Source organism: Gallinula chloropus (genome assembly GCF_964237585.1).
Source record: "Gallinula chloropus genome assembly, chromosome: 8".
Lineage (NCBI taxonomy): Eukaryota > Metazoa > Chordata > Aves > Gruiformes > Rallidae > Gallinula > Gallinula chloropus.
The window spans coordinates 15,270,263-15,342,351 of NC_140093.1; the positions used below are offsets into that span (position 1 = coordinate 15,270,263).

The 72,089-nt window shown below is 39.4% G+C and overlaps 2 protein-coding genes across 2 annotated transcripts; one reads left to right on the top strand and one right to left on the bottom strand.

Annotated features, from left to right (window-relative positions):
• Positions 1-15,215: 15,215 nt before the first annotated feature.
• Positions 15,216-34,500, top strand: CCDC39 (coiled-coil domain 39 molecular ruler complex subunit; the record flags this gene model as incomplete). The annotated part of the gene is made up of 20 exons (XM_084267572.1): positions 15,216-15,326; positions 15,964-16,083; positions 17,089-17,235; positions 18,294-18,452; positions 19,409-19,501; positions 19,586-19,714; positions 20,526-20,717; positions 22,350-22,453; positions 22,789-22,921; positions 25,978-26,172; positions 26,887-27,051; positions 27,589-27,726; positions 28,991-29,199; positions 30,437-30,560; positions 31,161-31,320; positions 32,033-32,139; positions 32,868-33,008; positions 33,148-33,327; positions 33,558-33,646; positions 34,341-34,500. The coding sequence occupies 20 exons, from the start codon at positions 15,216-15,218 to the stop codon at positions 34,498-34,500; spliced, it is 2,856 nt and encodes a 951-aa protein (XP_084123698.1).
• Positions 34,501-35,444: 944 nt separating this feature from the next.
• Positions 35,445-44,854, bottom strand: TTC14 (tetratricopeptide repeat domain 14; the record flags this gene model as incomplete). Its single annotated transcript, XM_084267334.1, has 12 exons — positions 35,445-36,869; positions 37,353-37,462; positions 39,388-39,505; positions 40,141-40,263; positions 40,341-40,460; positions 41,907-41,978; positions 42,669-42,821; positions 43,323-43,452; positions 43,549-43,633; positions 44,000-44,199; positions 44,480-44,601; positions 44,691-44,854. The coding sequence occupies 12 exons, from the start codon at positions 44,852-44,854 to the stop codon at positions 35,909-35,911; spliced, it is 2,358 nt and encodes a 785-aa protein (XP_084123460.1). The 3' UTR covers positions 35,445-35,908.
• Positions 44,855-72,089: the final 27,235 nt, after the last annotated feature.

Here is a 72,089-nt window from a genome sequence, read left to right on the forward strand (position 1 = left end):
TTCTCCCAAAACAATGACAGATAATTTGGAACAATAATGAGCAACTGCATGGAAAAAAAATTAAAAACGGTTTCCAAATCGTTCTTGAACGCACAAATTGAGTATTCACTGAATATAACTTAACTGGATGCATCAGACTACACTGAGTAAAAAGGCTGTCATGAATTAAAAAAAATTCTGAACATAAAGAACACCAAAAATTATGACTTCTTTCTGTACCCTCTCAAGTACAGAGTGTCCTGTGCACTAGTAGAGGACATCCTATACTGTAAGACTGTTGAAATGCTATAATTAAAGGTCTGTCAGAGTTTCCATTAAATCCCTGATTTTCAGGGTTTAATTAATAATAACAGTGAAAATTAATGTGAGTAGAATTAAAGCCACTGTCATAGCTCTACTGCATATTAATTCCTCATTTTAAGTCTCTACAACATGTGGGACTGATCCAGCTTCCGCTCTTCAAGCAAAACTCCTATCACAAGGGAACCTCTTAGAATGTAAAATTCCTCATTTGAGACAGTGGATATTTGTCTGAACATAGACAGTGGGCTCAGGCTCTGAAACACCTAAAGCTTTTATGTGGTAAGTTAAATGAACATTTAAAAAACTCAAGAATTACTGAATTGCATAGTTATGGAAGAAAAATGTTAAGCACCATTTAAACTAATACACCCTAAACCCCGTGAACATTCCCATCTCCTCAGTCAATTCCTCCCCATCAGTTGACTCAATGTGAGTTTATTCATTAATTTTTGAAATATTCGTATTTTTGACTACTAATTTTTCCTAAGTAAGACCTGAAGGATTGGCCCCATAATGGAAGATGGAGAATGTATGCAAGTGTTGGGAAACGGGCTTTCTCTGTAAGCATGAGAGCCAATCAGGTGTTCTGTTACTGAAACAAAGGCTACTGGCATTCTGGATTTGGGTGCAAATAATTTTGAATACAGACCATTCCACAAGATTATTCCCTGAATATAAGCACTGGTATCTCACCATACAACACAAGGAAATTTAATCTTTGGCATAAAAGGATCAAATAAAACTACCTCAGTGTGGAAGTCTAGAGAGGGACCTGGCAGAATATGAGAGGATATTAATTTCTCTTCCAAGTAAATAGTATTACAGCTGAAAAATGTGAAAGCATGAAATTTTCTCAACACTGCTGTGAGAAACAGACCTAGAAATACCAGACGTATGCAAAGTATTACAGCGAAGGGTAGAGACAGTACATCCAGAAGTTGTTAAAAATGTTAAAATATTTTCTTTCACATAAAAGTACCTATTATAAAATACACCTCTTTTTGTCCAGATTCCAAATGAATAGATGGCAGCATTTTCTCTTACATTAAAAACTTATGCTGTGATGTAAACCTCTATCACACACTTCTGTGGGTAATAGAGAAAAAAGCGTTCAAACTAATTGCTCTTACGACTGCTAAGTAGGTCAGGGAAGTTCACAAGTAAAAAAACTTCAAGTTGTAATGAAAGCAGGGCATTGACAGGGCTAATGAAACTTGGGCTTCTCAGAAGCATCACTAGAAAACATCAATGTCGCCTAATTAAAATTTCACATTATGTCATCAATAAGAAGCTGAAATATAATCAGCAGAGAATACAACCTGTTTTCAGTAAAGCTGGATGATTGCAGCACAACCCAAAAAGTGTCATAGAGGATAAGCAATCAAAAAAGCATGCTGCTCCTGTTGTGATCTTGTACCAGTACTGTCATGGTATCTGAATGTGGGGTCCACTGTGCAATTCAGTAAAAGATACAGTCTTTTGATCTGGAGAGCTTACAAACTAAACAGATAATATGGACAAATTGCAGGAAAAGGAAGTGTTATCATAGCTTCACCCAACTAGAATAAAGGCTCTAATTCCACAGCAACCTCAACTAGAAATGTCAGTGCCAGGCCCTGTATCTGTTCTTCTCTTTGTGCTTCCTAGCCCATTTGCTGAACTGTTTTAGTTCACTATTCCAGTGTAAAACTATCCTCTCAAAACTGAGGGTACTATTGCCAGACCAAGTTACTGATATAGATCAGTAAAGGAATTGACAATTACCTAAGACAGCAGGGGAGATAAATGTGTGGCCAGGTCAGAGAGGATGTAGGGGAAGGACTCCTGCTTTGGGGCACCACTCAAACGTAAGATATTAATTTAGAAATTCTATGGCATGCATCATGCAGTATTTCTGTTGTCAGAGTAAGTAGCCATAAACAGATGCTGAATAAGTTTAGGATAGATATTTTAAGACTTTTTCACCCCTAGAGCACCAAAAGTTTATGTCGGGCATCCTGGGAGGTCAAGAACAAAAATCATAAGGAGGTTTTTACATGGAGCTTTGCATTATATCAAATGGGTGACAGAGATAAGAAAGGGTAACGACTTGAAAACTCAAAAGTGGCCTTTCAATTCCATGAATTTTGTAATGTCTCAACTGATTCATTACTAAGAGAAGCTGAAAAAAGCTTCTTCAAGTGCACTGTATTGGAGGAAGTTACATCAAATGAAAGCCAATTCTAAAACCAGATATGAATATAATCCAGCAACCTTTAGAATCGAGATTAGTAGTCTCTACAATTTACTAACATAATTATAATCCGGGACACAAAGATCGTTAGGATCTTTATAGAGACAAATTACCAATCAAAACAGAGTAATCTGTACTACTAGTCTGGAGTGTACCTTGCTCTGCTTCCACAATCTTTCAGAGTTTGAAGAATTAAGACACCAAAGCAAATCTTTGCATGGGGACAGTTTGCTGTAATTTGTATCATAATAAAACAAGGAATCTCTCAATCAAGTGGAAAAAGCTAATAGCTGTTTGTGTGTATTTGTTGCTGAGCTATGAGCTCTTGGGTTAGTTTTAAGATACAGCATCACACCGTCCACTTTCTCCTCTCTTGTATTCTCTAATATTGCAGTCACATGGCAAACATCTGATAATCAAAGCAAAATCATGAACTGGCTAATTTCTATTTGGACGTTACTTTTTGGCACCACTTACTCCTGCAGCTGGAGCATTTCTTTCTAGCAGCTCTACACTGTTTTGTGAGCAGCGCTGGCAAAATGCCACAAATTTATGAGAAACTTTGAAGGGGCTGAGTGTTAAAGACTTCTACTTTCAAATCAGTACAGCCTGAATCAATAACACTGCTACTAAACGTAAACAGGCATAATGGAAATTTTACAAAGCAAAACCATTTGTATGTAACACCAAAACCAGCACAAGGTCCTCTTTCCATAAGAGTGCAAATCACATTTAGAGTAAGACCAGAAAGAAAAGCAAGATTACTTTGTGATGATTTGCTGCAAAGTTCACTACACTATTTGCTCGATAATGAATTTCAGTCATATTGTCATGTACTACAGGCTTCATCAACAGAGTGCTACGCTGCAAAAAATATGATTTTAGCACATTGGAACAAAGGTGAAAAAAGGAAAAAGAGCACACATTATTATTTGATTTTCTGCAAGTAATAATTCATGAAAATATGCTTTTACTATAAACCAAATTCAAGCTTCTAATGCATAGTAAATATGGAATCAGAACTCCTTCACTGGAATTCAAGTTCTTAACTTTCATAGTTTTGTATTCATTGCAGCAGATTTTTAGATTTATTTCACTTCCATGCCAGCAGACTAAATACAATGTGCTTTTTTTTTAAATAACAACCAGGAAGCAATAAGGCTTTTTAAAATAAAATTTGAGAAAACACTTTGCTCCGTCTAACCCCAAATTCAAAAAAAAAAAAAAAAAAAAAAAGATGGAGGATGCTGCTGGACAAATGAACATATGAAATACTGGTAATACTGAGGTAAGATTTTGCTTCTATCAGAAAAAATAAATGGAAAGAGATTGCTAAATACATTTTCACTGTAAAGAGAAGAAAGCAGTTTGTGGTATGTTGCACTGGAAACAAACTGAATTTTTTAGCTTGCTGTTATTTACAGTACCTTATCTACATTATTTATAAATAAAAGACAAACAGCATCTTGTGTTGCCTCTCAAGTCATCTTACAATGTGCTGTCAAGACCAGACATGCTATTCATATAAGTATGGCTTCAGTCACACCCCCAGAAGCCTAACGATCAACTACATGCAGTGCCTTAGCATGTTCAATGACATGCATGTCTATAGGCATTCCAGATGGCAGTTAGCGTGGATAGGAGATGAAAAGCTCAGAAAGCACATCATGCTCACGGCTGCTCCAAGTGTGCTTTTTAAGAGCTGTACACACACTCACAGCAACTGGTTGAATAGGTACAAGCAGTCTTCTCCTAGCTTTTGTACATGTATAAAAGTATGGCTCCAATTGTAAGTAATTAAAGCATTTATTGGTCAGCTCAGGTTACAGAAGCTGTAGCACACAATAGGGGATAGCCAGGTTTTGTGGCTCAAATTCCCATGTGATCTAACAGTTACGGTACTACATAGTTCTCTTTCCCTCTCCTCTCCTCTTACATTTAGACTGTCTGCTTCTGCTCATACAACTGCTCTTCTCAAGTCCACGGCTACGCTTTTGAATTAGCAGGAGTAACTGGACATGGAAACAGAGAAGAGTGGCTTTTACCACAGCTCTTTTAAAGAACTTGCTGGGAATTCTTTAAGAAAACTGTTCTTCTCAGAATTGAAACTTTTCACAGAGGTTTACCTATTTTAGTGAAACTTTCAGAGGGAAAAGTATCTCAAGTCAAAGACAGGATTTCTGACAAAGGTGAGAAAAACATAAGGACTAGCCTGGAATGTCAAAGAGAAACACTGAAGTGAACCCAAGGCAGCATTTGTAAAGTTGTAGATACCTCATTGTACTATTAGAATACCTACACTTTTCAGATTGTTTCCAATATAGAAGCCGCTTGGGAGCATGAGACTCCTGGATCTCGACTCAAATGATGACTTTTCCAACACTTGCACCATTCCTAAGGAGCCATATTTCCTGAGCAAGCTGAGGTACAGGGCTGGTTGAGTGCCCAGCATGCCTGGGAACCTCAGTCTTGGGGAAGATTTCAATAGGAGCTTTTCATGAGCACAGAGAAGCAACAACTGGAAAGTTGGTTAAGGACTGTGAAAGTGCTCTCCCAACATCCATTTGATAATGAAGTTACTCCCATAAGTTCAGTGAAGTTTTTCTTATTCTATGCAAGGGTCAGAGAAAAATGAAGCTGCTTAAACTGTAAAAACCCACCTTGTACATTTTATCATGCAAATTAAATAAAAAACCTCCATGGAAATAGTCCAAAGAACTTTCTCTGCATGTGGCTGTAAGTCATTTAAGTCACTCAGTGAGACGGGATAATGGCCATTATTTTTCACTTGGCCAGTTCATATTGTGACACCAGGAGAAAGACAGACTGTCAAGTTTTTGTCTGTGGCGTCTAATTTTTCACCACACTGCTCCTGCCCTCCCTCCATTGTGTCAGGAGTGCATTAGGTGTTGGAAGGGCAACAAGAGACTCAACCAGTGGGTGGAGAGGCTGGAGAAGGAGATTGAATTATAGGCAGCCTGTGGAGTCTGTCTGAAAGGCTGTGCTGTTTCTCTTTATGGTTGATATGTATCTGTGTCCCCATGCCATATTACAGGGAAGGGATTAGAAATAGTATTTCTGATACTTCAGCTGATCTGTCAGGAGAAATAATTTCATGCCACTGTCTATGTTGCAACCTAAATTCAAATATGCTACCTTTTAAAGGGACTGTATTTATTTTCCTCTGTACTCCTGGGCTCAGAATCTTATGCTGCAATGACTGATATTGCAATGAAAGGCACTTCAAAGAGCCTATTTCATGGACAATGTTTTGTGTCTGTAGGTGTACCTTACTCATTTGCCAGTGACATAAATGACTACATGAAATTAGACTGTTAAAATAGATCTAAAAATCTACATGTATCACAGTCTGAAAACGTTTGGAAGTTCTTTTGTAAATCAGACAACAGTGTTTGGTTTGTTTTAGCCAAGGGCAAGAATATAAAGACACAAAGTAACAGAAAAATATCTCAACTTAACTGTAAGTGCAAGGTATCAAGGTCACTGCCTATAAATAATGCTGCTGCACATAAATCTTAAACAGCTTACTGCAACTGCTAATATAACTTTACAGTATTTACAAGGTTAAGCTTTTTAAAGAAAATTACAGGATCATAATATCAAACAAGATTATGCTATGTCCTATATAGTATTTTACTCTACATACAGCAGTAAAATGACAGCAAATACACACTTCAGAGGCATCAACTAACTGTTGCATGAAGATAGTAACGCTGCGTACCAAATACTAAACACAGCAACAAGTCTTAGGAGCATCTGATCTTCCCTTATCTCTGTTTTTTGATAGCCTCATTGTTTGCCTAAGGGGAAATGGATCATTTTTCATGCCTCTGTAGAAGGATGTAGTTATATGTATTTCTAGGAGCCTTGCAACAGCATTTTCCATATTAATTTCATGCAGCCCACAGTCCACAGCCAGGTGCAATTTTGCATAGCTGTGTTGGTTCAGGTAAGCTATGTGCTTTGCTCTAGCTAAAGAATCTGGTTCACTGTATTTAAAGTTTGTCCAGTATGAGAAACAAATCTCCTAATGAAGGCACTCAGTATCACCATGAGAATCCTGTAGTAGTCTAGACCCCCTTCTTCTGGAGAATTGAACGTTGACAATATAAAGTAGAAAGTTCTGTATCTAAAATTTCTAAAACCTAGAACCTATCTAAATCTAAAGCCAAACTCCCTTTCCATTCCAAAAGGTGAAATATATTTTAACAAGACCATGTAACAACTTTGCACTACAGAACAAACACATTGAAGAGAAGACAAATTTGGTCCTGTAATTATCTATCTGTGTATATGTTAGAATGCTTTTGTCAGAAGCATAATATCTATCTCATGTTGCACCATGAGCAACTTTGACTTTCACTAACCTGTAAATAGATATTGTTTGCAGTAAAGGGACCACCCACATGTTTGCATGACATACAACAAAAAACTGTGGTTCTCTGGAGGATGTTCCTGTCACTTTCTCTTCTGCTGCTCCCCAAGCAAAAGCTGTTGCCTTGACAACTCTGGGGCATCCTCTGGCTCCATGTATGCCCGCAGGAGAAAGGCCAATTTCCTTCCACAAAAACCAGAACTGCTAAGAAATAAACAATTGACAACTATTCCAATTGCCTCAGAACTGCCCAAAATGAGGAAGAAAATTAAGAAACATATTGCAGACACAGGAATTTATAAAGCAGAAGGATTCAAGCACCCAGGATTCAGAGACACAAATAGGGGACAGAAGAAACCACTGGGAATCGCTGTGACTAAGGTCAGGTTAACATTCCTCTCTCTGATCAGCTTGCTATAACTATAAGGCCACTGGCCTTCCATTGCATTGCCCTTGCTTTTCCATTACACTGTTTATAAAGAAAGTGACAAAAAACAATATAAAAATTATTAATTTGCAATTTCTGCAATGATACTAAGTAGGTCTAACTTTATCTCAAATTTTGTGCCTCATTTTTTCTTTTTTTGGGTGCAACTCTTCTTCAGGTAAGTGTATTTCTAAAGAGAGAGGGCACGGGAAAATTGATGGTCAGGAAAGGGATCCCAGCAGTTGCACTTCGCTAGAAAGAACAGCAGACAGAAACACTGTTTATATGTGATACAGAGAAAACTACAAGCATGGTGCCTTAAAGCTCTTTTCTGTATCCTGTAACTGAGCTGGGTGCCTATTCAGCTATGGAACATTCAGCTGCATGGTTGTTCTGTCCCAAAAATCTTACCACATCCATAAAGAAAATCATATTCATTGCAAGTCATGGCTTGCATGTAGAAAGACACATATGCTGTTGTAATCTTTAAATTCTGAATTACATTAAGGATGTATCACGGCTTGTAGCATTTCTCTCTTATCAAACATTCCCCTCCTTGAAGAGTTAGTCAAAGCACAAGCTATGTGCATTGCCAGTAGATAGATAATGATAACAGGTTATATGTGTCCTTTATGAAAAAGAAATTATATTGGAAAGTATCCATTAGCAATTAAAGCTGGACTTTTGGAGTCAATAGAAGCTAAAAGTACAGGAGAACTCACTGAAAATTTTGTTAGGCCAATAGAATCTGTAATAAAAAGCAATGCATTATGTATTCCAAAGAGACCGCAGCATGCCAGTACCATGTCTGCCAAAAGCATCTAAAGCGGCTGAAGCTCTAGCACGCATTTTATTTGTTTACTGTATTTTATACAAGGAAAGGATAGACAAAGGCTACTGTAGTAACACTTCTGCTGGCAGCCCAATTTAACATGCCACCACGTATGGCCATGCTCCACAGTACACCAACCTGCTAGTCAAACTAATGGCATTTCTATTTTGAGTTAAATGGAAGGGGATGAGGGTAAGAAAACTCCCTCTATTGACCACTGACATTGTTTATTACATAAAAGGTAATTGCTTAGAGAAGATTCCTTCTGCTCTTGCTGCAGAAAATGTCTTGGTTTGCTGTTAACCTGTTTCCCATTACAGTGTAGCCACACATATATACACCACTGCTCAGAGTAGCCTAGAGAGCCTTTTGCATGATTGAGAGCAAGAACTCGGTGATGTGCTACCTTTGTCTGCCACGTTTTGGTCTACAGCAGTCAATTTTGTATGCTTCTACCAACTACTCCCTGGAAATATGGTAAAGATATGGCCTTTTATTCAAAGATAAAGGACACAGAAATCATATCCAGAGAAAATATGGTAATAGAAAAGAACAGGCTCAAACAACAATGAACAGCTCACAGTCAAATCCAAAAGCATTAGACGATTTCAGGCTGTGTTGGTAGAGTATAAATCCGTTTTGGATCAAACTATTCACCCATTTTCTGTGGTCCCTCGCTTGGCCTGGCAATTAGTTTAACTGAGGAATGCTACTTAAGAGTACACTTAAAATCCCTACATGTTCTTCATAGCACGTATGGACCACAGAAATGAAGGACTAGATACAGGCTACACCATGTAAACAAGATACCAAGTACTTCCACATAGGTTGTGTCTGAAAATAAAATGCAAGTAAAAACTTCCCATCTTCTACTTCATATTATGGGCAATCTGAGGCAAGTCACTCAACCTCTCTGTGCCTCTGCTTCATCACCATCATGACCAAGGATCATGCTCCTGCCTTCATGGGACTCATTGCCTATTTTTTGGACTTGATGGGATCATGGATTTTTCTCTTACGTGTAACACAGATGTGGAGCTTGGTAATTATATACACTCTTTTAAGACAGTGCTCTTTTGTTAGGCCATGTTAATAAGTCTTCTGGTTTTGGCTGAGCTAGTTAATTTTCTTTCTAGTAGCTGTTGTAGTGCTGTGTTTTGGATTAGTATGAGCATAATGTTGACAACACACTGATGTTTTCAGTTGTTGCTGGGTAGTTGTAGTGTCTATGCTAAGTCGAGGACTTTTCAGCTTCTCACACCCTGCCAGGTGCCCAAGAAGCTGGGAGTACAGAGCCAGGACAGCTGGCCCAGGCTGGCCCAAGGGATGTTCCCTGCCACAGAGCATCATGCCCCAGATATAGCTGGGGAAGCCAGCAGGGAGGTGGGATTTCTTCCCAGAAACAGAGTGGGAATCAGATTGGTGGTTCTTTTCCTTCTGCAAGTGGTAAGCAGTTGCATTTGTGCATCATGCTTTATAGATATGTGTGTGTGTGCATATATATAAAAATATTAAAAATACTACATATGTAATATATATATTTTAAAAATCCTATTAAACTATATTTATCTCAACCCATGAGGTTTCTTTTCCATTCTCCTCCTTGTGGGAGGAGGGGTAAGCAAGTGGCTGCTGGGGTTAAACTGTGACAATGTGGAAAAAACTGATCTACCAAACAAAAAGTTATGTTGTCTAAACTCACCTAGGCAAACCAATATCCACAAAAAGGGAGAAAAAAATTCTGATCTTTAACACACTACTGAGGATCCCACCTGAGCAGACTGAAGGTGGAAATTAATATCACTGCATAGGCCTGATCTGCAGAAAGAGATTTTTCCATTCTGTTTGAGAAAGAAAATGCTCTTTTTGTAATTACGATTTGAAATGTCCAATTTAGAAAAATTATGAAAAACAAAAGTATATTTTAGCCTCTTTTTTCTAGCAGTTCTGATTCATCATTGCATGACACAATTTTCACAACAATTTACAGTGAAATATTGCAATTAGTTTAATCTTGTGGGGATGTAAGCTACGTTGTGTGTGCATAAATAAAACAGCTTTATGCTGAGCAGCAGGTCTCAGTCTAGTCTCTTCCTCAAAACTGTTTTGGATATAATTAGCAACCCCTCTGAATGTAATTATACTATGACATTTTTGCAGTAAAGACTTCCTTCCTGTCAGATAGGTCTTAAATAGAAAGGTCATTTTGGCTAATAATTTCTATGATTTTATCTCCATCTCCCCCACAAAGTTAAAAGCTTGGCCTAACACACGATGTCTTAAGGGAAAGGAACATATTTTCTTCTAGTGCGTTAGAAATGTACTATAACCTTGACCTACAAGAATAACTTCTAGAGGCAAAAGTACAGTTCAGTTTCTCAGAGTAAGTCCTTTGCTTTACTCCCAAATTCCTCAGAAGGCTGCTAATCATAGCATCAAACAAAAGGGTGATTTTTAACAAGTTTTGTGCCTGAGTCTGTAGGATTTGCTCATCTAAAGAGCAGTGCTGCTTTTTCTTTTGCATTTGCCTGCTTCCACTCAGTGTAAGCAGGTCCTCAGTTACCTTTCAGCTGACTAGTGTCAATGATAATAACAATACATTTTTATTTTTAGAACACTCAAATCTAAAGGCAAGTTAGCTCTGCACACGTATGCATGCACACACAAATGTAAGTAATATCTGAACATTTCCAAAGGGCAACAAGTCCTTTTGGAATAGTAATGAATAGAGAAATCATCTTGTGCCCTGCATGAGATAGGTGCATTTCAAGATTTTCCTGTATAGCTTCCATGAAAATTGGCCCCTAAGCAAGGGTGTGAGTCATTGATGAATACAGCTCTAAGGCTTCACGCTGTGCAGCAAGAGCTGTAAAAGGCATTAGAGGAACACAGGGGAGGAGGAGGAGAGAGAGAGGGGGTTAGGAGGTTATTAAATAAAACCTAGTAATGGTTTTACATGAACATTTTCTGAGCAGTGTTTTGAAAACGTCCATCCTAACCCACTGGGCAGCATCCAGACCGCTGGCTGCAGTGCCCTCTGTTGGCTGGTGCTCAGAGGGGCTGTATGGGCCCTTCGCCACTGGCACCAGAAAAGCTTTTGTCTGTACTTAACGGGATTTGTTGTCACTGCCACTCTAGCCGTCTTCTAGTTAAAACTCAGGTTGTGCAAGAAAAATAACATCCCTATGTTTGTATGGCCTATAATAGTTTTTTCAAATTAATATTGAAGCAAAAGGATGGGTTTTTTTTCTCCTTTGCACCCGCATTCATCACACAAAAGCCCATGCCCACAGCACTGTGCCAGCAGAAGTCACAGCCTTTATAAGCATAGCTATGCAAAAAATACAGAGTGGGCCAAACAGAGCCCACTGGGGACAAATTTAAACTTCCTCAAACTTCAGAGGTATTTGATAGTCTTTTTTTTTTTTTTTTAGCTTAAGACAAATGTATTAAAAGTGGTGTCAATGGTCAGGAATAGACTATATGTAACTGATAACGCATCAGACCTGCGTTATGAGCAATCTTCCTTTTAGGCAACTGTGTTTCTCCTAAGTCAGGAGATCCAGGTTTCAACAGACATCAGATTTTTAGTCAATACATAAGTCATTAATATGCCAGATCCTCCATCCTTCAGGCTTTCTGCATGTTCTGATCTTATACTCACTTGTGCGGTCCCTTCAGTTTCTTTCTCTTTTTCTTCTTCCATTGTGTTGGCAGCCTTAGTGCACCCATCTGAAAGAAAAGATACAATGTGTCCCATTACATCCTTTATCAAACACCCCCTGACTTACAGAGGAACAGGTTCACAAGGGAAATTTATTATAAACAGTGATTAAATGGCTCTAACTGGCTACAGTGGGTTAGTTATAAATAATCCAATAACCCTTTAATTGAGTCTTTTTTTCAGGAGATGACTTAGATGAACAGTCAGGAAAAAAATGTTTTCCTGTACTTCAGAATACAAAAATATCTCTTGTTAGAAAGCAAATAACAACTGAAATCTTTGTTTTCACACAGAAAACAATTTGAGGAGCTTGGGAATAAACAAATAAACAAAAAATGATTTTTTTTTTAAACAGGCACAAGAGGAGCTATAAGTCTTTTAAAGCCAGAAACAGTAGGTTTACATTTGTGTAATTTGAACAAATGGGCACAGTGGTCTACATAATTGAAAATTCAATCCAAAAGGAATGTTAACAGAGGAAAATAATTTGTCATGTTACAATTACTTTTGCTTCTCTAACAGCTTTAAAAATAACACATATAATTTAGAAAAAACCTTCTGTGTATATACATATATATAAAAGACTGGAATTATATATTCTCTTTTAACTGAGGAATCAATAACTGCTGCTGTTAAAAAAAAAGCAACCCCACCAACCCAACAAAACCCCCCCTGAAATACACAGACAAGCAGCACCATCTGCTGGATTACCACATCTGTCAAACATTTATGCATTTGCAGAACAGATTACCACAGGCAGACCAAGGGAAAAAGCCATACAAACAGCGTATTGTGGAGTTTTGTTTAGCCAGGATCAGGCAAGAGAAATCAAGGGGTGTGGAGTTTCCATGAAAATTGTGAAATAATACTCTTCACTCATTTAAGACGTTACACTTTTCAGGCACTATCTATAAATACTGTACTCACAAAAAAATATATGAATAAAACACTTATGATTACAAAAAATCAAAAGTTATGTATTTGTCTTAAATAACTGTTAAGATTTATTTAATTTGGTTTCTTGCATGCATGCATTATGGTGGATGATTATAAATTACCATTTTTTTCACCAGTGAATAAGACTTGACTGTTCACCTAATAACAAACAGCTACCCAATAATGTGTTTTCTTCTTCTTGGGCACTACATAGGCTCATGTGTTATTGAACACACAGGCTGTGCTTAGATAACCTAACATTATCAGGTAATCATTGTTGCAATGCCTCATTGCTTTAAAGATGGGAATTCAAAATCTCTGCAAGACAAGTTGCATTTCTTGTGCACATGCAGTGAGTAAAAGGAGGTTCTCATTTTGGGTAGGAAAGGAAGGGACCCCTAATATGTACACAGTGACGTGCCATTGTAGTCTCTGCTGTCTTTCTAGTAGCTTGTAGTGTCTTTGAAATTCAACCTTTTCATTCAGTCAGGTCACCTAACCGCACTCTGCAACACCCAGCTCTTGGCACGCTATCCTCCAGCGGGTCAAAAAGTGCAGTACTTAGCAGGCAGCCCTTTCACCCCACACCTTCCAAACAGCTGGAGCTTCCACCTTGTTATCACACCAATGCATCACCCCTGCACTGATGCCTTTTGTGCTTACCCCCATTTCTGATACAGTGCTGAGAGATGCTGGTCCTAAGAATTCATTTTGAAAAGCCAGCTGTCTACATACATCAATCCTCTACAAGTCTCCTCCACGTATATTAGAATCAAGAATACATATATCTTAAGAAGCCTGATTTTTCTGCTTACAGAAATTTCCCTTCTCCTTAATGGCCACATATCTTAGCTATCTTTTCTCCTCTTGAGGATGATCATCTTTGTCTTGGCAGCACTGGTAACTTAGGTCAAATTGCTGCACATTCCTTCGGAAGACACTCACTGTACTTTGACTGTTGTTGTCAAACAAGTTGTCACTGAGCTGCAGACTGTAAATGTGGACAGCAAGGAGGTCAAAACAGAGACCTTTGTCCATCACACCTTCATAAATCCCAGCAGGTAGACAGGAAGGTGTCAGGAGGCTGCTCGCTGCCTGTTACTGTCCTGAGCCACTGAATTTTCCTGCCCAGCTTGCTTCTTCAAAAATATTATTTAGCACATCTTAAACCATTCATAGCCCACCATGCCATGTAAGACAACAGAGATGAAAAGCATTCCTCACAATCTCTGTATTTGTTTCCCACGTAGCTTGAGGCACTGAACCCTGTGCCTTTCCTCTGTTTTTAAGAAACAAGGTTGCCTCCTCACACTGTTCTTTTTGTCTTTCCGTGCACTTAAGAATAAATTTAAACTTTTCTCAGGGGGGTGATCTGTGAAAATATCATTCACTAACACACACACCTATTTAAGAAGACCACTGTCTCCCACTACAGTCAATGTTACTATAGGCCCATATTTTGTAACAAACCTCGTTGCACACTCCTTGCTCCTTCAAACCACCTCTCAACCATTTATCAGTGCTAACTGCTGCTTTGCTCAGGCACTTTTAAATCATGTCTTGATTAATTCATGTCTTTTCAGGTGTTTCAGCCAGTCAGTAGGGCAAACAGCCACCCACAAAGGGCTTCTGCAGCAAGATGATGCTTCCTGCCAAGACTAGAATGATGGAACTCAATGGCACAGGATGATTTGTAACCCAGTACAGTCGGGCTCAAAAAGCTAACCACCAAATTTACTGAGGATGGGCATTAGTGTTTTCACCTGAAAGCAACCTCTGGCTCAGGAAACCCACCTGTTAGTCACTGGGAGACAGCGCCCTCTTCAGAAACAGGAAAAGTACCACATACCCTCCTAGAAATCTGCTGCTAGGTGTTACCAGCAACAGGTGAGCTGCCCTGCCTGGTCTGACCCCAGATTTGGTACAGCTGCAACGCAGGCTGGTGCTCAGGCAGGGAGGCTCTTGAGTCAGGGGAGACTGAGGTGGTGTCTCTACTGAGGGCCCTGGATCTGATGCCTTCCACTCAGCGCGGTTACAAGGAGCTGCACAAGGTCACCGCACCCCGGCAGCTCCGGTAACGCCGCTCCATGAGCCGGTGTGGGCACGGACAGCAGACATTCCCAAATTGGGCGCGCCCAGGCCACCCCAGGCCGCGGCTCCGCCCAGTCCGAGCGGCCCTGAGGAGAGGCCGCCAACGGCCGGCGCGAGGCGCGCAGGGCCGGCCTTCGGGCGGGGCGGGAGGCGGTTCCCGTCACGGCCGCTTCCCGTTTGGTCGGCCGCCGAGAACTGGCCGTTGCTAAGGCGCCCGGCGACGCCAGGCTAGGCCCCGCTGCAGGTCACATTTACCTGCCACCGCCAGCGGCCATGGACAGCGTCAGCAGCCGCTCCACCGCCTCAGTGCTGGCCGAGCTCCGCTGGGATGATGGCTATGCCATCCCCGTGGCCAACGCGGAGAACAAGGCGCTGGAGAACGAAGTGAGCGCGGCGCTGCGGCCGGGGAGGGAGAGGAGGAACCCTCCGGCAGCTCGGGAGGGCCCCCCCGGAGGGCTGTCCCCGCTGCCGCCTGGGGTGCGGAGCCATCGGACCAGCCCCTTGGCTCTGAGCGGGCTGCCGGGGGGCGGCACAGAGCCTTCGCCGCCGCGGCCGGGCTGCCCTGCCTGTACAGAGGGAGGGCAAGCCCGCGACTTCCGCAGAGTTGCGGCGGATAACGGGGAGAGAGGGTCCCGCCTAAAAGCGCGGGACCCGCGTACCTGCAGGGTGTGCGCCGCGGGGCTCCTGTCCCGTGTGCCGGCTGGGCACGTCCCCTCGCTCCTCGAGCAGTTCCCTCAGCAAAGCTCAGGGCTGCACTGGGCTGTCTTTGGCCGAGAGCTGAATGCCTGCCCAGCGTGTAATGCCCTGATGGGTTTAGCCATCTTGATATTGAGGGAAGTACTGCATGGCAAAGGTGTGCCACAGCCTTTTCTTCTGAAATCTCTCACTGCTTTAGGGCAATGTCCTGTATTAATGTACGGGTATGTTTTTTGAGTAGGCTGTGCAGTGACTGTATTTTTAAGTGGTTGGAGATATTAAGCGCTCAATGAAAAGTTTCCTGACATTTCTAACGCTTTAACAGCTGCAGAAGATGCAAAAAGAAAAAGCAAACCTGCAGAATGAGTTGACAGACTTTGAGAAGCGTATAGAAGCAATGAAAAATCATCTCAAAAATGTAACACAAGAGTTCGGCTTCACTCAGGTAAACCACTACCTCTTGCAGATCTGTTTCATCAGGCAGGCTTGCAGCCCAGCTATCTGTGGTTGGTATAAGTATGTATTTTGCCAGCTTTGTTAGAGATTTCTCAGGTCTTTATTCCAGGACTTCCATAGGAAACAAAAAGTGAAACTATATTTCTCAGTGTTAATATTTGATGGTCATTAAAAAGACCATCTGAGATCAAATGTACCTACAAGGAAGACAAGAAGGGTGCACTTGAGAATTCTTTATGAACGGGGACTTCTGTGGATGATAAGAAAAAAATTGGTCAAGGAAAAGAAAACATCAGTGTAAAGGAAAAACAAAATTATACTCTTTATGATGGTCAAAGAGTTTGTTGTGAAATGCTAGTAAGACATGAAAAACTGAGACAAATCAAAGCGACACACCTTTCAGATAAAATACCTAGGGTGAAAAAGTCTTAAGAAGATTCCCTGCAGCTGAACAACTGAATATTTTTTATACTAATCAAGCTTTAATCTGCACATAAACCCACAGCACATACTGATCTCCATTTAAGAGAAGCTTCTAGTAAGTAATAGATTTGTTATAATACTAGGAAGAAAGCCCCTGCTAAATCAGTGTTGCCAGACAGATTAGACAATATAGAGATACTACTATAGGCCAGCCTGTCTCTGCACAAAGCAATAAAATTATTTCTTTAGCTGTGCCTCCTGAATCTGACATAAAGCTAGTAGTGATCAAGAGACTAAGATCTTGATTTTGACAGATAATATTCTGAATCTTGGGTGAAATATCTCTGAATTGAAGTTTTTAGGACTCTAAATGGTCGGTCTGTGGATATCTGATACAATGCTGTCTGTGTATGTGTTAGAATACATATATCTGAGATACTGAAATCAAAACAATTAAGTTGCTGTGAAAATTCCTATGTTTACATAACAAAATCATATGCTCTCTGATTTGGGATTTGGTTGTATATAAAAGTTTGTTTATTGTAAAATGCTGAACTGTGTTGTACTCTAGTCTCTTTACAAAGCCAGAGAGAATGAAATTGAAACTGAACAACACTTTAAAGCTCTTGCTGAGAGAGAAAGTGGACATCTCAAAAGCGAGATTAAACGACTGGAAGATGAGAGAGTTTCCTTAAGAGAAAAGAAGAACAGTCAAGAAGTAAGGCTTAAAATTTTTCTAAGGGAACACCTGTATTGCAATTAGATTTTATGACTTGTCCTCACTTGCACTTACAGAAATAAGTCTGAGTCAAGAACAGGTAATTATAATTACAACTTAAAACATTTAAATTATGTGTAGGAAAGTAGAATTACACTAAGGATGTCCTTCCACAGACTAGTCAAGACTTAGCAAATATTAACTAGTATGAAAGACATAATTTCTTAATGCCAGATACACAGCCACATGGCCATATCACCACCTTGTTAATTCTCACAGGTATTTGCTTTATAGTTTAAAAATTAAATTGTTGTTGGACAATCTTCCTCCCTCCCCAACCCCCTCAAAAAAAAAAAAAAGAACAAAAAGAACTTGGGGCATGATTTCAAGAGGAGAAATTTACTTTAAATTAAAAAAAAAAAAAAATCCTAAACCCACAGAAAAGCCCTAAACCCAAAAATATCTATAATAATGTTATTACAGCTTTTTTTTATATTTAATGGAACTGCCTTTTTATGAATAATTTAAATTATTATTATTTTTTTCAATTTGTTCTCCTTATTAAGCCTGTTTGCAATCTCCAGTCAAAAGGGGTAGCAGGATGCAAGTATCCTTACTATTCAGCTGGATCCAGACTCTCCCATATTTTTGTCAGAGGTCTTTTCACAGTCACATGGGGCCATTTGTAAACTGTTGCATAGGATAAGGATCTAAGAACTGGGCCTTGGTGTGCAAGGGTTTGCACTTGAAACCCTGTGATGTCGCAAATTGCTTTTCTATGTGGAATAAATAACCTGCATGCTGTTATATCTTGCCAGAAGTTGACTTTTCTGGTTAATTTGCATTTTTAGGCTTATGGTAACTTGTTTCCACTTTAAGACATGTATTAGCATTCCTCAAGTATAGCACACAACTAACAAAGAGGAAAAATAGCAATTCTATTGATGACAAAATGGGTGTAAACTTCATTACAGTAGCTTGAACTGGTTGTTTCAATTACTACTCAGAGAAAATATTAAACTAAAATTAACCCTTTGAATTATCTCTGATTTTTTCAGAACACTATCAGTAAAACCACTAAGAAGTTGGAAAACTTAAAACAACAGATGAACTGTGATGAGGAAGTTCTGGAGAGCTGGATAAAGGAATCAAATCAGAAAGATAACGATGCTATCACAATCCAGAAGTATGCACAACAGGATGAAGGGAAACTAGGAGTAAGTAGAAATGACAGCAATGTTCAGAAACAAACCAACAAAACAGAGAACCACTTTAGCATTTTAAGACCTTGTTGCATTATCAAGTCAGGTAAGACAGAGACAAGTTTTTCTAGCACTGTGCTTTTAAACTGTTTTCCACTTAGCACAACAGTGCAATTCCAAATGAAGCTCATTTTAAAGTTCAGAGAGAACAGGTTTTACAAAAGGTGAAAAACTGAAACATTCAGTTGCTTGCTCACCTGGGTAAAATTCAAGTTTTAATTTTTCTGAAAATGCTCAAATAGACAATACAATGTTTTCTATAATTTAGTTGAATTAAGAGAGGTGTCTTTTAAAAAAAAAAACTATGCCAAATATGGATGAGTAGGGTAGAATTTCCCGCTAGAACTGAATTTGTTAGTAATCCTGAGAACACGATGTGACTACTTCAGTAAAACTGCCTGGTATAATGAAAGATGGTATAAATAGACATTCCAGTCACAAGTTCATACTTTATAAGGTTAGTTCTCAAGTATATTATTAATTTAAAAGTAAGTAACCCTGGTTAATAGTGTTTTGAGCCTTTAAATGCAGGGAGGAGGAATTTGATTTTTACTTACTAAATACATAACCCAAAAAATCAAGCGTACACAAAGAGCCTCACTGATATCATTTCCATGAGCAAGTCACACAGCACAGTAGTAGCAAAGTGAAAAAGCTGATGCTGATGACAGGTGCCACATGTGCATTTATACATGGTGGAGGGTTACTTTGGCCTTGCTGCAATCTGGTCTGAAAAGATTATGGTCTCTTGTATGACCAAATATTTTGGAGGCTAGATTCTCAGTTTCTTGTTCTCTAAAACACAATAAAAATGATGCCTCAGTAAGTCCACCCTTAATTGTAATCGAGCTTTAAGAATGTATAAGACACTATATATTCAAACATAATATTATAATACCCTTTTATTTTAGGTATTAAGCCTTCAAGTAGAAAAGTTGACCATGGAAGCAAATCGGAAGCACAGAGCTCTTGATAATGAGTTTACAGAAACCACAACAGCTCAGGTTTGTTTTTAAGGTTCTTAAAAATACCTTTGTTATACGTGAAATTTTTAACATAGAAATTATGAGGATGTTTTCTTTTAACAGATAGAGCTTGACAGGACAGCTGAGGATTTTCGCAGAGTTCATCAAGAAAGGCAAGAAGTCATCAGGCAGTGGGAGAACACAACACAGCAGATGCAAAAAAGAGATCAACAGATTGATCAATGTGCTTTGGTAAAACTGCCATAACCGATCCATATCAGTAAACCAGCCTACTCTGTGCCTATGATATTGATAAGAATTTTGCCACTCACACATAGATTGACTTGGTCTTTTAGATGTTTGTGCTTACCTCTATTTTATTAAGGTGTTTTGAAGTTCATCTGTTACTGAAATGTAATCAGCATTTATTTTGAAAGCAGTATCTCTCAGTGTAAGTAGTGGTTTAATTTTCAGTCTCAGGGTTGTTGAAAAATGCCAAGCATGCCAGTTTCAGTGTTTTCTCAGATCTAAGAAGCAACAAAGCGGAATGCTGTTTTTTAGAAAGTATGGACAGTCAGCTGCAAGGGAGGGATTCTGTGGCTGGGCTGCAATATAAGAAAATAGAACACTTAGATCTCAATGAATTAGTGTTTCTACGTCTGAACAAATGCATGGCTAATATTTATGGCAGAATTATGATAAATAATCACATTAAGGTTAAAATTTGTCCATTTTCTCCATTTCAAGTCTATCTTTTGTTCACATCATTTACATTCCCCTCCCCCTTAAATCATTCAAAAATTATTTTTATTTCATACAAACTTAGCGTGTTAAGGTTTTTTTCAGATTATTTGAATATATTGGAAGTTTCCAATCTAAAACGCTTGTAGTAGTTGGTGGTGTGATGTATTAGTGGAATAAAATAATTGAAGAATGATGTGATAACTGGGCTGTCTCATACAAACAGTAGTCTTGATAGCAACCTATCTTCTGGTTGTAGCATCTGTTAATCTAACACATCTTAACTAATGCAAACAAATCTAAAATGTTTTTATCCTGTTAGCTAATAGAAGAGATAAAACAGGAGATCAGAGAGAAAGAAATTCTGCTGAAAGAGAAGACTTCCTTTTTGGTAAATGAAACTCTCAATAATATGGAATATGAAAAGAAAATTTTTTCTGCTGAACGGGAAGCTACCAGCCTCCGAAATGAGTATCAAACTCAGGATACTTCCAGGATTCAGCTGCAGGATGAGGTAAAGTGCCAAATTTTTGACTAAATCAAGGAAATAGAGGAATAAAATTTGGTTTCTTGTTTTTAGACTGGACTCTTAATAATTCAACAAAATGTCTCCTCAGTTCACCCATGGTTATGGGGATCTGAACCCTCAACTTAATGCTTTCACTGGTAGTGATGAAGAGATTGGCTTCTATTGTCTGTTGTGTTGATATACAACGGCTGACTTTTCTCTTGGATGTTATAACACTATTAGATGTTTAAGAGGGAGGCATGTCTTGCCTTTAGCATACTTACACTGCAGTATTGTCTAAAGATGATGGCAATCTCTCTGGATTCCAAACAATTCTGCTCCTGCGCTCTGAGCAGGGAGTGTTGATGGCCTTGTAGTCACCTTAAAATTCTTGGGGAAAAAACAAAACAAAACAAACACTTTTATGTGGCTTTCTAATCAAGAGCCAGGGGGATAGGGCCGCCCTATGAACAAACCATGCTTGATGCTGTCCATACATACTTTTAATTATATTTAATATGCACTTAAAGCTACAAATGAGGTGGTGCATTGCCTAATTACTTAAATGCCTGTAGAAATATTTCTAAGTAGTAATTCAAGACTATTGGCTCTGTTGAGAGCACTTGTATTACTTACATTTTTCTCTCAATAAGAAAATGGTAACACTGGGCTACCTGGCAAACTTGGCAATTTAAAAAAATAAACCACCACAGAAACAAAAAGCCTACAACCCCCCCACCTGCATCTGCTGTTGCTCTAATTTTGGATAGCTTTTGTGTAGCAGATAGTTCACAAACTGAACATCCTAATTAAACTGCAGATAGCTCACACAAAGTGTAGGCTATTAGCTTACCCTCTAATTCATGCATACCTGAGAGTTTGTGGAATTTGGATGCTTTAATCTCAAAGCTGTGTGATTATTGCTTGAAGTTTTTCACAATTAATACTACATAATGTGATAATGAGAACAGTCTCCCATTATTAGATGTCAGAATATCACTGGCATGCATGTGAGAAACAAGAAAAGAAAGAGACTTACAGTTCAACGGACAACATGTGACTTCCTAGTTTCTCAGTCTGGCACAAAAAGAGGCTATATATACCCTTGGTCAGGTTTCTTCATCTGTGAAAGTGAAGACAATTATATTTACACTGTTAAGTGATATTGTGAAGACTAATGAGCTCTGGATTGTAAATTATTCCTATCCTGTTTGCAGTTTTTACCAAATTAAATGTCTCTGTATTTTTGTCACAGTATTCCCTTAATCAGAATGATTATAGGTACCCAACAAAGTTTGAATTAGAAATATTTATTACATTATAAGGGTATCCATGTTTGCAAAGAACCTCACCAAACTCAGCTGTGCTTTATAAAACCCTGGTTCCACTTACACAGTTTCTGTGGGACAAGAATTGCAGCCCAGAGCACCTTCATAGTTCATTCAGTATTGTCAAATATTTTCTCTCAGTAGCTGTGCTAATTTACAGCACCTCAGAATTGTCAGGATTTCTCATCTGGAAAACACTGGTAAAAAGAAACAGAACGTGTTCCAGGGAATAGGCCCCTTACCATTTTAAACGTTCTAACATCTACCAACATACCAAAGAGCTTGATTGCTCCATTTTGTAATCCATTAGCTGGATGCTTTGAAATCCACTGTGGACAGAGTTGCTTCTGAGCTAGAGTCTGCGAGAACACAAGTAACCAGTCTGAAGAAAGAAATTCAGAAAAAACAAGCCAGGTAAGAAACAGACATTTAAAAATACCATTTTTAAGGGCTACTAATACAATCGAATCCTAGAGGTTGAAAACAACCTTAAATGATGCTGATGATTAAAACCTTCAACCTTCTGGTTACTTTATGTCCTGCATAGTTTCTGGCACTGAGCAATTTAGGAAAAACTCCTGGTAATCCTTGTTTTTTAAAGGGTGTGAAAAAATCAGTTAGGGCCTTGGCTATCATTCAAGTCTGGCTTGCTTTATTAGGCAACTGCTCAGTAAGGCATGTTGCTTGGTTTTGGCTGTGCTAGATATGCAACATACATTCAATGTGTTAAATCATGTGATTTTTTGTAGATTAAGCTTTCTTAAAGAAAAAAATGCAAGTCTTTCCAATAAGTTGAAGCTTGTGACTGAGGAGACACTCAGTTCAGAAGACAAAGCTTTGAGGATGGAAGAAATACTGAAGGAAGAAGAAAGAATTGTCAAGGTAAAATGTTTTTCATAACTTCTGCAAATGAGGGTTCATTTGAATTTGCAGATCTATCTACAATGTTTAGGGATTATAAAGGAATGTGAGTATTAGTAGGACACACAGCTATTCCATCAAATGATGAAGTAAAGTGCATGTAGATACATCAGTATGTGTGCTTGGAAGACTCTGGAGTAAAATAAGTGGTCGAAGTAATTCAGTAGTTCAGATGCTGGAACAGTCATTGCACAGATCAGATATAAAACCACCATTCTGACTGCATCAGTGTACTGAACAGGACACTTCTGACATCAGCTAAAAGCTACTTATAACTTTGTGGCTAGATGGGAATAAAATTACTTACTACAACATGGCAAATTTGGTTGTGAAGACAGAGTAATGTTTTTCTTCTGCTCTGAAATAATACTGAAAAAATTCAAAATCTGGTTTAGCTGTTTTAGGAGATCAAACATTCTGTTTTATGGGCTGCTAGGGAGTGAGGGTCCCTGAACTTCTAAAAGTTTCCCATCAATAAGGTTGTTAAGGAGCAAGGGTTTTGACAGGATGACTTTTCAGTAACATTACCACTGAAATGTTCTTGGTTTTAGTAAAACACCCCTAAATGTACAAACCTGCCAAGAACTATGATTTTGGCAAAATGTGATTTGAAATCTTTTGATCAGTTTTGGTTGGCCTAGTCTCTTCATTATTTTAATTCTACTACATGATACTCTGATAATTCTAATTGTGAACTACTATGTAACTACTATCCCACTTTTAATTTCATTTTCATGATGAATAAAGACTTTGATCTGTTAACATGTTACAGTATGTACAGGCTGTAATATAGTAACTATTTTTTATGTCTAATCATACTTTTAAAATTTGAACCCCATTACATATGTTGCAAATTAAGAATAAAAAACTTCTAATTTATTACCCTCTGATGCACTACAAAGGGCTTTGGAATACAAGCAATGTTGTAATGCAACCACCTGAACACTCCTGCATTTCAGAAAATGTTTCTGTTTTGTCATTTTGCTGCTAATTCTCTTATTTTACTACTTAGCTTCTGAGTGAACATGATACAGATGGTTTGGTTTTTCTTTTTTTTTTTACATTTTGCTGGACAACTGAGTATTGGATGTGCTGAAGTTTATCTAACTGTAAAAGAACCAGGTTAAATTGTAATAACAAAACTCTATCTGTGCATACCCAATATACATTTTTTCCCTTATCTTGTGTTTCCTGTACCATGTATGTGAAATAATCCCTTGCAGTAGATTGAGGGTTGTTTTTTCAAACTTTTAAACTCCACAAGACGTTAACTGTATGTATCTTTTTAAATATACATAAACAAGAGAGAGGATGTCTTGTTTCTTAAGTTACATCCCTTTCTTACCATTCTGTTTTTTCAGATAATTTGAAAAAAGGTGGAATGATAGCCCACTTCATTAAAATGAAAACCTTATTTTCTTGCCTTTAAGACTGTTACTGGGATGGCTAAACCATTAGCAGGGTTTCTCTACTTGCATCTGCGGTGGATAACCTAAGATGACATTGAGCTTGGCAGCTCCACAGCTTCAGGGTAACTAGGATGAACTGTCCTTGCACAGTATCTGCCATGTATGAGTTAGAAGCATGCTTTCCATCACCATTAGGCACACATGGCTGTTTGCTGCACCTATTGATTTACTGGGAAGAGATATTTGCAGTGGATGTGGATGACATGTCACTATTTTGTGCTTTAGTTCTGTGACAAGTCTCCCTCCTCGATCTGTGACAAACACTGTTGCACAGTGAAGCTTAGTGAACATCTCCTCTCTTCTACCAACCTCTTAAAGGGAAAGAAATAATTTCTGTCACATAAATAAATTTAGATGTGCAAGAAAGGCTATGAAATGAAGGGCAAATCACAATGCAGTTTCAGTTGATGAATTCATCACTGTCATTAGCTTCAGAAATACAGCTCAGAGCTGGGCACATGCATAAAAGCAGTTTACTTCCCAAATTAAATTCCTTTGTTCATGCATGATCCAGATGTTACAGGGCCACAACTATTTCATATTAAACTTTCACTTGTGTTTTACTTCCTGAGTTTTGGATTTGGAGTTGTACTATCAGCAAGTTCAACCACCAAAAAAATCTTATTGGTAGAATGTCATTATGAACTCTCAGAGGAGTTACAGATTAATATTATGTAGTTATTATCAGTGTAGAAAAGTGAATTCCAAGGTGTTTTCCTGTATTAATTGAAATATGGGTCTTCAAGGTCTATATCAGACTTCAGCTAAATCTAAATGAGTCACACATGTTGGAGATGCACAGCCTTGAGCTTTGGAAGGGCTTTGGTTATTTAGGTGGTGGTGGGTGGAAGCAAGGAGAGAAAAAATAAAGTTGTCTTCATTTTTAGGGTTATAAGAATAAAAGTATTTTTGTTTTCAGTACATTTTCAGTACCTGAAATGTCCAGCATTGTCTTACTGTAACAAACCCTCCTAAAACCTCATTTCCCGCACTGATTTAGATGTTAATGGCAACTTACCTCTGGGAATAATGAAGTGATTTTAAAATTTGTAATTAAATTTTCAAAGTTATGCCAACTTACATGAACACACATATGTACATACATGTGCATACACACACAGTTACAATTTTAATAAACCATTGAAAAGCTTTGTATTACACTTCTCCAAACAGTCACATATACTAGAAGAAATAGGGAGAGCTTTTTTGGAAAGGATGACAGAAGTTTAGCTTTCTGAAATGAGTAGCGTTTCCATAGTGGGGGAAAAGAAGTTATGTAATTGTATGGTAAGATCAAAGTTTTTAAAAAAAGAAGTTACTTAAACAAAATAAAAAAATAATTTTTCTTGTCACCCATTTTGAAGACCTATGAAATTCTGTACTCATATTAACAGATACAATATTGAAATCTTTTCATGATATGAATCCTATACATGATTAATAATTCATGATCTGAATCCTATACATGATTAATAAAGGCAAGTAATTCCTCAGAAGAAAGTTCTTATGTGATTATTTCTTAGTACTTAATGATTAATTTGTCACCAGGAAAAAGAAACAGAAATGAACCGGCTAAAAGAGCTACTTTTCAAGAAGACTGAAGAGTTAAAGGTGCAAAAGGACAAGGAGAAGTGTATTCTAGCAGAAATTGAGGGAAGTCGAATATCACTTAAAAACATGAAGACCCGACTGCACAGACTGGATGCAGATGCATTAAAACAACAAGAATTGATCTATAACCAGGTAAAGTATTAACATGCTTTCATGCTAGGATTGTTCCTTGGGCCTAATGAGAGTAAATTGAGTTCTGTAATCTTTACCAATGTCTTAATGTTTTGGAAGTGCCATGCTGTATAATTTGAAGTCTGCATTTATTTCTGTATCTAGATGTATGGATAAAACTGAAATATCTGAAACTTGCTGTAGTATCACCTACATTATGTGCTTGTGTATTTCATTATTTCTTGGATTTGCTGCTCTTCCCACTAATTTCTCAAATCAATTCTTTACTTTGATCCCCCTGAACCACAGAGACCTCAGGGTAAATTTTTAAAGCAATACAAGAGGTACATGCCAAAATCCTGTTATTTACTAATTGGATTTTATGCATATTTTCTATGCATCACTTTGAACATTTGCTCTTTACATCAGCATCCAGTGGCAACAGCAAGTTGGCAACTTCACTGTAAGCCTCCCTACAGAAGACTCTGCTGAGTGTGCTTTGTTGCTCTTCTAGAAGATTACCCCATAACCATCACTGCACATCAGTCATCTAAGAGAATTTTCCTAATGAGGTCTATCAACCATAACTTATTATTATGAAAAACAACAGCTTAATTAGGTGACTGTCCTAAAGTCAACATTTAGATCCAAGTTTATATCCAGTGCTGTAGCTTTATAGGAAGGCTATAATTGCTTATCTCAGAGTATTAATTCTCTTCAAAATTATTTTAACAGGATTTTTATATTCAGCAACTACAGAGAAGGCTGTCACGGTTAGAAGGGGAGGTTGATGCAGATGAAAAACAAGTTCTGGAAGCAAAAGTTGCTGAACTTAAGAAAACCTTAGAAGAAGAAAAAAATACCTATGATATTTTAAATGTGCAGCACAAAAAACTTCAGGTAATCTTAGAATATCAGGGTGACTGTAACAGCTAGAAAACTCCATAAATTGAGTAGACTGGGTCTTATCATTTAATAACATGGTATTAAATTTAAAGATATCTGTTCCTGTAACCCATGTGGAGAACTTCATACATTCCTTAGGTTAGCACAGGCACCTTAGCAGGAAGACAACCACTGAAATGTTGGAGAAGCAGGCCTTGCTTCCATTTCAAGGTGTGACTGGCTGCAAACATGTGAATTTATCAGTAGGACCATGTAGAAATAGAAATATATTTTTATTACAGACCAAAATATATTATTATATTTAAATGGCCTCCTTGGCTGAACGACCCGTATCACATAAATAACAATTACTACAATGCCATTACTACTGCAGCAGTGCTCTATGCACTGTTTGCAGAGCAGCATATGGACACAAGGTGATGATGGTTTCTGTTTCCAGGACCAGAAACTGGTCCTTACTAAAAGTAACTGGTAACTTTTGGTACAAACTATGTTCACTGAAATAAATTAAACATAATTTATTTGGAACAGAGTGATGTCCATTTCATCAAGAAAGCAATGGATAAGACTGGAGAAGAAACAAGCAGTATGATGGTCAAGATAAATGAACTAAATCTTTTCAATGAGAGATCAGACCAGGAGTTAAAAAAAGCTAAAGCAATTAAGCAGGTACAGTATTATTTGGAATTATTATGGTGTTAAAGAATCTTTACTACTGCAGAATATGTTTTTTAAAACACAAAATCTCATGACTAGGTCTGAAGGCTGTTGTCTGCCTCCCACAGTGCTGCATCATTATATCCACAGGAACTCCCTTTGCAGTTTCTTAATTTATGCCCTCCTCCCCAGACTTCCAAGTCTCTTTCATCGCCAGTACCTTGACTAGGCTAAGTGTTGTTCAAGTTTCTTTGGGTTATCAATTTAATCCTGTTACTTATACCACACTATCCATCTGGTCAGTGGTTGGTTGTTGGGGTTTTTTTCCTGAAAAATGATTGCCTTTGAAACAGAAAATGTATGTACTGTTCAGGGGCATCCTTACCTAGCACTCAATTTTTATTCTCGATCTATGATGCCACCTAAGAAGTTTGGCTGAGTTTTGTAATCAAATTACAAGAGATTTATTTTTTTCCCCAGCAGATGATCAGGATCTAGCTCTATTCCTGTTATTAGAAATAAAATGGAAGTCTTTGTCCCTGTATATTTTGATCAAGTTCCTAGTCCTCTAATTACTGCACATTTTACCTGCAGTAAGCTCTAGCCTTGCTAACGGAAGCACTAAAGTAGTAGAAAAATACAGGTTATAAGGAGCAGAGGAAGGTTTTGCTGTTGACTTAACTGGTGTGCTTGCTCCTACATGAAAGCTCTTTCCCTAAACTGGAACTTTTCTTTGGGGATGAAATTCAGGGGGATAAAACAAAGCAGCTGCTGGCATAAAAGAACTCAGAAGAAATGGAAAGGGTTTTTTTTTTTAATGATGCAAGTGTTTGTATGCTAACAAAGTTCTCACTTGATGCTTTTGACAAGCTTTGGTACATACTAATTTGCTCATCTAACAACATGTCTTGGACCTACAGAATCTAGAACCTATTCGAAAACAGTTGTAATGGTTCAAGTGAGATAGTAACTGTTAAGAATGTTCCTTGTGAGGTCTGCTTAATTTCATTGAAACCACCTAAACCAAAATAAAGTTGCAGATGGAAAAGTCTAAAAACCTGTAGCTGAGTCTGAGGAGCACAACCTGCCCCTATTGCACTTGCCACGTAAACTGTTAGCAGATGAGAACATTTTTTAAATGCAGTGCAAAATGAGTATTTCAGTTGTGTATATATATAAAAAATAAAATAATGGATGCTTTATAAAAATTATTAATAAGTAATCTTACATAAAAATGATGCTTTCTTAATTTTGAAACCTTTTTGGGATTTATTAGGAGATGATAGTTGAAGATAATCTCTTAAAACTGGAACTGAACCATCTTAAAGATACTCTGTGTAATAAAACAGAGAAAGTTCTAACACTGGAAAAACAAAAGCTGGAGTTAAAGCAAGCCATAGCAGAACGAAATGAGGAAATTAAGATTCATACAGCAATGCTCGACTCCCAGATAAGGCTTGGGGATCAGGAACGGCAACGTGTCAGGTAACTGCATACATGGAACTTGTAACTTTGAGTACATTTAAAGGGGGACTTGATGGAAAAAAGAAGCATTTTACCTAGTTTCACCAATTAAAGCAATTCAGGATGAAATAAATCTCATTCAAAGTTATATACGGAGTCAGTTTAGGCTAGCAAGGGATCCCTTCTCTGAGATCCAGCCTACAGCTTTAACAACTTGGCGTACAAGAGTACTATTTATTGTTAGGGAAGATCCTCTACAGCACTGAGAGGAAATCTCAGCTGCAGATGTCTTTCTAAAGTGAATGGTGTGTGCATGACCCTGCATTTTTTCAAACCAATGAGGAAATGGGGTCTCAGTGTGTCTGCAGGTTTGACAAAGTACGTACAATGGAAAAGTTGCTTTTACGAGGGTTTACTCACAATAATACATCTGATTTGACTCATACACTAAGTCTTTGTGTTTTGTGGTGGATTTGGGTTTTTTTGTTCATTTTAACAAATGAGTTCTCCATTATGTGTCCTATATAACAAAATTTAATATTCTGAATTAGGTAGGTACCCTCTTACAAAGCAACCACACAGGAAGTAACTTTTCCCTTCTGTATCAATCAGTGCAAGTATCTGGGACATTTTTTTTAGCTCTGAAATCCCAGTATCTCTATCCAGCCAAAAATGGTTTCAGCAGCTGAACTGCTGAAATCTGGCAGGCTTTTTATTCACTTCCCTGCTAACCACACCCCACACAATAGGAAATTAGAGTGATTTAGTGTGACTGAAGCTTAACTGCTCACCCAGAGTGCAGACTGTGTGGCTTTTTCCCTTTGATAATTACACAGCTAATTGATACTTCCATGTAATTTGATTTGGGGTTGTTGCCTACTGTTGCTAATGCTCATCTACTAGTGGCAATATTAAGATAATATCAGCAGGGGGCAGCTTGTGCAGCTGTAGGATTTAAATGCCAAACCTTTAAAAATTTTGGGGAGGACAGTGGCACAGCCTCCTGGGACACAGTGATGTGGAATACAAAAATAAATTTTCCTCAGCTTAGATCTGCAAAAGACATGTAGGTAACCATAAAAATGGATGAGTTTGGCTGGGAGAACATGGAAAGCAACAACAAAGAAATGGTAGTGGCCCAACTGCTGCCCTATCTGCCTTCTGGTCCCTGGGCAGGCTGGAATAACACCAGTCGTTTAAACTGCCCACAAAATAGTACAAACACTTTAACCCATTTGCTTTTTCCATAATAAATCAGTGCTGAATTTCAAGATCACCTAAGCAAAATTGATAAACTGCGACGCAGATATGAAATTCTTACTGTTGCCATGATGCCACCGGAGGAAGAAGAGGAGAAAACTCATGCCTACTATGTAATTAAGGTATTTTATTAATACATTTAATAATAATTCAAGTATTTAAGCTATGTATCCCCCTGGGGTTTAGCCAAGTGTCTAAGACAACCTCCTTGCCTACTGCTTACCTTCAGTTTGTTTTACACGATCTGACACTGTTGGTTATTTAGATGTCCCAGCCCTTTCCCAGGAGACTCTGCAGTCAGGCCTGGTGTCAGTGGAGGCTTAATACTGGGCAGTTTGAAAACTTTCACTTCAGTGCTCATTAACTGCAGACCCAAGCACTAGTCGTGGTAATCGATTGAAAACTGAAAACAAGCTTATCAGTCTCTCAGTGATCTTAAGTTCTTCTACCCTTCAGTTATTTTTAGGTATAAATACAGTATGGTAAAATCAGTTACTTGGACAATGTCAGCTTTCCTCTCACTCAGCTTGTCATTTGGAAAAAGATATGATATAACCCAGTCTTTATCCATAGCTCCATACCCTGATTCTCAAACAAGAATCTATTATTTTTGATGTCCACAAATCCTCAGGTTTCCCCTTAAAAGGTTTCCCCCTCCTTATCTACATCTGATTTTAACCCCTAAATATTTCCAGTCACTTAGACATCAGCTTTATTTTCAGGCTGCACAGAAAAAGGAAGCACTTCAGCGTGAAAGTGATGATTTAGATGCAAAGACCTGTAAAGCTGAAAAAGAAATTGTAGCTCTGGAAAACACTCTGTGTGTACTTAACCAATGCAACAGCAACTACCGAAACTCTTTCAAGGAAGTCACAGAGACAAGTATGTAAAATTGGTATTTGCCCCCTGTCACTACCAAAAACTTTCCACACAAACCCAAAGCAATGAGTTATAGATGATGATGTAAACTCAGGTATCTAACAGGGAAATTCCATGGCACAAATGAATGAATCAGAGACTGAACTGATAGTAGCAAAAGGAGCATAATTCACATGCTACTGTGAAGAGTTCAACAAAATAAGCATAGAAGAAAGTGTAGGTGTAATTAAGTAATATTTAAGTTCTGATGTATGTGTTGTGTTTTGCATTTGCACAGGGAAAGGGGGGAAAAATAGTAGCCTGTAATGGGAAAAAAAAGAACAGGAAGTTACAACTTACCTATTGCTGTCACTTCAACTTCATAAGCTTGCTCTCCTGAGTGGAACTTTGTTTAGCTTATAAAAAACATCACCATCCGAAATTATATAAACTTAATTCTAAAAAATACTTGATTATTTAACTTTTGTGCCCTCTGCTGGCTCTGGAAACAAAAGCTTTTAAATCACTCTCTTTTGTGAAGCCAGGTACTTTCACATCACTGAAAAATTAGTAGTAGAGTATTTAAAAAAACCGAAAACTTAAACCTGTAATACTCCCAACACCCATACAGTAATATTCTATGATGTAGTTACTGTAAAGTACAACTTAAAGTGAAAACTAAGTTGTATACATTGCGTGTCCCGCATGAATGCTGCCTCGTTGTTTGGGATCACAGGTGAGGAGTATGAGGAAAAACTGAAGCTAGAGGAGGAGAAAAGGGCTGCTGATGAAAAATACAGATACAAAAGACGACAGATCAAGGCCCTTCAGGAAAATCTCCAGGTAAAATACAAGCAAAAGTTCCAGTCAGCCATGCAAACTATCCTAGTGAAAGGACAGGGAATCTTTCTAGATGATACTCTGTTTTATTAACATCAAGGCTGCTTCAGTTTAAAGAGTCTTAATTTAGTTAAAGCAAGCCAGGTGACTCTTAACTGAGGAGGCGGAGCACTAACTGCAGGTAAAGGAGAGCTTGTGCTCAAGTTCCACATCAAGGATTTATTCTTTGTTCCCCTTGTTATCAAAGCCCACTTGGCCCCTAACAACACCTGAGCTCTGCTGTGTGACATTTTAGTTGGAATTTCCTTAAGCACAAGAGATGAAAGTCACTCTGCTAAACCCAAGTGATGGTTCTAAGCACCGAGCTGATGGATACAGGTCAATTCCTATAGCTCACTCTTACCACCACGGGCCATACACCTTACTTTATTTCTCAAGTCCCTGAAAGTAAAGAAGAGGGGCACTTAATTTCATCACAAGGAAGCCCTAGGAGATAAGTAGTGTTAAGGCATACCTTTTCCTGCCTGTTTATATAACCACAAAACCACTACTACAGAGCTGATTTTATTCATTCCAAAGGTGCCCATCTCTTCCCACGGGAAACAATCTGACAGGCAGGAAATTTTGCGTTGCATTATCAACAGTACAAACTGCTTGAGCTATGTTTAGAAAGTAAAAGGACTATCAAAACTATTTTGTGAACTAAAACTACCATTCAAATTAATTTGCAGAGGATGGAAAAAGAACTTGATATAGTACTGCAGCAGGAGGCCCTCTTCCAAGAGCAAAAGAAGGAAAGACAAGCTCTTATTTTGCAGCTAAACAAAGACATAGAAGAGCAGAAGCCAAAGCTAGACAGGGTTAAAAAACAGGTCTGTATATTCATTAATGACTTCTAACTTTAGAGTCATAGGCAGTAATACGGTTAGAACTACAGAATTTAAACTCAGCAGGTTTCTGAGACTCCTGTATTTTCAAAATAGCAATGCTTTAACAAATATTTGTTAAAAGTGCTCCAGACTGTCCAGAGAGATTCGGTCTCTGAAGAAAGCTCAGACAGAAACACAGGAAGAAAGAGACATTGATCTTCGTGAACTGAAAAGCTTCAGCAAAACCTTCAACAAGTTGCTAGCTGATGTTCTTGAAGCAAATCCTGATCTAATTACAGCCTTTCAAATGTACTTTCACCAGGTGAGCTTTCCAGGTAACTAACACCAAAATCCTGATAAGCTTTCTTATACTGCTGAGTGTCTTTCATGGGAACTCCTACATTCAACAATATACTTAGAGTAAAACAGCAAAAAAGTGTTAATCTGCTTTCACCATCTTTTCTATTAGGAAAGATTATGAACATTCCTGATGTGCCCAGTGCCAATATACAGCCATTAGGTCAGTTTATTTTTTTCTTTCCAATTTTTTAGTCCAATTTAGAGCTTCCTACAGTTCCTTCTGCTGGTGGCAGTCAAGGTTCTCGATCACCATCCACACAAAGCTCGCTAGCTTCTACCAGGTAAGTGCTAGTAATGGTGTGTTTTATTGGTTTTATTGTAAAGTTTAAAACAACAAAATTAGTCCCTAAACAACAGCATTCCTCACTCCTGAAGGTCTTCACAATGTCTACCTCCTGAATACTATAAATAAAACCTTTTTCCTTATACTGTCCCACCCTGAAGTTTGATTCTTCTAGCTCACACACTTCCTTCAGCATCCCTGGCACTTTAAAACAAACCAGTAATTACCAAATAATTACATCTAGTTTTGCAACTGTGCTCCAATTAAAAAGTAGCCTTATATTATTATTATATTATTTAGCCTGCTCTGGCAGGGGGGTTGGACCTGATGATCTCTCGAGGTCCCTTCCAACCCCTACAATTCTGTGATTCTGTGATTATAAAAGATTAAGTTTTTGCACGTGGCAGTGTGAGCTCCCTCCTGTAATTAAATAGGGCAGACGTGTGGTTGCACTGATGGCTTTTCCCCCTGCTCAGCACACATGCAACCAACACTGTGTGCACCATGCTGAATCAGTCATGAACTGCTGTTCCCAGAGGCTCAGTGATTGGCAGCAATGTCTACAGCAATCTCTGTAGCAGCTCTTACTGAGAACACACACAGCTGCTGGGCAGCTTTGTCAGCCACCACTACCAGCTCTGTTTTAAGACACTGGGATTCCTGTAACTGATGAATAAACTTTTGTCTTTCAGATCATCCAGAAGCACAAGTTCAGGCTCCAGTCAGACTTCACCAATAAAAGTCATAGATCTTAGCTTGACAATTGACACTCCTGCAGAAGCAGCTGGTTCACAGCCAGCCAGCAGAGTTGGAACCTCTGATACTTCTAAATGCAAAAAGGTTTTTAAGTAGTCTACAGTTCACAGTCTACAGTTCTGTGAAGGCTGTAAGCAGAAGCTCTGTATGCCAGTTAAGGCTTCTTAACTGATTAATGTGACTCAACTTCCTTATCAGGGTCTACCAGCAGTATTAGTGTTAGTTTCTACCAGAAATGTATGCTTCAATTTTCTTTTACAACATGCAATAAATTATCTAGGAGAAATGGTGAGCAGGTGTTTTGTATAATAAAACAAATGTAAAGATTTCTTTAAGTTCTCATGTTGCTGCGGGAGAACTTAAGATGCACACAACCCTTCACTGGCCATTCATCCACTTATAACAAAAAGGAGAGTTATGTTAAAGCCACAAGTTTTAGTAAACTGGTATCTCACTGCTATCAAAACAGGTTTAATACTACACTGCAGCAGCTAGGCAAGGAAATGGGTGCTCCGCTTCAAAATCCATGTTTACTATTACCAAATACAGTATCTTTATTGATAGCTCTCTATTCAAAATTACACAGTATCTGTTTTGCAACTGACCTGTACCTATGGCACTACTTGGAAAACTTGCAGCTGAAGTGTAGGTGCCTGGGTATAGTCTGCCAGGTATCTGCTCCTTAGTGTGTTCTGCCAACCACCTTTGGAGAACTCACTGGAAAAACAGCGTAACTTTTTCCACAGCAACACAACCACAGCCTTCAGGCTACTTGTAAGGCAATTATTTATCAACAAAAGAGCAACTACCCACACTACAACTCAGACAATAGCCACTGTTTTAAAACTCTTCTACTTCAGGTAGGTTAGGTTGGTTGGTTTGGGTTTTTTTACATTACTCAGACATGTTTGATGCATTTAAAGAACACGATCTACTTGCTTTCACAGACATGGGAGTGTTACGTTCACTTAAGCACCATATATAACCAGTGCACCAGTATGACACATCCTGGCAACATCAACAAAAGCCAAGACACAGAATTAAGAAAAATTAAGAAAATTTAATGATCACATGAGCTCAGTACATTGATGGCACATGACCTGTAGTCAGTTATCCCCTTCCTACAGCTGGAATTCTGATACAAAAATATCAAGTGAATGGTACCCCAGGGAATGAGAAAAACCAAACCCCTCTGTTGTTAAAGTGCGCATCTGATGCGAGTTCCACAACTAACTACGGTTCAGGGGTATCGAAGGATTTCAACCCATCAGAGAAAGAAAAGCATACAGGAACACCCCAAGTTAAGAAGCATATGAAACTTAGATTTTAAATAGTATCTGATAATTTATGTAAGATAGCCTCACATCTCTTTCCATCATACAGTAATTATTTCAAGAATTCTCTGACATTCTGGAAGACAGTACAGATACCACCTCTCACTTCATATTGTGTTTCCTCAAGGTCATTAACTTACACTCCTTGGAATAGTATTTCCTTGGGTGTTTCACTGTTTCTTCTGCTTACTTCCTTTTTCCCTCTCAAACTCAGCTATTTGGTTGAATATGTTAACTAAATTCTGGGGCAGGTTTCTTTTAATGCCACTTTCTGTTTGTTCTGCATCATTTGAAGACATTTCCTCCTCTGGTTCCTTTGTTTTATTAGTCTCCTCATAACTTCTTTTCCTATTCTTATACTCGCTTTCATTTTTATGCTGACTTGACACATGCCTATCGCTATCGTAACTTTTATCACCTTCACGCGAGCAGGTGCTAGAATAAGATCTGTACTTTGCTAGTGACTTGCCAGAATACTCTGACCCTGCTGGAGACATGTAATACCTGTCTTGACCTGAGCCATGTTTTCTAAACTGCTCTTTTCTCCCTTCTACATCTCTTTCTAATCTCCTGAAGTAATGCATTCTGGGTTTATCATCTGACTTACGATATGAACCTGAATAACCCCTCCAACTACAGAAAAACCTCTCTGTTTTACCGTATTTTTCAGTTTTGCTACTACTTGGCTGAGTTCTGGAGCTACTGTAAGAATCTCTCGAATCTTCAGACCTACCTCCAAAAGTGTCTTCATCATCGCCTGAAGTCCTCGAAAAAGAACAGTGTCTGTCTTTCTCTTTTACCTCTGTTTTTGGACACACTAAGCTGTCCTGGCTTTCCAGCAGCTTTTCTACTTCAAAATTTTGGTTAAGAAAGGAAGCAGAGGTATCAGCCGGAGGCGAATACCACTCCTCTTCCCTAATCTGATCTTTATAATGGGAAGAAGCTCTAGATGAGCATTTTTTGGAGCTGCGGACAGGCTCCGATCTATTCCGACGCTTTTTCTTATGCTTCTTGTGATCAGAGGAAGAGGAAGAAGAAAGTGATGCATCTGATGAAGAATCACTTGATGACGACGAAGACGATGATGAGGAGGAGGAAGAAGAAGTCGATACTTTCCTTTTCTTCTTCAACCTAAAAAACATAGTTAACCTGTGAGAATCTTGAGCATTGAGCAAAATTCTATGTAGAAAGCAAACCTGTACTGCCCAGAGTTCTGGCCAAGACTGGATTGTGAGGCAAAAGAAACTGAGTGTGACACGTCAGGACAACTTTAAGTGTCATTTCTTTATCAAAAAGTTAAGATTAAATCCACTGAACAGTCTGTTATTAAAAAGCATCTCTCCCAGTTTAGTATGGCATTACACTTCACAGTCACTTCACCTTGTGAAGTATTTTTTTAAACTTCTCCTCCCCATCTCTTTGCATTAAAAGTTATGTGTGCTGAAGGACACTACCCACAGCAAAGGTTCTGGAAGGAAAGCAGCTCACCTAGGTAGAAGTTCTACCTGGCTTACTATGCAAGCTTACTGTTCGGCAACCTGCTTGGAAAGAGACTGTTCATAGTTGTATCTGCACTCAGCGCCACAGTCAGTGTATGGGATGTAACAAAGTTACCTTTTTTCTTCTTTTAAGAGCTTACGCAATTTTTCTGCACTTGATTCTACTTTCTTTTCTTTCTGTCTCTCTTCTTTAGCAGCTTGTTTCTCCCTCATTTCCAAAGATTTCTTTTTTGAACCCAAGCATCATAAAAAAAATGACATTAGAGACGTTAACATGGGTATTTTTCCCCATGCCCCCAACCCCATTCAAATTTATATAATTACACCAGGGATGTTTCACCAGGATTCCCACATCAAGAATTAATATTGTTCAGTGTTCAGGAGTTTGGCATTGGCCATTGTGATAATCAGGTTTACATTAAGGACCATATTGCAGTTGTTATTCCATTAAAAAAACCAAAATGTATTTGACCAGCCATTGCAGTGGTACCCGTGATCCAGCACACCGTGAAGCATGGGGCCCCAAAGGTAGAGTTAGAAAAAACACAATGTTACCAGCATGAAGAAGGAAAAAGAGAAATAAAAGTTTGAAGGAAAGCATCATTATTGCAGTTAACAAGTAAAACATGGCAGAACCCATTTTAAGATGTATTTGAGTTGGCCACGTTTGAATACAAACCGTAGTGTAACCATTCACAGACCCGTTTGATGCATAGTGCACGTAAGAGATCATGTTCCAAGGGTTTGTTGGTGATGAGCAGCACCAGATGTCAGATACAGCGACAACGGTCCAATTCAGAAGAAAATGCATTGGAGAAAAACACATAATCAGTATTACAGGAAAAAACATACTTCTGTGTTGTTTCAGCCATTCTAGCACAAGTGAGAGCAGCATTTTGGGTATTAAAATACCAGCAATTGCGGACAAGCATCTCACCAGGTAATAACCCTTAAACCAAAGTCTAGTAGAGATCAGGCTTCTGCCACCTACAGCAGCTCTGTTTATAATGAGACTTCTGTCTCTCTGAATGTGATGTTCAAAACTTAGCAACTAACAGATACAGCAGAGGGAACCCTTACTTGCAGCTAAGGCTATGCAAACTAACCAACAATGGCTGGCACAGTGCTCTGTATCTGCTGCACCAATGACCCATTATACCAGGAAAATGCTAAAGGAAAATAAAATTTATCTCCTACTTGTAACTGAGACCTCTTTCTAAAGCAGTCAAGTGTGGATAGTGCTCAAATTGCCACACAAAAGTCTCTCTGATACAGTTCAGTTTTGTTAAAAGATTGTCCTATCTCCTCTTCCCCCTTCTTTCAATACAATCCGTCAGCATTATGGCTCCACCAACTGCAGAAGCGTTCATTAGGGCCATTCACCCCAGCCTATGTACTTCCTTGCATGCAGAGGCACAGAGCAAAACAAGCCCGTTCCTCAGCGCTCTATTTTACTCTGATCTTCTCTGAAAGACAACACAAGTATAGGAGGTAAATGAAAGAAAAAGATGACAACTCAGATTAGAACAGAGACCCACCAAGGCTCACATGGGAAGCATGCCGCATGCAAGAGAAGAGAATCACAAGACAGCAGAAAAGAAAGTCAAGACACTCAAAACTGCCTGCCCACCCACATTCTACCTCCTGCTGTTTTCCCTGAAATCACCTCTTCATTTCCACCCCCCAGGGGATCTTCCTACAAGTTAGCTTTGACTGGCGTCACTCCATCTTTTTGTAATTACTCCAAATAACAAAGACCTGGCCAGTTTGATTGTGTGCTGTGTTTACATGGCTTGCCTAAGTGTTTCACACTTTGCATGTTTGTATTCACAGAATGTTTTAATAACAGTGTTACAAATCATGCATGTGTGATGGAACACTCTTATCTTTGCTTTCGCTGCCAGGGTTAACAGGCTTTGCCCTTTCCCTGCCTCCACTGTTTGGCATCTCTTTACTAGCCCATTCTAAACAGTGGAGGCAACAAGAGGTACCTCTCTTCTGGTAGGTACAGCCATAATGCTCACTATAAAAGGTTTACTGTGGAGAAGGGAAGCAGAGAATAAGACAAACCATCAACTTCAACTCTCCCTGCTCAAAGGATTTAATATGACTTTTGACATTTACTATATGAAGAGAAAGTAAAGAATCACCTGCATGTGTTTACGGAGCTTTGTTAAGGCCTCTTCTGCTTCCTGAAAAGTCTCATCCAAACTTAAAGCCTTCTTATAGTAATTCTCAGCATTTGGCAGCTTATCTTCCTCCTCCAACCTAAAATTCAAGTGATAATGCACATGCAGTTAAGCCACAGATTTAGACATTATTTTCTTTCTTGAGGACTACCTTCCTGATGTGCACTGTGACACTACCACTGCAGCCCTCCAAGACCCTGCCTGTCACCTGAGCCCACCCTCATAAAGGAGGAAAGTAGTTATTTCTGACACCTTATCATTTTTTAGAACTGGAATTGAAATTTTATTCTCAACACAGAAATGATTCCCCGAATAAAGTAAAACTGTGTGTCACTGTGGCTAACCTCTATTTCAGCAGAATAACAGATTTTGGTGTTTTAGAAATACTTTCTTTAAAAAAAAACAACCAATGAAACACAAATACAACCTACTGGAATATAGCCACACTTCACAAGACTACCCAAGCCTAGTATCCTTCCAGTGAAAGGACACCAAGATTAAACCTCAAATATTTTGTTGGAATTTGAACGGGGACAGAGAAGAACGTTTAAGCCAACTGCACAAGCAAATACTTCTAACAAAAGCTTCCCCCCACCTGCCCCCAAACATATACCCAGGAGGAAAGATGCCATTCTGTCTCCTAATGGGAATGGCATTAAAAAAGTATTATAAGAAAAATTAACAACCAAACAAAACCACAACTGCAACACTTACTGCCCTCCTCTTTCCACGAGTGTCTGACAGAGGTATTTTCTTGCATTTTTATGGGTAGGACAGTTTTCTAAAGCAATTTCAAAGTCACCTATGGCTTTGTTCAGACTTCCTTTTGTCGCGTACCTAGAACAAAGTTGCACAGTTGTTAGTGACACTTGTCTTCCACAAAGCAGAAAACCCAATGAAACAAGCAGACTTACAGAGCTCCACGTGCTACCAAAGCTTCAACGTTCTGGGGGTCAATTTCCAAAGCCTTGTTGTACTCGTTCATGGCTTCCACATGGCGCCCAACCTTAAAATAATCAACCCCAGCTTTCACACTGGAGAAAAATATTTAGAGAAGATTAGGCAGTTGGCCTGTGCAGAATTCATACCAGTAATTACAAATCATGGTCCTAAACACGGTAGCGAAACTTGAGTTTGTTATACAGTTAACACTGGCATTTTAAATTAATGTGATATCGATGTAATTCCACAATATACTGTCTTTATTCAAAATCTTAAGGCACCAGAAAGCATTTCTGCAGACACTTACACTCCATTACACTTTTTTCATTTACAGAATGAGTATTTAAGCACTTTTCTGCTCAAAAGTCTATGTGTGACCACAGAATGACAGGACCCTTCTTGTTGGAAGGGACCTCAAAGATCATCTAGTTCCAGTCCTCTGCCATGGGCAGTGACACCCTCACTAGACCAGGCTCCACAGAGCTCCATCCAGCCTGGCCTGGAACACTGCCAGGGAGGGGGCAGCCACAGCTTCTCTGGGCCACATGTTCCCATGTCTCACCACCCCCACAGTAAAGAACTTCTTCCTAATATCTAATCTCAGTCTGCCCTCTATCAGTTTAAACCCATTACCCCTCATCCTGACCTACCACATTGAAATGGAACAGGCTTAATTAGACCAACAACATGTGGCAACATGGGAGGACAGTGCACAAAGAAACCAGTTAATTTCACACAGGAACATTGTGAGGGTTTGTACTTCATATTACCAGCCATTACTAAACCTTTCTTCCACATCTGCTGAGATATTAACTTACTCCAAGATACCCAATACAAGTGGAACTTCAGAACTTCTCATTCTGAACTTAAAAAAAATTTATTCAACTTAACGTTACAAGCCCTTTTTCTTGCAATTAATCAAAGGTTCCAAACACTATTAAGAAAAACTGTTTTGTTAACATAAAAAATTTTTGAGGCTTTACTCCAATTTTTTTCTTTTTTTAGCTAGCAGGTTCAAGAGTTTTTCCAGACCAAAAAGTGGATTATTTCTCATACTTATGCCTCCTCCACCCTGTAGCAGGCCCAAATACACCACAGAGTGTAAAAGCAACAGCAGCCAGACAGAGCTGCTGTCCCAAATGCAGCCAGGGAAATACATCTGACTTTTCAAAGAGAGCAAGCGCACTTGTTCAACCTACAGTTAAATGGCACGGCAAGCTGTATGAGGTCATTCAACACCCAATTATAAAATGGGCTGTTGTGTACAGGGTATCCTTACAAATCTTGCTCTCACCTCATCAATGGGCCAGCATACTATAAATATTCTAAGCAGCTCTCCCTTAAACCTTCCATGTAATTTGGAACTGGATCTTGAGACTTTATCTATCAAGCACCCACTTGGCAGTTAGAGTTACTTTCAAGATATCTTCCTGCTTACAACAGTACGCATGGTGGAAAGACTGGTTCAATGTCTATTTTCTCCTAAGAGACAGACCCCACAGCCTAACAGTAACCTCTGAAGTTTGAGTGTCACATACCATTTCAAGGCCCAAGATGCAGATTGCTTTTTCCTCAATGCAGGGGCAAAATCATCTTCACTGAAATTTTTACTTTAACAAAACAAAACAAAACCCTCAAGTTAGCCTTTTGAGTCCTGGAAATTAAATGTACAATACACAATGCTGTGGAAATAAGCTGAAGTGTTGTTTATACAATGCCTTACGGAAGAAATGTTCTTTTATAGCTCTGAAACCAGTTTTTCCCAACCCATTCTAAAAGTGCTGAATTTAACCAGTACAGCTGCAGTATATTTAACAAAAATACATGATATTCACACCTGCTTTGGGGCCCTATTTTATATATATATATATATATACACACACATATATACACATTCACATTGTCAATATTTGAGCCTATTGTACTGAATAGGTCAGATCTATTACTAAAATAAACATCATAAACATCTGACAGGGAACAGTAAAACTTAAACATCCTGCATTGCAATCCAAACATATTGACAAGATCTAAGCAATAAATTCATAAAGTATTTGGTATCAGACATTTCATGAGATACACTATCTTGCTTATTCAGAGCCAACAGAATTTCAAATGTGAATTTCTTAGTCTAGAGGAGCTTCCTTTTAAATATTTAAGGACACATAAGCTGCAGTCATGCAAATCAATATGAAAAAGGTTTAAGTATAAGTGGTCTAAGACTTCCACTTGCAAGTCTATTTCAGTGGATTAGAATAATCTCCACACAGCTACAGGACAGGAACAATGTAAAAACCACTTACATTTGAAGACTTCTAAATAAAGACGGTGGATTTGATTCACTTAGGCCTAGTTTCTCTGCTAAGTATTCAACTAAGGATGGATTAGCGAATCCTGGGGAACGATGCAAAACCTCTTCAAATGTCTCTCCTGTATTAGCAACTTCCAGGCTTCGCCTAAAAAACCAAAAAGATGCCCATGTACCCAAGCGCCACCTCAGACAAGAAGCTCACTTCTGTGATGCTTACAACTACTTTTGAATAAAACCCCTATATTAATATTTATTACTGCTCAGGAGCTGTTTTCTTTCCCATGCATGTTTTGCTACTATTGCTCAGACCATATTTCCTTTAACCTAAGTGAGCTTTTGAACCCTATTTTGGCACTCATCTAGGCATCTCCACACATAGACACATTTAAAAACTGCAGAGATGGTCAACACAGTCCCACAGCAACAGACACCTTACTCTACTTTTTGCTTTCCCTACATTTTGGAAAAGATACTAGAAGATCAACCCCACCAAACATATCTAGAAAGAAATATGTTACAAGATGAACAACAAAAAGTATATCGTCATCCAATTAAACCAGAAATACCATCAACAGGTATAAAAAAAAAGTATAATGAAAATGTTTTCCGTACCCCTAGCTAGTGCAGTTGTACAGCATATTCTTACCTATAATGTAGTGGGAAGTCGTCAGAAGTAATTACGCCCAGTTTTGTACTGGAAAAATTAGGTGGAAGAGCTGAGCTGTAAAGTGACACCGTGAGCTTCTCATGGTAACGATCGACGTCCTTGACTGCAGCTACAGAGACCATGAAAGTCAGATACAAGTGCAGAAATATCTCTATCTCAAACCCCAAACCCAAACACACTCCTGACGACTTTCCCAGCTACTTGCCTCGAATAAGGTCTCCAATTTGATAATAAGATAAAGGATCTCCATGGTTGCTTTGAGAAGGCACATCTCTCAATGGACAAAGAACCTGCAACAGAGGAATACCATAAACAAAGCCAAAAGTGTCTTCTTGTCCTCCCCAAGATTATTAGTTTAGTCTTAAAGCACATCAGAGCCATGACATTTAAAACCACAACTATTAAAAAATAAAGATAATTGTGGATCCATAAATTATGAACTTTTCAACTCAAAAGTAATAAATATTGAGTATGAGTCATGAAAATAAGCATTTGCTGGCTCAGCAAAACATCATAAACTGTTCACAAATTCAGATACCACCCACCACCCAAAAGTTGCTTTATACATACCAGTCCATTAAGAGATGCCAGACAAGCGCTACATTCCAAAGTTGCTACACATCAATCATAAAATATTAATCAAAACCGTATCTTACACTGATTTCTAAGTCTGAAATCTCCCGTATGAGACCACTTCCCAGGCAAATCAACACCATGAAAAAGCCAAATTCCCGGATAGACGTGATCTTCCCAATCACAATATCACCACGTTCAATGTCTTGAAAAAACAATTCTCTCCTCTCTTCCCTGGGAACGTCCATGAACCGCTCCAGGGGAGGCATTACAGCATAATACTCTGCAACACATGAGACAGTCACTGTTACAAAACAACCACGACACAACCTGGGAACACAAAATACTCCAGGACAGCAAAATATATTAAAGTTTCACAGATTTGTACCAACAGAAACTTTATACATACATACATACGGCCTATCTATAGGAAAGATTACAGCCTTTCCTACAGCAAAGACTTCCACCCCGTTTTTATAACACCTGCTAACGAAGCTCAGAGCCCTTCGCTCCCCCCCGGCCCCAGGGAGGGGCACCCTCCCAGAGAAGGTGGCGGTACTCACCTTCATTTTCTTCTATGGTGTCGGAAAGAGGCCCGTTGGGCTTCCAGGAGTGAGCGAAGAGGAGATCAGCTTTTTTGGCGATGAAGCGCTGTATCTCGGTGTCAATGCTCGCCCTCTCTTTCCTAGGGAAGGAGAACCCGGTGAGAAACGCCCCGCGGCCCGCTCGCGGCTCGCTCGCTCCCCTCACCCGCGCCGCTTCGGCGCCCCTCACCCGGAGGCCGGCGGGTTCGGGGCCCCGCGGGGCGGCTCGAAGACGGTCCCCGGCGGCGGCAGCAGCCCGCGGAAATCGGGGTTGTCGTGCTGCTCGGCGCGGAGCAGCGAAAGCAGCGAGGGGCCATGGAAGCTCAGCGCCTGACGCAGCAGCTCCCGATCCATCCCACCCCCACCGCCACCGCCGCCGCCTCACCCGGAACCGGAATCGCCCCCCCGCCGGGACACGCGCAGCACAGAGAGGGCGGGGCCAAGAGCGAAGGTGGGCGAGAGGTCGCAGCGCCCCCTAAGGAGCAGGAGGACCGTTCCGGACAGCAGTGGGTGCTGCGGGGCCCCCACCCCGTAGGCGGCTCGGGGCCGCACCCCGCTGCCGGCACTACATGTGCCGCGAGGTAATCACAGTAAAACCGGGGAGGTAAAAACGACACAGGCGGCCCGCGGCGATGTAGTTTCTCGGCAGCGCCGGGGGAGCGGCGCCGGGCAGCAGCTCCTAACGGCTGTTCCTGCCGCGGCCAAGCCAGGAGAGGGCGCTGCGCCCCCGCCGTGCCGCCTGCGCCCCCTGCGCGCCTCCTGCGCCCCCCCCCCCCCGCTGTGCCTGCGCCCCCCTGCCGCTTCTCCTGAGGCGGAGTGCGGCACGGCCCTATACCAGCGGCGGGGCCCCGACAGGGATCCCCGGAGAAGAGGCGCTGCCCCCTTGCCGGCGCCTCTCGCTGTGAGCGGCGCAGCGGAACACCCATCTCCGCAGCGTGTCTGTTTCGGGAGGCAGAGCGCCCTCAGATCTGGGGGAACATCCCACTCCGAGAAGTTCTCGATTAGTTCTCAGTCCGTTCGCGAATGTCCGCGTTAGGTCACAGCGGAGAATAAACCCCAGGGCAGCTCCGACCGGCCCGCTGCAGGGGGCTGCAGCTTGCCCTGGGCGTGCCGGGCCCTCGTCGGACGCAGCCGGCCGCTGTGTGTGTGGACTCGTCCCTCTGACAGCCGGCCCTCCCGTCACGCCGTCACGCAGCCCCAACAGACGCGCGGGCGGGCGGGGGACGTCCTGGCCCTTTCAGAATTGCTGTGCCGAAACAAAGGGAAAAGCGGGTAATTATCTGGGGAAAGGATAATGCACCGAGATTACAGTTGAGCCGCTGAAACAGGCCTAACGCGGGATTCGGTGGTTCGGCTTACCGGCGCTAACTTTAGATGCTAAAAAGACACTTAACTGAGGAGGCTCTTCATGCTAATCACCTCTCCCAGCTAATGGAGAAAGGTGCTTAAAACCAGCTGGAATTAATCCAAGGCTATTAGAAAGATCACAGTTCTTCAGTGCCCAAGAATAATCTGTCCCTGGCATTGCATTTAATAATTAATTTTAGAGGGGGCGGGGAGGGGGGTGGGGGGAGGGAGAAGAAACCTCACTGCAAATGGCATAATGTCACTTCCACCCCCAGTACGATGCTGAAGAAAAAATAGCAGCCTGGCTGTCAGCAGATCAGTGACACAAACTCCTTTAGGAAGCAGCATGACTGAGAGGGCAAGGATCGTATCAAAGACTCGGGTCTCGGAAGCTCTGTTCAAAGCCAGCAGGGATATCACTGGTATAGCAGATTTAGGGAAGGCACTAGAAGGGCAAGTTTGTATTTTATTTTCATTTAATGTCCCCCTTGGTTTAATATAACAAAAGATAAAGGCGAAACGACAGTCGTTGTGTCCCTAACAGCTTGTGATTTAAAGTTTTCCTGATTTATGTAAGACCAGGTGTGTACTTAGATTTCTGGTTACCATGGTGGGAAAAAAACCCATGAACACTAGATGGAAATTTCTAGACATTGAGACTGATTAGAGACAAATTGAGGTGGAAAGGTTAATGCACCTGCAAAGATCTGGTGCGCAAAGGGAGCCTTTCCTGGATGAATCACACTGCAAGTGCAATGTCCTGAGCTGTGTTGCGTGATTGCAAATAATGGCAGTTTCATTTGATGGAATGGTGTTTTGAAGAAGAGTTAATTTGTGTTGCTTAGCAAATAAAGAGCTAACAATAAAAAAAGTTGTTTGAAGCACAAACTCTGCTTGTGTAAGCATTTCTCCAGTCTAATATGCAGATACACACATAATGTACAAGAAGTAAGACATTAGGAATACTTTAGATGCATTGTGGATTCTGGACTTAACCTACCAGCAAAAAATCATGGCAAAAGCCAAACGACTTATAACTATGGACTCTTCTTACAAACATTTTCTTCTACGAGTAGAAACTAATTACATTTTAGGAAATTGAGTAACTTGTATCATATTAATACACAAAATGCAGATTAGTTGCCCTGAACATGAAGGTAAACTTCATATTTAAATTGATCCGTTAAATAGGCGAAACAAATTCTGAAGCTGTCTTAAGCAAACAAACTGAAATACTCCAACTAATTCCATCTACAGAAATAGCTTTGCCAGAGCAGGGTATGTGAGCGTGAACTTGTATTTTCTTTCTCATTTTTCAGGGTATAGTAATGAAGTCAAAAGCAAAGCAAGGCTATGGCATATTGTGCATTGTTCCTCCTTGCTCAGTGCACGCATGAGACTTTGCCATCCTTTCTCTCATGGGATACTGACTGGAGATCCACTGTGCTCTTGAAAATATCTCCTCATATTTCCCATAGTGTTGGTTTGAGGTTTTTTTGTCTTTTCAATTCTGTCTTGTTTTCTTCAATTTCCCAATAGGAAATATTTTTGATAGAAGGAATTTTTGATAGAAGGATATAGCAGCTCCCACAGTTCAGGCAGATAGTGCTAACAGTAGGGAATAAACCCAAGGCTATATATATGGCTAAAGAGGTCCCAGGCCTGAGGAGGGGGCATGCTCTTTATGCTAAGATGTCATTAATTTGCTGTTCCATTGTCTTAGGAACTGCCTGGAAGAACAGTGCTTCATCCCATGAGCTAAATAAACAACAAGGGTGGGCAGGAAGTGTCCTGATTCTGCAGGAGAAAGTGACAGGAGTCAACACATCTCCCTACTCAGAGAGGATCATTCCAGATACTCTGAAACCAGACGTGTCCGAACTAGTTTGATGTAAATTTTCTGACAGTTTAGGTCAATGCACGATAAAAGCAGCTCCCTAGATTTGTCATGCAGCCTGTAACTCCCACAATACAAAGCTTATGAATTTAGACTATGCTAGCTTTGAACCCAGGGTCAAACTCACAGTGACAGGGCCCCTGAACAACCCCAAATCCATAGGCATTTCAAAGTGTATATGTAAAATACTAAGCAGATTTTCATCAAACTCCAGTAAGCACAGTTTGAATGCAACAAGGTCAAGCTGCTTTTCAAACATTCCCAAGTACCTACTATCAGTGGTAAAGCTTCCAAGAAAGGATGGAGGAAAGGATTTTGTGTCAAGAGCCACATGAATGCAACAAGGTCAAGCTGGTTTTCAAACGTTCCCAAATACCCAATATCAGTGGTAAAGCTTCCAAAAGAGGATGGATGAAAGGATTTTGTGTCAAGAGCCACATTTTATCACTGACAAGAAGATAAGATCATCCATGATCATGCCTGTTATAAAGTATTCTTTTTTGCAAAGTTTGGGCAGATTTGAGACAAATTTTAGCCTATTGCAAATGGGAGTGAAATGTTCATCTAAATATGTTCTTTGGGCAAAGAAAGATGAAGCTAATAGTACTTATGTGAATTAACACAAAGAGCTATACTTCCAGCTGTGTTGTCACATTTTTGGCAAATTCTGCCAAAAGCAGTCCTGCTGCCCAGGCTTTCTGTTATTTTACGAAGCAGCAAAGGGACTGTTCAAAGACAACATGATATCTGAGGTATTATTTTAGCTCAAGAGTGATGAAGGGAAGGAAATTCAGTTCAAAACAATTAGTCAGTAGCTCTACTTTGAGGAAAGGATTATGTCTGCAGGCATAATCACCAGACATGATGGAGGAGGTATGAAAACCAACACCAGACTCAGAGTGACAGAAGAACCCAAGCCATGGCCATTCAAGCATTTCCCTTTTTAACAAGTTCATCGTTTAGTCCAACCTGGGCAGAGTCAGTGAGGCAGAGTACAGTTACAGGAGCATGGAGACTCACTTGGAGATTTCTTTGCATGTCTCAGATTTCTGGAAATGTGTAGACAAAGAGTAGTCAGTCACATGTAATAAATATGCAAAGACAGACTGTGGAAACTGCCCAGGCTCTGAATCAACAATTAGACTCTGTTGGAACACAACAGAAATAATAGTTAAGAAATGTCAACTGAGAACCCCCTCTGACTTCTGGCGATTGCTGTCAAACTGCAGGCAGTGGCACTGCTGAGCCTTTGTATGGCTGCAAAGATTACTGCTTGTGCACTTAGTGCAGCATTTTGTGCCTGCAGATTAGTGAGAAGTGTCTGAACGTTTCAGGTGAGACTCAAAATGTTACTGGAGGAAACACTGGCACAGACTTTTTAAATCTAAAAGTGAAAAGCTAGGCTGTTGTGAATGAAGGTTTGCTTATTTGTCAGGCAAGCAACTTAGTGGTAATCATGACACAGACAATATGTGTACACCCACCTGTACAGCTTGCAACATATCAAGAACTACTGCCTACAGTGCAAATTCCTACGATACTAGAGGGACTCAGCAGAAGGTAGCAAAGCAGACAGGTTTTCGTGGGGTTTTCAAATGGATTTTCCAGCCTCTAGACTGACAGTATCTACTGCTTCATAGCAAGGGAGAGTCAACCTGGATTCTGAGTGTTAGAGTAAGTCATTATAACTTACAGTCAGCATCACAACTCTCCAGTTGGCAGAGTAGATCCTTACTTACAATGAAAAATATTTCCACTGCATAGTGTATACACAGACACACACATTCTCTATGCTTATATATACTATAGTTATATACAGCAAAAATATTTGATCTCAAATCTGTAAGCACTACAAGGAGCTGTTTAGGTATGCAACTACTCTCAATCACCAAATCTCCTATCCACTTTAAGGCAGTATTAATGTTTTCATTGTAAAATTCTTTCTCCAGCAATTGTCATCTTCCCAAACTGTCATGTCACATATGTGAACTTTCCAGAATTGTTCAAAAAAGTCCAAAATATTTTGAAGGACTAAACCAGCTGGAGTTCTTCTATTCTTGGTAAAAAAAACCTACTTCATTTTGTGTGTCATAGTCAGTTGCTCTAACATTCCATATGTGCAGCATGTGTAATAAATACTGGCTAAAGAGCAATTAACAAATATCAGAAGTTTTCTTAATTGCTCGCAATGAACCAGGCATGTAACCATTGTCAGAAAGTAATTAGCAGCCTCTTAATTTCTTTAAAATTTATAGCTATTTAAACTACACTAAAATTAAAAAAGTTGAAACTGTTCTAATTAACTCAGGAGGAGTTAAAACAGTTGGCGACTTCACCAGACAGACTAATTATCTCCACACACCAGCCAACCTTTATTTAAAATAAATAAAATGTTTCAGAAAATGAGTTTTGTCCTAAGCAGGTGAAACTCCAAAGAAAGTTGGTAAGCTTAGTTGGTGTGATACGAGTTCCAATTAACTTTTATCTCAGTAAAGAATTTTTCTAAAAATACATTGACTAACAAATAGAAAGAGAAGTTAATTGTTGTATTATGTGGATGAAATAATTCCAGTAACTCATGGCCACAGGTAGCAGCCCTCACATGGAGAAATTCATTAGTCTCTTGACAGATCAAGCTTGTTTATCCAATTAACAACCAAAAGCCAAATGGATTAGTGAAATGCCAAACTGGTGTATGTGTATGATACTTGTTTTTTCAAAAATGTGGTGACTCCTCACAGTGTTAAATCCAGAAAGCTGGATTGATTTGCAAGTAAATTAACAAGCCATGAAAAAAAAATCTCTGAACTTAGGTCTATAATGTGTTATTAGAGGTTTCCAACTTGTATCCTAAAACTTTTTAAATCTGTAAGTAAAATCTGTTGCCTGTTCCAGTCTGCATTTCGGCTCAGTCGACAAGTAACAAAGGGTGAGACAGAAACAACTGCCACTGCTTTTAAAGGGAAGGGTTTTTTAATGGGAATTTTTTTTAATGGGGAGTTTAGTGCCTCTGATGGATTTTGGATGGAGACATTGAGGGCTCCCATTGACTTCAGTAGGTTTCAAGTCAAGCATGAGTCAGAAGTAAGCCATTAAACTTTCTGTGCTTGCAACTACTGTCTACAATTAGGAAAGCATTAATCACAACACATCGGTGTGATCAAGTGTCAATTCCAAACTCTGATTGTCTGGGGCTGTTGAAATAAAAATAATATACATCTGTTGATTTTCTCTAGCTTCTTGTCTTATTAAAACAGTAGAAAAATACATAATTGCAGTGAACAGAAGTTCTGAAACAAAATGAAAATCCAAAGTAGAAACAGGAGGAGGTAGCTTGAAATGTGGAAAATATGTGAAAGAAAGATGTGCAGGTAACAGTCATGGACTTAAGGTAGAAGGGACTCATCAGAAGTACAGCAAGAGCCAGAATTCATCTCTCTAAAAAATAAATATACTAAGCTTCTAATATCATGTCCCAAATAAAATGCAGAGACAAACTGAAAGGAAGATGATGCCCACTCCATGCACCTCTCTTCTGCAGCATATTCTGTGACACTGATATCAAACTCTTTTTAAAGGTGCTGGCAGCTAAAGTCACAGAACGGTGCCTAAGAAGGTTTCAAAACACATAAAAGTAGGTTAGGCATGTAAATACCTTTGCAAATTCTGCCCTGGGAAAGGACGATAATTAGTGTCACAAATTAAGTTCTTACATATGCAAATGGGATTGTTTGCTGTCACAACTAATTACATATGTAGCTCTGTGCTCAGTTGATTATGAGTGAGGAATAAATATAAACATTTAAAATAGTGGTGTTTAAAACTCCCTGCTTGTAATTGTGATAATCTGATCCTTCTAAAACTGGCAAATATATACGTGAGGGACTGACTGTGTGTACGTGTGTAGGAGAACAGTAAGTGGGAGAAAGAAATCCAGATTTTTCCATCTGTACAAAATGTCAACATACTGTCTATAAAAAGCCATCAGCAAAATCCTTGCAAGCACAATTCAGTCTGGTCAAGTTCTAATCTGTATCTGCACTGCCAGTGAGAGTTAAAGCTCCAATATAATGTTTTCTTACGTTGAACACTTGAAAGAAAATTATGTAGCACTTCCAAAACTGCTATAAGGCTTGGCTAATACCAGATAGCATACCTACAGTCCAGAGTTTAAAGAGAAGGTTAATAAACGAGGAGATACCTGGTCATGAAAAGTAACATGTCAAGGAGATGTGGTTGCAGTGACAGAATGTGTCTCTGAGAAATTTAAGTGACAACTAGGAAAATAGATTATTGTCAGGTCCTTAAATGCACTGTTCCATTATTTTTTCATCTTTCCCTTTTCTACTTTGATTTTTTAATCTCATAATGCAAATTTAGTGCTCTGCTTCTCTAAAACTGAGAAAGGCTGCCTTGTGTTAGGAGTGATCACAAAGTAAATCTCAAAAAATACAAGGAACTGTTTTTCTTTAAGAGCAGTGAATTCAAATAACATATGGCATCCCACAATCCAGGTCTGGAAATTTCAAGATGTGAGAAGGGGCTTTCCCTGGACTGCAAGGGACATTTTGGCATTGAGTTCCAAGATAAAGAGAAAAGTCTTCCCTAACCAGAGCTAGCAGTGCCTTTTGTAAGGGGTGGACAGTATCAGGTGGTAAGAAACGATCTAGAATCTTCGACAAGTCATTTGTTGCAAAGTGCTGTCCAAGAAATCCCAGCCCAACAAGTAAAGGGAAGATAACAGAACAGGGAAATGATAGTTAAAAGGTAGATTAAGATACATAGCACCTTCAGTAGGGCCAAACAGAGGAATCCAAATATAACAAGGGCTATAATGAGACGATGGAATTACAGACTCTGAGCAGTAGTAGGTTCCCCTTAGTACCTAAAATGGCCATAATCCTCTGTATTCTACTTCAGAAACTGCATCTCACACAGCTGGGAGATGAAACAGTCATTTGGCCTCTTTAAGAGTTGTGTTAGAAGCCAGAAAGAGCAGGAGAATCTGGCAGCTTGGCTAGTGTGATATGCACATATATATACATCATTTTCACAGGGAAAACTTATCATTGCCTTCATGTGTTAAAATATTGATCATAGAGAAGAAAAGTAATATTGTAAAGTAAGATAAGAGTGCAAGAGCTGTATAGCTGCACTGATACCAGAATGGAAATGCAGACACTTTTTTGTAATTTAGCTGGAAAAAAGAAAGCCATTACTAGGGAAAATCTGTAGAGTCCTTAGGTAGAAAAATATACAGCATAAATAGTTTACATTTTCAGTGGGGAGCATCCTCTGGTGCATCAAGCTGTCATGCAGCTTAGCAGCATGACACATCTTGGTGATTAAATGCTGGTTCCCTGGCAAAACCCAAAAAACAAAACAAATGAATTTTTCAGTGGAGAAAGACACTGTTCTCTTATCTTGTACAGTGGCTCTCTCAGCTGAAAAGACACAGCAGCAGGATGGTAGGAATTAAAGTCGCTCAGCAGGTGAACTGTAGTTTGAACACACCACTTCACAGGGTGTTCTATCTGCCTTCAGCCTCACTCATCAGTATGGGCAAAATACACTGTTACTTAAAATTTTGACTAGTTGACTATGCAACATGCTGGACCTTGGAAAGAAATTATAATAGAAGTCTACATATTTTATTTTGAACCCCCCAAAACAAGTAGAGTTAACTCAGTTACTTGGGTACGGGAAGCCAGTGAAGTCACAAACTGTCAGAGAGTAGCAAGGGCAACTTGTATGTGGAAGGGAAGCTGAGCTGGGTGGTCAATGCAACAAGGAGACTGGTGGGAGTAGTGACCTCACCAAGGAACCAGGGTGTTGATCAGCAAGTCAGGATCAGGGCTGGGGACCGTGATCAGGGTCAGACACAGTCCAATGATCGTCTCTCAGTAAGTCCTCAGTGATGGGCAGTTCCAAGCTAGGAAGCCCAGATGATGGGTCTGGGTCCAGGTCCGAGTTTGGAGGTCAGAGCTTGGTGCAGACACAGCTGCAGCATGCTGCAAAGTGACATGGGGAAAGCAGTATGAAACTCAGCTTAAAAGCATCTCCCAAGGGAAAGGAGGGCCAGGCCATCACTGCTAGTTTTCTTCGCAGAAGATCTTGTCAGCAAAGGAGTTGATCTTGGGCTTAAGTCCACTAAGCCCCTTAACTCAGCCAACTAAACTACAGAATGGTGTGTCCTCAAGGCCCTGGCGCAAACTCAGGCTTTGCACTTTGACCAATGCAAAACCACTTGTAGAATATGCAAGTGTCTTGTATATGACTCATCAGCCAGTCTGAAGAGCAGAATTATCTGTATTTCTCAAGAAGTTCACACTTTGTTATGTCTCACTTGTTCTCTATTACTGGTCCCACCAGTATGTTGACACCTGAAAAGTCAGCTCAGGCTTGTACAGCAAGGTTGGAGGGCTTTTTGGTGACTTTGCAATGTTTACCAACCTTTGTTTTCTCTACTCTGTTTGCAGTTCTGAAGGGGTGACATTCAGCAGCTGACCATGAAAAATATTCTCCTTAGGCTAAAGAAAGCTGCTGGGAGTTCAGTGCAGGAGCCGCAGTCACATGGGAGCTGATGAAATGCACTCGCTGACACTTGACAGGATAGCGATTATCCCATAGTTTAATATTATGTTAATCATCTTAGAGTCATTATTTACTCCCAGGCACACACTGTACTCCTATACTGACATTAAAGACAACCCCAAACCACACCAGAGGACATTTTGACAGGGCAACATGCACTCAAAACCTGAAATAGCCTGTCAGTGAAAGTGGTCTCTTCATCTGTCTTAGAACACAAACAGAAAGGTGGTGCATGTTTGTGCTACTCCATGCTAGTTACCCCAAATGATTTTGGATATAATTGCGTAGATTTTTATTTACTAAATATCATAATAATGTGAATGTAAAGGTTTAACCTAAGTCTTGTCATCCTATGAACGCACTGGCAGCATCAGCAAAAACTTCTCCCACACCAATATCTTGCTGGGTTGCAGAGATTCCCATGGGCAATCTGTCTTTGATTCATCTGTAGGTGACACACCTAAGTGACTTTTGTCACTGCCAAGTGTAGCTGTGGCTTTTAGTGTTTTTTAGCTGGATCACCTGTGACTTGAGGTCACAACTACTTTCGTGTACACTACCAAACTGCCCAGAGGCTTTTAATTTTGTCTGAACCTGTCTGAACTACAGGTGGGATTTGAGTACTATGGGAGGGTGGGATGGACAGTGAGCATTTGGGTTTGGCATTTTCAGTCTGCCAATATTCCTTCAAAGTGTGCCTGAGTTTAATGGACCAATTTAGCTCATGGGGAGACTTCTTCCCAAGGAAGCAACTGAACCTGTTTGGTGAAGATGGTCCCTCTGGCACAATATGTCAAAAAAAGAATGAGAAAATCTCAGTAAGGACTTTTGCCTGTAACCTCAGAGACTCTTAGTGCTGCCATGAAGAAAATTCCCAAGTACCAGAACAGAAAGTCTTTGAGCTGTCAAAAGTAAATCTGGAAGGAAAGACACAATCTGCAAACTCACAAACAGCAGAGAGATTATTGTTTTTAAATTTGTGTTCACTTTAGAGTTAGCTATAGAAAAAAAAGTTAATTGCTGTAGTTTATAGCCTAATACAACCTGATTTAGGAGTTTATAAGTCTTTTGGGGATACTCACGCAGTGTAGATCTATACAGATTCATCTCAGAGGTCAGATTGGTCCCAGGTCCTGTCACGCATCTGAACTGCATTTGTTTGGAGTTTGCTGTAGCCCAGCCAAGCACTAACAGCCAGCCCAGTTCCTGCTGGCACTTCATAAGGGACATACAAAAAACACTGAAGTTAATGGGAGTTTGTGAGAAGGTCGTGAAAAAAAAATATCTGAATTATATTTGGTGAAGGTTTTGTCTAAGTCTTGAAACAATGAGGTTTAAATAGTTCCCTGAGAGAGTTTTACGCTATATAGATAGTCCTTTTCTCTATCAGAGGCTTTATCTCAGTATGCAGCCCAAGTTTTAATTTCTTCCTTCCTTCTGCCTCAGAATATCCTAAATAATACCTCTTCCTTCTTGCTGCTTAAACCATTTGCAGATTGTTGGCAAGTTCTTTCATTCTCAACCATTTAACCTTCCTTTTACCAACCTATAAATCTTCCAATTGTCTCTTTTGTCTATTAAAAAATCACTCAGTAGTTATTTCTGCTGTGCACTGAATGACATTCAATTTGTTTGTTGCAATGAGCTACCTAGAACAATTACCTCCTTACTATGTTGCATAAGCACAGGCACTCCCACAATTTCTCAGTCTTCCACATTACTGTTTTCCAGATTTGTCCATCACAGTAAGTATATACAACTTAGTTGTGGGTTTTTTGAGATAGATTAGATGGCATTTTCCCAGGATGAATCCAATTTTTGTTGCATTTCATTGAGATTTTAAGACATCCAAGAAACAAATTGTTTCCCAATTGCTGTCTATCCTTTCTTTCATAACTCATCTAGAGTGCATCCAAAGCACAGGCAGGAGGTTTCACTGGCATGTGAGTTACTTCTTTGTCTAGGTTATTAGTGACTGCAGTTTCCCAAGAGCTAGCCCTGATCTCTTCTGTACAATTAGTCACCTTATTCTAATGCAGCATTTGCCCATTAAAAAAACTGGACCTTGATGTTCCTCTTGAGCCACCTGTAGCTTTAGGAAATAAACTGTTTGGCTTTCATTAAAAGGTATCATAACTATTGGATCAGATTCCAGGAATGAAGAGAACCACAATTTTGGTGTATACATGCATGGATATATTCATGATAATGAGGATGATTCACTGCACAGATTATAATTTTCTATTCCATAGTCAAAATTATTTCAATCAGTTTCTAGTAATATAGTAGATACTGCAGCAACTGCTGCCTGCAGCAATAGCTCATGTAAGCTTGCAGCCTTAGACATCATTATAATACACTAAGCAACCACAGCATAAACTGCCCTGGATGATGAACTGAAATTGTCAAGAACTTTCTGCAAATTCCCAATAACACAATTTGTCTCTGTAGCCACAGGATTTCTTCTGGTTAATATCAATGTACAAAAGAAGCCTGAAAGTCTCTTTGAGGGAGTTATTCTTAGATCAGTTGTCTGTTGAGAAGAAATTTTCCTTCTGCATTCCAGCCAGAGCAAATGAGATGCCACTGAGCTTTTGGAAGCAGAGCCCACAGCCACCTGCATCTTTCTGGCCTAAGTCTAAGTGCTTTTTTTGGATTCAGACAAATAAGACATCATGTAGCAAAATCCCACTGTTCAGGGCATACAACACCTGCTAAAAACATCTGGTTATTGCCATTTAGCTTGAGCTCAGAATCTTTTTTTGTTCCATCTCGTGTGTTTCCTCAAGCTTGTCCTCACAAAAGGTCACAGAGTAGAAGAAAGTCCTCCCTTTTTGTGACCCTTGTATAATCCTATTGATTTACCCTGTGTTCAACCCATTTAATTTCAATTTACCCTTTCATGATTTGTTTCCCTCAAAGTTAATAAACCCATGCTAACTATTTTAGTTCCAGCTATTATTTGTTTGTGCCAAACCACAGGGGAGAAAAATGAATGGTGATCTCCTGTGCCGTGCCTCTGAGTGATGCAGCACAGAAACCCCAGCCCACGGCGTGGCAAACCCTCATGGCTCACACGGCGCTGGAGGCAGCTGCTGGTGGACTGTGCAGCTGCTCCCGGTACGTGACCACACTGAGTGACACGTTTGGCTGGTTCACATCATCCAGACCCCTCGGGAACATCTGACTTTGTTTATGGCTGATAGGGGATCCAGCTCAGGTTTGATGATCTCTCTGGGCTGTGATTTAATTCAGGATCTACAGCCTGATCTATGATGTTTCTTTCAACTTTGTTATACCATTTACACAAAAACCCTGCTGGCAGCTTTCTGTGGCGATAGGCATGCTGTGGGGAGAAGCCATCACTACTGCTGACCAGAACTAGGACATTCATATAGCACACACAGTACTGAGGTCTTGACAGCGACGTAGCTCCTTTGGTGTGGTGCCAAAGCTGAGGTAATAATACCAGCTTCACAGGCAGACTCATTAGTTCAGGAACACTGCATTAAAGAAGTTACACTGCTCTCAATTTCATTGCGTGTTGTAGATGTGCCCTTCACGTTGCATGAGCATGGGAAGTTCTCTCCTGGCTGGCCCCCTCTTCTGTTATTGTACCTGTTTTGTGTGGATGTAACAAGAGAACCTGCAGACTGCATCATATACAAGCTAAAGGGACAGGGATCAGGACATGTGGCAATGTAACCTGTAAGCCTCTGGACCTCTTGAACAGGGATGTATTGTTAGGGAACGGCATCTGCATTCTCTTGTAACCATCCCCCAAATGTATTTTGCAGTGTTCTGGGACCTCCTCAAAACATGCTGAAATTTCCCTAAGTTCTGAAAGCTATGTCACTCTCCACAAGTTTTCTGGTAATAGTGCTGTAGGAAGGTCAGAATTTCATGATGGAAAACACTGCTGAAGTCCCAACACTTAGGGCAGCAGTGAATTGAGCCCAAATGCATTAGTCCACAATTACATTTTTCAGAACATTTACAGGAAACTGTGCCCATGTGTAATGACATATAATGTGGTGCTCCTTTCTAACCTGAATGTTCTCTCCAAAATCCAGTTCCAGTGGATATCTGTATCATCCATAACATTTTCAGCCAGCAGTTATTTCAGCTCATTTCTGGATTTGAGGCCTGTGGCTTAGAGCAAAAGAAACATCTGAGAAAAGATAATCTCAGAAATATGGTATTAGAAGGCAAAGTGGAGCTGAAATCTGTCACACTGAGGCCTTCATGTCACCCCTGGTTCTGCTAAGGTAAACGTTTTTCCAAGAAAAACAAATACGTAACTATAGATCCCCTCCCAGTATTATTTTAATTAGGTTTGTAGCAAAGAGAAAGCACAATATATAATTGCTGACTGACTCAAAAATAACTTCAGCTGCAAATAATAAGAAACAGGTTAAGTCAGGGCATAGTGCCTGGAGATTTTACCAGGCAGTAGATCAAACAGCTGAACTCCTGACAGACTCTGCAGCTTTCCTTTGCCTGCTGTTTCCTGGAACAGCAAATTCAGGAGCCATTTGTGAGTCACTGGCCAGTTCATCTTTACAAACCATTAATGTCACATCTGAACTTTTATATGTCACAATAGAAAAAGCTAACATAAAAAAAAAAAGGACAATCCAACTCAGAACTTTCCTGTTGCTTAAAGAATAGTTTCATTGTACTTTTTGGAAAGGTTGTTGGAATGTGTGTTTCAGGTGATTGACAGGCCTAGGTCTGACAGAAATTTGGGTGGAAAAAAAATCTACAAGAAAGCCCTTAAAATGTTCTCTTGAAGTTATTCATCCAATGAATAAATATTTTTATCACGATGCAAGCATCAAATGCAAAGTGCCATTTCTGGAGTGCTTGCTGAGGGCTTTTAAATTTTCTTTTTTTGAGAAAAATAGAACAGCAGTTGTAATTTCCCACAGTTCCCCAGGGAACTAATGCATTTTACTCCAGAGAGAAGCATAAGCACCTAAAGCTCTATAGACATGAATTTTTTAAACAATTTTACTCATTGATTTTATGCCTTAAGGAGTCCAGAGTTTGGAACAGCCTTTTACGTGCCACAACAATGAAGATATCAGCCAGTGACATTTATAAATCTACTATTAACTGCACATGCTTGTCTGCCTGGACTCTAATGCAGAATGCTTTGAATCACATATCTAACGAGGTCCAAACTAATACATGCCAAAGATGATGAGGATGAGAAATCATCATATAGGGATAAAGAGCCAGGCACTCTCGTGGCTGCTGGCTCTCCAAGGCTCTGCTGATTGATCAATGAAACCTAAGGCTGAGAAGGGTTACAGGCAACACTACTGCTGCTGTTCTTGTTCTGTATAGTGTCACCAGGGCACTATTTATCTCCAGAACAGTCTTGTTAATGCTGGCTCCCCAGCTGCAAAAAGCAGGCAAAGATGCGAATGACGAGAGCTCACCTCTCTCTCATGAACAAACTCTTAACACGTACCCAGCTCCTCAGATCTAATTATAGAAAAAAATTCCCTCTCCATTGACTGTGAAGAGGGATGGAGTAAATCCTACATGACAGAGCTAGAATTTGACTGAGATTATTACTGCCTGCTGGAGTCACTGAACATAGGTACTTTAGGTACTTTAATCTCTGTTTCTCTGGATACTCAACATCTTTAAAAATATTAAAAATATCAATGCTCTGAAATGATTAGAAAGAGGCTTCTAAGAATATCATTAGATGCTTCTCAGTCTTGCACAGAGCAACAATTTGTAGTTGAGAGGTGAGAGTTGGAACTCAGGAAGACTTTTTATACAATAAATCTAAATTAATTCTATGCATTCATATGGAAAAGAACTATATATGAAAAAATAAATCTTGTTTATTCACAAACTGCCCTGTTTATTTAAGTCTCTCCCTTAACAATTTGAATTAAAACAAAACTGTTCTGATTATCAAGACAGAAGCATTGCACAAAAAAAAGTTCCACAATTTTGGTTCCCTTGCTATTAATTACATACCTATTTTTTAAAGTTTTTAAGTAACAGTTTCCTCAGACATCAAAGCCAATCAAAATAACAGGGAGTGCAGGGAAGGAGCTGTATTCTCTTTAGTACATTCCTGTGGTTTTGATCAAAGTATGCAGAGAATCACATTAAGCAGAGACTGAGTTTTGTGGGATGCAGCTATATTCAGCTGACAAATAGAAAAATAATCTCCTCTATTGGATACATAAGTCTGTGTTTATCCTTTTTCTGCCTCTCATCTCAATTTTTTCCTGCAAAGTGTTCATTATATATGTGCAAACTGAATGGGTTCAGTGTGTTCAAGACTAGAACCTAGCCCATAAACAGCTTAGGGTCATGACTGCTTTCACTTTTCTTTCTGCATTATGTTCTCAATCACCAAACACTGTGTACCACCAAAGCATGGCTGAAACAGCACAATGATGAGTTGCATCAGAGGCCCTTAGGAAATACTGCAGAGTAACTGTTAATGTAGATGACCCCAGGCTTTGGTTTTGTGAACAGAAGTATTACCTTTATGCAGAAATCCACACACAGGACAGACGTATCTTGTGTTTCACAGGTAAGGGTCCAGTCAGCTGTTGTTGTTTATGTCTGAAATCAAAAGAAAACAACCCAGTTTTTATATCACTATTCAGATAGTGACATTAGAAGATTCACCCAAACAGAAAACTGACTGCCAAACAGATAAAATAGCCTTTTAAAGGCTCTATTATTTTCCAGTGCCAAATGTTCACAAATAGACCCTCCAACAAATCAAGGAAATCTATAGGCATCTTTAAATTTTTTGGTGCACACAGGGTGATTATATGAGAAACCAGCATTCATACAAGATAAACCATATTCCCTACCAGTGTAATTATACCAGCACAGAAGATTTTGCATATCCTATTATTTCAGTGAGAAGAGTAGCTTGATGCCAACTAGATTAAAACAAAATGAAAAAAAGAAGCCACTCAAATTCAACTAACAGAAACCTAAGGTTTTCTGCACTAGTCTCACCATGTTACATTAAATTCATATTTTAAATTACACTAGTGTAATTTATGGTAAAAATGAGGCTGTGAATAGGCATGTTCAATAAAACCAGGGTAAAATGAATAGAATACCAATGAAATGAAACATGTGGTCAAGGACAAATGTGCATCCATTAGGCTTCACAAAACCCATAATCTGTTCCTACAGTTAAATAAAACACACATATGGTCAAGGACCCTGGCATTTTTGAAAAACTAAAAGTCTGAAGACTTCACTGCTAAAAAATGGAGAGCAGCTCAATTTTGCAGTATAATTTTTGCTGAAGACTGACTTATTACTGTTTTTATTATAATTATTATTGTTTTAGAAAAGATTATTATTATATTATAACATAACAGCAATAATAATAGTAATAATAATAGAAAAATATGGTAAAATACCCTTCAACCTTTTATTAACTGAGAAGCAGCTGTCTGGCCCATGTCTATGAGACTCTCCAGTACACAAGTTCTTCAGCATTAGGCCAATTTAATGTGTTCCCAAGAATACAGAAGTCCTTTGAGCACCTGGGATGTGGTGTTGATGTGGAGTTGTAGACTAGAGTCCTGCCACAGTGCTGTGGATACCTGAATTGGTTTTTTTAGCTGTGGCTTGTGAAGGGGAGGCATGGATAATTCTGTATGTTGGCACAGAGAGCGGTTATTTGTTTTGTGCTTGAAATTTAGGGGAAAAAAAACAGCTGGGCAAAGGGTGAGCTGTGGCCTGGGCAATGCAGACCATGAGATCCAACAGCTACACATGGGCAGATATCCCTGCTTTGCCTGATTTCTGGGGAGGGTGCTGCCATAGCACACAGTCCAGCCAAATGTTTACGATTTGACATTATCAGCGTTTTCCAAAGGAAACATATTCCTTCAGAAAATTTCCACTGAGCTCTTATTATGTGCCCAGACAGAAAGGACAGCACAGCCACTGCACTTTTCTAATTTTGTTTTATCTATGCACCTAGATTCTCCCTTTTCCATTTGGGATCTCCTCTTCCTGCCCTGAAATCAGTCATTATACAACACTGCTGTGTTCTTTTGCCCTCTTAAAGGCTCTTATTAAGTGGTAGATTATTACACATTTATAGTTAGACAGCTACTCATTTATAAAGGGCCTAATTCTGCTTTTACAGTCCCCTTAATTGTGAGACACTGAATAAAATAATACGTAAGTGGTGACCAAATGGGGAGAAAGATAAGGTCAAGCCTAAACTGATGAGGTTTTCTAGAATAAAAAGGAGTTATATAAATAGAAGATTATATTTTCTCATTAACAAGAAAGGTTTTTCATTTTCTTTCTGGGGCTTTGAATCTGCTATTCAAGTCAGCATGAAGTTTTGTTTTTAGTACCTTACTTCATTTTTTTCTCCAAAACTTCTAATAAACATTTTAGCTTGCATCTTACTTTCTAGCAGATGGAGAGTTCTGGGATTAGTGTTAGTGGGCAAGGGATGAGAACAGGCTGAAGAGCTCTCTAAAGATGAGTACCTCTGTCTTAATGTCAATTGCCAACTTCTGCTTGCAGCTTCCTTGGCATAAATCAAAAGCAACATTATCACAATCATGGGTACTAGAAAGGTAAAATCCTAATAAATGAAAGGAAAACAAAACCTCAGGGACTTTTAAGAAAGTGGATTAGTTTAGGTAATTTTGAGCAACCATTCCCAAGAAAGCACTTGGGGACAGTCAAGTTTAATTAGGCTACAGCTCGTCCTAGCTGCAGGTGGTTTTGTTTCTGCTACAAACCTCTTCTTTCAGGCATGAAACTGCTCCTGTTTGACAATGGAGGGAGGGAGAGGTGAGTAGGTTTTTCTACAAAAGAGGTGTGAGTGGACTCATGCTTGTCACTTTTGCCTTAACTAGAGCTGAATCTTACTGTAGAAGGCAAGGCTTGGTGGGATGAGGTATTTGGGAATATGAGCTGATCTGAAGAATACACCATCTGCCTTAAGTAGCACTGGTAGCGTGAGAAAGGCTGGAATTGTGGCTATTCCTGGCACCCAACCAGTGCTCTACTGGGATAAGACTATATTCCTTGATGAAAACGCCTTACTTACTTGCTGGAGCCTTCACAGCTTTTACCTGTTCAGACTCAATACAACTACAGGAAGAAAACTTCTGCAAGTGTACAAAGTTTAGGAAGAGATTTCAGGCTGCTGGGATATTATTTCAATTACTTTCAAACTATTTGGGTTAAATTTTGATCATACAGAAAAATGTGTCTAACATCAGTCATAGTGAATGATACTTTGTGTTTTCTACATTCACCCTCCTCCCTCCCCCCCCTTTTTTTTAATGTGGTGTCCTTGACATGAATTTGTGGCAACAATGTAGTGGAATGACTCAATTTCATACATAATTTATTGAAAATTTTTAAACTGCACATTCCTTGAGTCATTTTCATGTATAATTGAGCTTAACTTGCATTTTGCTTATTCTGAATTAGGAAATCTTGTATCAGATCAGGTCAGATTTATACATGCTTGGGACCTCTATAAGAAGCTGGTTCTAGGTCCTTACTAATTTTTAAAATATCCTTGAATCTAATTAAAATGAAATCGAAATGCTGTGATTTTAAGATATAAACTTGGGGTTTGAATGTATGAAGATAGGGGTTTTTTCAACTTTTATCTTGAATTATGAAGTTCTCCCAAAAATCTTTCTGATTATTTTACCTGGTCTTAAAATATCTGTGCTAGTTTTAAAAAAAATCAGAAAAAAAGTAAACTTCTAGTAAAACAAACAGAATATAGTCCAGGCTTAATGGTAACCCTAATACTGATAAGCACTCTGAAGTGTTTGCTGAGGAAATCCATTTGGATGATTAGAGGTTCTACAATACATAGCACTGCATACATAAGGATAGTGCCTTCTTTTATACACTTGCAAGGGCAGCTGATCTTGCAAGAAATGGGACAAAGAGCAGAAAAATGGGTGCATAGAGGGTGCTAATATGGGAAGATGTAAATTTGCCTTTATCACACAAACTCTCACAGTAGTCGCTGAAGTATCCAAAAATAGGAGATTGCAGCCCTAACTATAGCCTTGTAAAACAACTAGAAACTCATTTCTGCTATTAGAAATACTTGCTGTTTAGAAAGCAGATAATGTGGCACAGCACATTTCATCTGCTTTCAGTAAGCTGGCAGAGTATTTCCAAGCACAGCAGGGCAATACAGGGCAATACAATGCTATCACTTACAACATGTCAGGTTTTATCAGCTCAGATCCTTTTGGCCTAATTCTGATTCCTATTGGCAAAGGAAGCAGGGGCAATGGGGAAAGAGAAGGAAGGAGAGAAGGAATGCTACAAGATATTAATATCCATGTCAGTGAACAATTCCAGAAGTCACGCTAGAATATGCCGTGACCTTGTACCACCAAAGTGTGAATATGAGGGAAATAAGAACGTTAATAACAAGGGCAGCACTTGGGAGTGTGTTTATACTGTGTCAGCATTTCTGTAAGGCACCATTTGCTTTCTTCTTGTCATTATAATGGATCTTAAACACTTCCTCAGTTCTGCAACTTGGAATTTCAGTGCCAGCCTAGCAGAAATTTCCTTTAGAAAAATATCTGGAAAGTCAAATCTGTTCTGAATATTGAATAAAGCACAGCTATTTGAAGCCCTTTAAAGCAGTCTTGTTCTGATAAGCAATTGTGGTACCTTCTTGTTCAACAAGGCTGCTCCCTGATATGGCTGTGCACTTAGATGTATCAATTCCAGGACATATGGGAGAGCAGAAGTGTACTTTTAGCATTTAAGAAGATAAAAATTTGCTTGTACTTTGCACAACAGCAGAATTATTACATTTTCATTGCCTCCTTTTGCAGGGTCTCCCTGAAGACACCAGGGTTGCATAGGTCTTGAAATCTAAAGAGTCTAGACTCAGTTCTTGGCAATAACATATGAAAACCTATTTGACTTTTTTTTCCCTCATGTGTTAGTTCATAAAAGATATTATAAACTTTAAAGTGAGTATATTTGATACAGAAAACAGTAAGACTAAGCAAACAAAGCACCAACAATATTTAGAGCAGAATTATACTTCATACTTGTCCAGCCTAAATGTAACTGTAAAATACTATTTAACTGTAAATATTAGTTTTAGACTTTTGTATTCTGGGGTTGCAGATTTCTCTGCAGTATGGTTCTTTTTTTCAGATTAGAAGTTAAAAGTTTCTGAAAATGTATATATCTGTAATAGTGAATTTGCAGAATTTGCAAGACTTTAGGATGCTGAGAAAAGAGCACATTTGAAGTCTGGCCATTGATGTCACATGGAGCCTGAGATTTTATAAATTAGGCCCTGATTTTTTTATTTCAGCTTCATACAGCATTTCTGTACCTAAAGCTGAAAAGAAACAGATAGGGAGATTTATAGAAACACCTAAACACTGGTTGTTAGTCAATGAAAATTAAGCATATAAACCAGTCAGATGCTTCTGTAAATCATACTAGATGTCCAGCTGCATGTTTAAAAATAGAAAACATTTATAAATCAATTCCTTTGATGCCACAACCTCTCATAAACCATATCAGCTATCTGGCATCTCAGTATCCAGGGGTGGATTGCTCTCAGGCTGGATCTTTATTTTAAAGGTGTCCTTTACCTGTATGATGGACCAACAAAACACAGATGGACAAATTGTGACTGACAAATCATACATTGTTTACGATCACATTCTGGAAACAATATGAAAATCTGTTTCTCCTAAGGGACAGGACATGAACTACAATAACATTTCATATGTCACTGAAATATGGTGAAATATTTTGAGATGTTTTCACCACTGAGATTTTACATTCATGTAAAGCCAGATAAAAATGACAGGGATTTGCGATTAAGTTTCCTATAATCTAGAAAGGACTTTTTCCTGTTTCACTTTCAGCTTGCTCATGTGTTGTCTAATATAGACTTGCTAGGAATATACAGAGAGATGGCACATGCTTTGCTTGGAACAGATGCAAACTTGGATCTAAAATGAGAGGTGTGTTTTGTAAGTTGTTACTGATGACATATGGGCATGACAAATTCAGGACAGATTGTCATTTAACACCACCAAGAACCTTACCCTTCAAATAAGGCTGGATAGGACCCTAACTGATTACATCATTGCCTGCACTCATGTCTTTGTGTCCAGGAGGAACTGTTTCAACTCCCTTGGCATTACGACAAGTTAGTAAGTTCACATATATCATTTAAAATAATGACTTTAATGGCTTCTATGCTGCTGAAAGTGCCCTTGCTCTTGTGATGCTATGTATTTCATTATGCTCAATTGTGTCTACATGTGTAGAGCACACAGCATGCACACAGACAGTGATGAGGGAGAGGAGAGTCCTCAGTTCTCTGTGATACTGAGGCTTACACAAGTAATTCTAACATGGAACACCCTGATGCTGATATCTGATTCCCCAGTATTTCATATCCAGTTTTAGCTGGTATAAAGCAAGGGAGAGTCACTCTGCCTTGGCAGTGCCAAATGATGAAAGGAAACCTCACACAGGCTATGTTGTGATCATTCTTTCTGGCAGCTTAGAAATGCTGATTAGAAGAAAGGCATTATGCTTCAGCTGCAAACCTGAAACTTTTTGCTTGATAGACAGTCACCCATAGGTGAGTATGGATTGATGATGAGAGAGATGGCTGCTTTCCAAGTAGCTGCTTTCTGCCTTGTTATCAGCTCCTTATTACCGTACCAGCCTAAACAAATTTCCAGAGAGAACTGTGCTGACCTTTCTCCAGAGTGACATGAGGAAGAAGTATCAAAAGAAAGGGTGAGGGGATGGGGGGTTGGGGAAGAGATCAGTCACTTAGTATTCTGCTCCTGAGACAAAGAAGCTTAGAGAAATGAGCAGAGAGTTGTGTGAGTTGTCCAGCTGCCAGAGAAGGAGACAGAGCAGTCACCTGAGTGTGGAGCATGCATAGGATACCTGGCTCCAGGCAACTGCACGTTTTTCTTGCATGTGAGACTAGTCCTAAGTGATGTTCTCAATTTCCATATTAATTCAAGGACTGCAGCCAAAGGTAAAAACCCAAAGTCTCCAGGGAAGTGAAACAAATAGCTTTGACTTCTGAAGGAAATCAATATTAGACGGTGCATTGATTAAAGTGTGGAAACCCATGGATCAGTTCCAGATTCTGTGTGAAGAGATCCCATAGGAACTCTTCGAATAGATCTTCATTATATTCAGTTTAGAAACACTTCAAGCAGGACACAAAGTTACGCTGGACAATTCTGCAAGTAGCGTGTCTTTTGGCTTAGGAACTAAAATGTATTTTAGTGTAATTTAAAACAGTCTGCTAAACCTGTGAACTCTGCCAGAAAAAAACACCACTTTGCCTACACAATCTCCTACCTGGGAAAATAATGAGCAAATGAACAAACCTCAAAAGCAAAATGTCCCCTTTCCCAGTGAAAGGTTACAAGACACATGGATACTATGTGATAGGAGAATTTACATAAAATTAAATACAGGAAGACTATCTTCAATTTCATTCCAACTTGCAAAGCTGGATCCTGGAAGACCACTCTGTGGCCTTATGAAATAATGTGAAATTAAGAAGCATATTCACAAGTGAGCTACAGGAATATCAACTTTAAGGAGATACTGTATTGGTTTAACCACTCAGTGACTGTAAAAGGACATTCTCTTCTGGTTCCAACTGTGCCAGTGTAATATGCTGCCATCCTCAATCTAATCCTCACTGCAAATCATCCAATTTCCAGTGGTAGAAATTATGCTGCCTCAGATCTGCTGCCAACTCGTGATTTTTCCTTAACCTGTATCAGTCTAAATGAGGCACATTAGTTGAAATGGTTCAGCAGTACATTTTTTCACTAATCCATCTAATTTTGAATAAAATGGGTTAGGGAGCATGTGCACAAGTAGTCCTGCTGGCAGGTTTGAGGGGGCTGTTACCTTCAGCACAGGAATGGTAAGTAGGTGGTGGGGACTGTTGAACTTTCAACAGCTTGACAGAATGGTTTGCAAAGTGAACCTCACAACTCACTGTTCTTCAGCTACCTCTTGGCTCTTTTGTCTTTTAGTTTCGTTGAAATAATGCTCTGGACAGGAAAGGTAAGCTTAATGGTGGAGAAACAAAACCAGAAAAGAGCAAAAAAAATTTTAAGACTGTAATAAAATATTGCTTTGTCTAGTCTGACGCTCAAGGATTGTGGCTGCTCCAGTTTAATTAAAAATCAGTACTAAAATACCCCTTTTACAGATAAGATTGGTTTCAGAAATCAATGCACAAACTAAATTTTCAAGAAATGAAATCTTTAAAGAACAAGTAAAATCTGTATCCTCATCATGACACATGGTTTCACAATTAAATACTTATTAAAACCAAAAAGAACACATACACACTCTCAAAGTCAAAAAGCATACAGAGATCCATGCCACACTCCATTTACACAAAAGCCTGGTTAAAAAAGGAGCAAGTCACCATCTGCTGAACCATCTGCTTCATCCAAGTCCTGTTCTTCATTTACGGTCACTGAGATAGGAGCTTCCACATGAAAAAAACATTCAGCATCATTGGAATCCCCAAATAAATATTTAATACCTTCTAATACCACCCTCAGCTTAGCTACAATAGTAATTTCAGGACAAAACTTTGGCTCGGGACACAGATTTGACTTAGCTGGCTATATACTTGAGGACTGAGGACGTGTTTAAACCGCACTTCAAGTGCTAGTGAATTGTATCTGTGGGGTTCTGCTATTTCTGCTTTAATGTTTGCCATGGGATGGGCAGACCGTGACCTTGGCAGAGAGCTGCTGTGTGAAGAGACATTGTTTTGAGTCTGTGGGGTTGTGGCCATTTACAAAAAATGATGACTTTTGCCTGTTGATGCCGGTGCGTTTTCAGTTCAAAAAGGAAAGGAAGTGAGACTTGTAAGCCATATATTTCTTTCCATACAACCTACATAATTTTTTGCTATATAACAGCTATCTCAATCTAAGGCTACATTAATGTTTAGCCTAGCAAAGTATTTGGGTACATAGGAAGAAATTACTTTCCCACCCTTCTCCTAAAACGAGCCTTCTGTGGAAGAACTGTCTCCCTGAATGTGACATGAACACTGAAGGGTAGAGTTTTTTTCCTTTGACAGTTAAATATTTCTTCCTCAGTTCACTCCTGTCTATGTCTTAGAAGGTTGCCCAGGCAGACGGAAAACCGGGCTTCATGCACCGACAACACCTGCATATCCAGGGGATAGCTGTATGCCTGTATTATTCACTGTGCAAATGGCAGAAGATGGAGCAGACAGCTATTCCAGTACCTTTGTCTGCAGCTGGTACAGTTTGGTAAGATTTTAATCAAAACAGGCCTGTTTGATGCTGACCAAAATGGTGCGTTCCATTCCAATGGTTATCATTCCTAGCTCTGTGCTTCATCCTCCACTGGACTTGACTTTAAATGGATTGAATGAGTGTTGATTATCTGCTTCAGTGCAAAACAGATTAATTAATTTGTTTAAAAATCCCAGTCCAAATCTCTCTGCTCTGACCCCCCCATGTTACCTGAGCTGTCATGGGGCACTGCTGTGACGTCCTGCTGCTCATAGTTTGGATGTTCTGTACAGCTTTTCTTTTCCTGTCCAAATCATGTTTACTTCACATTTTTTCCATTTACTTTAAATAAACTTCTCTTGCCTTCAAACACTGAAGAGCAGAAAAAGCATTAAGAAGACTAAATATAAAGAGTCCCCTTCCCCCTCAAACTCACATTCTTCCTTTTCTGCACCCATTCAAGTGGGTTCTACCAACCACAACAGCCTATCAGCCCAGTTACCGCTTTCCCATGTAAATTAGTGTATCTGTTATTGGGATTGAAACTTAGAGTTGACTAAAAGGGAACCTTGAGTGCTTTCACCAGTTTCCTATAGCAACTCTGCACTCAAGCAGGTATAGCTTAAAGTGGACATAAATCTTTTGCACTCAGCTAGAGGTTGGCTCAGTTCATGGCACAAAGCTGTCTAGTAGAGGTTGCTCTGGTACATCATGGGCTGGCACAGCCCCAAAGCGATATTCTTGCAGAAAAGGATATGCTGTGGCTGAGAGGCATTTCCCTGGTTGTGTTTCAAAGACAGGAGCTAGAAGGTGGCCAATACTGTGCTGACACTTTGTCACCCTCCCACCGCAAAGTCCAACTTACTAAAAAGAAATTCTCAGACACATCTCTGTTGTGGTGAGTTTAGTCTCCAGAATGGCAGAATGGAGCTGGAAAGGGTCATTATTGATATCAGGGACTTTATTTCCCACTGTTTAGTGAGTTGCTCCTTAGAGCTGCGAAAGGTGAAGGTAATGTCATTAGAAGCCTTTTAAAGTCACATTTCATAAACATAAATGATAATACAATGTGTAAAGCATAAATAACAGGTTTTGAGTTCGTGCTAATAATCTATTCTTCACTACAGAGGGAGATCATTTGCATAACTGCATTAGCCTTTGTTTATATAAATATTGTACAAATTTATCATAAACTCCCAGTCTTGAGGAATCGTGAACTAGGATAACGATTATTGCTGAGCAATTCTCAAGGTACCTATATACTAGAAAGACAATCAAGACCTAAAATGAGAAAACTACTGTGTTTCAAGGTGGAGCCCAGAGCAGCATGCTCATTTAAAACAGGAAGGGTGAATGCTAATTGTAGCTAATAGCCAAAGCAAGCTCACTTTCCACAGCAAAATGATTTAGTGCTTCCATTAGATTTCCAAAAAGCTTGAAAGCAAGACTGAGAAGACTGGCGTGGAGCTGTGCACTGGTGTAGAACAAATTACAGCTCTGATGTGAACATAGGAACCTGCAGAGGTAATGGTAAGTGGATAATGGACAGGATTAGCACAAAACTCACTGCCCCACTGATACAGTTCAGAGCCATGGTTTATTCCTCTCTTGAAGAAGAGGGAAAGTGGACAATAGAGCTGAGCTGGAGAACATATATCCAAAAAGAGATTATGTTGCTTACTCCAACTGTCCTCTCTTGAGAGTGAAATTCTGCAGCAGCAAAAATATGGTAACTTGCTGTTCACCCCTGGAATAACTGAAACATTTGGGATCCTTCTGGGATAAAAAATGAATTTGAGTGGGATATTTACCTTTCCATCCTAAAACAACATTTATATTTTTTTTCTTCACAGTGCTTGCCTGATTCAGATCCATTTTAGTGGAAAATGCTATAAAGAGGAATATTGAAGCCATAAAAACGAACTGTTCTCCTCTCTGTCTCTTTAAAACCCTGACAAAAAAAGAAAACATGATCCATCTTTCCTGATCATTTGATAACTGACTCTTAGTTTTGACTTCTTGTGAAAACATATGACACTGCTCAGCCAAGAGATCTGTACACACCCTGGTTTCTGTGCTTCATTTTTATGGAGGATAAAAATTATAAGGATATCTGGAAACAGTAGTTATGGGGAGCAACTCCTCAGAAAAGCATGACTCTGCATAACTCTATTTTATCCTCCCTTGTGCATATTTCCAAAGACACAGTAATATACAGCCCCCTAGGTAACTAGCCTTTTCACAAGTGCATCATTGCATGCTTCAGCAGTACCCTCATACTCAAAAGTCACCAAAATAAAAGAATGCCATTTGACTCTACAATTAGATATTTAAGAATGTTAACTTTGCACACCAAAATTTTGTCACAGCTGGTTGTCTGTTTCTGCTAGTCACAAACCCAAAGTTTTATTGA